Source organism: Diadema setosum, chromosome 16, assembly GCF_964275005.1.
Source record: "Diadema setosum chromosome 16, eeDiaSeto1, whole genome shotgun sequence".
Classification (NCBI taxonomy): Eukaryota; Metazoa; Echinodermata; class Echinoidea; order Diadematoida; family Diadematidae; genus Diadema; species Diadema setosum.
In genome coordinates this window covers 24,355,320-24,427,408 of record NC_092700.1, presented here as the reverse complement: position 1 = coordinate 24,427,408, position 72,089 = coordinate 24,355,320, and the positions used below count along the sequence as shown (strand labels likewise).

General features: G+C 37.7%; 1 protein-coding gene, 1 long non-coding RNA gene and 1 other non-coding gene across 3 annotated transcripts; all 3 read right to left on the bottom strand.

The window, feature by feature from the left end:
• Nucleotides 1-3,908: 3,908 nt before the first annotated feature.
• LOC140240139 (uncharacterized) lies at nucleotides 3,909-13,242 on the bottom strand. The gene is made up of 3 exons (XR_011902019.1): nucleotides 13,196-13,242; nucleotides 9,938-10,005; nucleotides 3,909-4,059 (listed from the first exon to the last, which is right to left on the bottom strand). It is a non-coding gene; the product is annotated as an uncharacterized lncRNA (long non-coding RNA).
• A 6,380-nt stretch (nucleotides 13,243-19,622) lies between these two features.
• LOC140239732 (uncharacterized) lies at nucleotides 19,623-68,791 on the bottom strand. Its single transcript, XM_072319554.1, has 9 exons — nucleotides 68,757-68,791; nucleotides 67,909-67,982; nucleotides 59,890-60,201; nucleotides 58,465-58,773; nucleotides 23,946-24,287; nucleotides 23,073-23,169; nucleotides 21,206-21,228; nucleotides 20,979-21,143; nucleotides 19,623-19,648 (listed from the first exon to the last, which is right to left on the bottom strand). The coding sequence occupies exons 1-9, from the start codon at nucleotides 68,789-68,791 to the stop codon at nucleotides 19,623-19,625; spliced, it is 1,383 nt and encodes a 460-aa protein (XP_072175655.1).
• Nucleotides 64,346-64,418, bottom strand: Trnas-gga (transfer RNA serine (anticodon GGA)). Its single transcript has one exon. It is a non-coding gene; the product is annotated as a tRNA-Ser (tRNA).
• Nucleotides 68,792-72,089: the final 3,298 nt, after the last annotated feature.

Sequence of the window (72,089 nt, the reverse complement as noted above, 5' to 3'; positions counted from 1 at the left end):
GGACAAGAGCTATGATAATTTTGCATATGTTATAATGCTAACAAGCAACGCAGATTTAGTAATTTAAAGCAAGTGTATTCTTAGGTCTGCAGGTCTTGCCTGTCTTGGGTCTTGCTTAGGTGCAAAATTGAATGTTTCATACGCTGAATACAGAGAAAAAAAAAATGATAGAACAGAACGTACAGAGTGCAACGAATTGAGGTGAGCGTCCGTAAATCGTATTGGTTAAAAAAAAAAAAAAAAAAAAAAAAAAAAAAAAAAAAAAAAAAAAAAAAAAAACTGTCGTGAAAGAAAGAAGAAGAGAGGAAGTACAAACACGTTATCTTAGTAATTACATTTGATATAGGAAAACAACTACAGCCATTAATTTTGATATCAACAATAATAACATGAAATATTCATTTACCGCTTATACAATATGTTTCGAATATGCTTATATTTTTTTTCATTATTTTTCTTTTTTAAGATTGGCAGTGCAATGTTATCAAGCAGCATATCTAATTTCTCTGACTCTGTTTGCATTGATAATTCTTCGGAAATCAGTTACATAACAGTCAATATTACTAAGCACCAATTCCGAGAAACTCTTGTCAAGTTAAAAGAGTGTGAGAGACAAAGAGAGGGAGAGAGAGAGAAAGAGATAGCAATGTTCTGAATCAGACATGACTCTGCAATCGTACACGTTATACAGTGCAAACGCCATCTTAAATTTTGTTCCATCTGACTTCTCGAATGTAACTTTTCCGAAGGCCGTTTTTCGCTAAGATTTTTTTTTTTTAAATTCTATATCATTGTAAGCAGCAACATGTCTTGCAAGGACTCACTCGGTATGCATCATTTACCATGAATTGTGTGAACACTTCACACAGTGCATTGATAGTCATGCACTAAATATAATATTACATGCATAGCTATGCTATTGTTTTTATCATGAAGATAGTTGAGATTGTATTTTTGTTGGTGTGTAATATCTATTGATTATAATGCTACTGACATCCTCGATATGCTTATTCCAAGCTGTTTGGAAGCAGAGAGAGAGAGAGAGAGACATCCAGTCAAAGAACACTGGGTATCGATAGATCACATTGGTCCGTTTTGCCTATACAACTCTTACCCGACCCACGTGTTGAAATGGGCCTTGACTGAGAAAATAAGAAGAGGAAAGACATATTATGTACATATGTTTATATATATGAAGAGTTTGTTTGCAAAAACCGATAAGTCCATTTTTGAAGATTTTGAAGTACGGTTTCTGTCATAAAGTACAAAATAATACCTTTTAAATGATATATTGGTCACTACATATAAAGGTATATTTTTGAAGTTATGGTCAAAAGAAGCATTTTTTTTTATCATTCTCTTTATTTTTCTTGACCTTGAATCGCAAATATCTCCATTTGACAAATATGGATTTATCGGTTTTAATTTGCAAACAAACTCTTCAAATATATATATACATACATATTATATATATTTATATATAATCATACAGTACTTTCCGCATAATCGGGTAGGCTCTAGCGGAGCGTTTCTTACCCAATTAAGCGGAGTACCCGATTAAAGGTACACCGTTGTACTAGCCCACATTTGTAAACCTGCAGCAATTGGTCTCATAGTTAGCATGGGGTTTGGGTATGATTGCAGTAACACCTGTGCAAAATTTCGTTCCAACTAGTCCATTACTTTCATAAAAATAAATGAAAATGCACCGTATGCATGCGTATAACGCTCGCTAGCTCCGGTCCACGTACGTACTACTTGCATGCGATACATGTGTAAGTTACATATACGTATTAGTAGCTAGCCCCGGAGATCGAGACCGCGCCGCAAGGCGCGGTCCTGGCGGCTACCTCGCAGCTGAGCGGGAGCAAAAATCACTGCCACATTCACGGCGACTTCACAAATAAAGCACGGCTAAATTTCTATCATAAACACAGTGACAATTAATACATTACCTTTTCGACTTGGTTTTTCTCACCCATTTATCTAGAAACTGCAAATTTTTCTACATTTTTCTAGGAGTAATAAGCGTCCTGCCCTAGTGCAACAGTGGAGAGACTTGCTGCTATATCCATTAGTACGCATTACGCATGCTGTCAATGCACTGCACTGCATGCATGCTGTGCGCCTGTGCAAGCGATTGTCAGTTTCAGTGAGCATAGGTGAGCTGAAGATATTCGCGTTATAAGACAACATTTTCTGCATCATAAGCAATGAAATGCATCAAACAGTCGCCGAAATTAATCATTTAGGTTTAATCGACCCATTTAAGTATTCCTAGTAGTTTTTGTTGAAAAATTAAGGAAATATAGCGCCGAAACGGCACCCGTTTTGTACAACTCCTCCTCGATCTGAATGCGAAAACGGCACAGCCCCAACGCTGCACGTTGGGGCTGGTCGCTGTTAGTACGTAGCTAGCCCGCGCTCGTAATTCGATTTTGGGTCGGGTTGACCAGGTTTGAAAATTTATTTTAAAACGACGATTTTCTCTCTTTTATCGAATGGAAGTATATAGACAAAGAGCAACAGGTGAGGTATGTTACTGTTATAACTTGTACATTGAAGTCATATTGGACCTGTTTTATGCAGTTTTGATTTTCGTGGGTTTGCAAATGTGGGCTAGTACCTTTAACACTAACAGAAGATCACGTTTCATTCACAATTGACACACACAATGTGTATGTACATAATACATTGTACACTGCACCAAACACCTACATTGTATGCTTAACACGCGTCCTTGCACGGCACATTATACTTATACCTTACATTTGCTCAGTCACGAGCAAAAATTTACACTCTTTTTATGGACAAATATGTTATAGAAAATTTTGTCGTTTGAATATGGACTCCTCGCTAACAAGCAGGCGTTTTCCGAAATGAATACTTCTCTCACGTAGAACGTCGGTTTACTTTTCGAGAAGTGACTGGGGAAAAGCAAAATTAAGGACCTGGTGCATGACCTGATTTTCGTTGCAAACTTCTCGTATTGTGAAATGTTGTTGCGGAACAAGGGAGGAGCGCAAGTGTGTTCAACTCCTGACTGACTCTGCAATTGTGAGTGCCAGCTACATGTGAAATGTCCATTTACATGTGGCAAGTCGGTACTGGTACATGTATTTTCATCACTCGTAAAATGATCGGTCGTCTTTGCAAATTAAGCGGAGAATGCGATTAGCCGTGGAAATGTTGACATTCATGGTTTCTTAAAGAATTATATCTGCGATAAAATGTGGGTAGAAATTATATTATGTATCATTTACCCGTTTATGCGGAGAAGCAACCCGATTATCAGGTAATTTTAACGTGCATTGGAATTGATTTTGATATTTCTACCCAAACAAACGGAGTACCCGTTTAAGCAATACCCGATTACATGGAGAGTACTGTATATATATATACATTTGTATGTATATATATATATATATATATATATATATATATATATATATATATATATTGTACGAGAGAAAGAAAAGGAAAAGAACAAGAGGAAGCAAACAATACAAAATCAATGTATTAGAGTGTGGTGCTAATAATAACCCCTAAAAGTTTCTCATGATTAACATATTGCATGCTTGCCCCACAAATCTTCATTAATCCACAACGGATTTAAGAACAGAGGCTGCTAATCAACATCAAGTACTTGAAATAATTATTATTGCTTTGGAGAAAAGTCATCACGATAATATTTACAACCTTATGCACCTAAACAGAAACATGCGAAGCAAGACCCCTTGCCACAACGACATCCAAGGGAGTGTATAATATATTTTTCTGAATGGCGAAATATGACGTTCACAGGTTTCATAGATTTATGGGCAAGTCACCGATATCAAACGAGCACTAAGTCGCACCTTTCCAGTGCCCACAAGAGGAATTCTAGATACTTAATGTCTTTCTCGATGTCTTCCTCGTTGTTTGCTTGGGTATAGTTTTCAAACATCAGGATTTTGGGCCTGTGCCAACGTGCTATGGACCTGTAGATATCCTGACGAACGGCCTCCGCGTTGGCATATTCGTTCTCGTGGGTCACCACAATAATCGGTTCACATAAATCTAAAAGAAAATGAAACAAACAAGCAAACAAACAAAGTAACCACGGTAAGTCTTGATTTTTTAAATAACATGGTTGATAACTGAAACTTGACTACGTGTTTCCATGTACAGCACAAAAAATAAATATGCTGGATTTTATCTCGCGATTGTTTTCACCACTGCGACTCCACGATAATTAACATGATATATTTCCTTATGTTGCGTCTCTCGACGAGCATGCATGTAATAGCAATGCAATCTGCTCAGTCGTGGAGTCCCAAGAGACTCTGTTCACAGATACTACAAGAAGGGCACCTTGGGGAAACATGCAAAAAATAACTGGAATCAAATGAAGCAAAATAGTTCTGGGTGGAAATGGAGAACTATAGTCAGAGGGAAACATGTTCAGGACAATATGAATTTAACATAGGCTCCTGACATCAAATACACACAAAACTCGAGTGATATACTATCTATCGATACATCCATATAACAAAGCATAATAACCTTACAATGTGTTTTTACAGCAACAAAATGATCAAAATAAGCAATGTCCTGCTCATGCTTCGACAACAAATCCTAGAAAGATTATAGCGACCAGAAACGATGTCAATGATACCAGACTTTAGCAGCTGCTTCCCTTACAGTTCATGGCTGAACTCACATTCTTTGAAATTGAATATGGATAAATCTGAGTTTTAAATGTTTGGTTCGAAGACACAATTAGGTAAATTTGACATTAATTTTATCTCTTTTTCCGGCATGTCAATTAGTGTGTCCCACACCTGTCGCAACCTGGGTGTAATGCTAGATTGTAATATGACTATGTCTCATCAAGTTTCTAGCATTTGTAGATCTGTCAGATACCAACTTCGTAATATCGGCTTCATTAGAAAATATTTGAACCGCTCTTCTACCGAAAAATTAGTCCATGCCTTGATATCCTCTAGGCTCGATTTTGGAAACTCTGTCTTATTTAACTTACCACAAACTCAGCTCTCCATGCTACAGAGGCTTCAAAATGCGGCAGCACGCATCATCACACTATCCAAGAAGCACACTCACATCACCCCTATTTTGAGATCACTTCATTGGTTACCAGTCAAAGATCGCATTATCTTTAAGATTTTACTTTTGACTTTTCATTGCATTCAGGGCGCTGCTCCTCAGTATAACATTGACTTACTCCATAACTACATCCCTGCTAGATCTTTACGCTCATCCAACTCCGGTTCTCTGATAATTCCAAGATTCACTACAATATGGGGCACACGTGCCTTTGGTCATGCTGCTCCCACCTTATGGAATAACTTACCTTCAGCCGTAAAAAAAAAATTGTTCTTCACCAGACTCCTTTAAAAGCAGTCTAAAAACTCACTTGTTTAAAGCCTCAATTTGACTACACATTACATGTACTTGATATTTGTATGTCCTTTATCTCCTTCACTTTCTCTTCCTTCCGCGCCTAGAGCACTCTGCAGAGTAGATTTGGCGCTATATAAATCATATCAATTATTATAATTATTATTACCGTCATGTGAGTGGAGGTGAGGGGTGGTGGCCCCAAATCTAAAAAAAAAAAAAAAGCCAAATTCCTTCCCTGCAAACCGAAACCCTGCAACCGAAACAACCATTGTCGTCGTCGTTGTTGTTGTTGTTGTTCAGCTAGTTCGGGTGACATTTGATAATTTGGCCTTTACTGTTTTTTTTTTTAATATTTGATACATAATGTTAAGTTTAAAGGCATAATTTACAATTTGCAGGTGAAACAATACCCAGCATTAGTGCTTTAAAATAGTTCTAAATGTGAGTTAGGGATAGAAACAACCACTGTCAAAATTTGAATCCGTACAATCGATGTTATGTATTGTTAATACACAAAATGTGAACAATAGCTATAATAAGAATGTTTCCAGACTAAACCGTCTACAGTTGTGGTTTATTGAGAAAAATACCGATATCTCCTTATATTCTAGGCTTTATTGCGAAAATTGTATATGGTAGGATGTTTTGTGATACAACAGACCTACACTTTTACATCAAATTTATTATGATCTCTTGATTTTTTTTTTTTTTTTTAATCACTGCTCCCAAAGGTAAAAAGGACCTTCAAGCTCGGAACTCCTTTACACTGTATATCTTTTCTTCTATCAACTCGTCCCCATTCCGGTATCTCCTTCTTGGTTCCTTAGATTAGTGTCTTTTTATGTTCCTCTTGTGTTGTCTTCGTCGGCTAATCGTGGCTAAGTGATCGGCTTCATGATCAAGTCTGTATTTTTCTTTTAATCTGTGTGTACGTGTTTTATTTGTTCAGTAGAAAACAAAAGGAACATTGACGGTGAGAAACAATATCGCACAGTGGCCGCTTTGAAATTATTGATAATGGTCTCCTTCACCTGCAGGCTTCCTCTACTCCCAGAGACAAGGTATAGGCTTCGTGTGACAAACGATCAGCTTTATTCTTTCATATTCTACCACGATAATGAACATCTTTTGTATTTCAATGTTAACTTGTTGTGAAGTAACCTTGTTAATGATAGGCCTAGACCCTACTAGTCAAAATTCCTCAGGCTCCGAATGCGAAAGTTTCGGCGAAAGGCAATAGATCTATTTGTGTTGTGTTGGATAAACGTCAGGTTATGTAACATGTTAGACCCTATAGATCTAAGTCTAAGTCTAGGTTAAGACTTGTCTAACTCGTTTATAGACAGTAACGTTTGAGTCTTGCGTCTCTTTTCTAAAGTTAGAGTGAAGTTAGTGGCTAGACTTAATCAGAACTTTCAGGGTCCGTATTCCGAAAGTGAAAAAAAAAAAGAACATACCACGGTAGATATCTATTTTAGCAGATTGTTGCGGCTTAATTCTTCCTCCCTGTAAGTAACAAGAAATATGCACGTTTATTAGCATAAAAAAGCAGTCACATCTTGCTTAAAAATTTCTAACTTACGTCACTAGACTAGACTTACAGTAACATGTTAGATCTATGACATCTGATTCTTCAGTTAGACAGATGTATCATGTAGGTTCTAGTCTAACTTAAACTTAAATAATTTAAGAGCGATGCATGCAAATTTAAAGGCAAAAAGAACAATTTGAATCTCGATGCACCTATAATTTTAAAGAGTGCTCCTCTTTTGATAAGATCTAGGACTAGAATAGGCCTAACGATAGGGCAGGCCTGTTTATAAAACTAAGAAGTCTAAATACAACTTACCAGTAAAAAAAAGTTACATCACAAATTTACATGACATAAAAAACTTTGGTTTGACCCAGAAGGAATAGGCCTAGAGTTCGGATGTAACTTCGATCTAGACCTAGATGTACTTTTTTTCTAATTAAAGAGTCCTGTCTCGTGTAGGGCCTAGACTAAACTATCTAGGCTATTTTTTTTTTTTCTGTCAGTATTGTGCATGTATAGCCTGAGGCTGTAGACTAGTGTAGCCTGCTACGTAGCCAGCCTAGAATGGGCCTAGAATAAACGATATTTAAAAAACTAGTCTAGATCGATCTAGGTCCAGACATCCGATTTAAATTTATTTTGGTCTAGACAGACTCTAGCCTAGACTGTACAGATCTAGATCTAGATGCTAGTTAGCGGCTAGGCCATGTAGCATCACATTACGGCCCTGGCAAGCTTCATATTAAACACGTAACGTTACAGCTGGATCGGTCTGGGAATGTTTTACTTTTTAGGTTTGAGCTGCAATCTGAAAAAGTAAACGTTCCAAGAACGATCTGTTATTTATTTTGTTAATGTTATGAAGCCTGCTCTGTAATCAGGGCATAAATGGGGGGATGGAGGGTGCATCCCCCAGGGCCCAAGGTTGAGGATGGTGCATCATGAATACTTGTACAATGAATATCATAGTCATTCCGCTGTAGATACTGCGTTTTTCTTTGGGGAAATCAGTCAATTGCATGGGGTTTCCCCAAAGTATCTACATTTTCCAGGAAAATTGGTAGCTAGGTAGACTAAAATTCCACAATGAAGGAATTTTTCAAAAGAGTATATTCTCCAGGGGCTTTGGCAAAAATATAAAATGGTGAATATCTCGGTTGTTGAGAAATAGAGCTGGATGTAGATACTGCGTTTTTCCTTGGGGGCAGCTCTACGGGCCAGCGTTTGTTTTTCGAGGAGTCACGCAGCTCCCGACTGAATTGTAAGGATGGAGCTCAGAGTTAGCTCTGACGTGATAAGTAGTAAAAATTGACACCCAGTTCTGGTATACTAGTAAGCGTAAAGCATAAACTTAACTGTCATGGGTCGAATTTTGATCCACATTGTCGAAGCTATATGTTACTACTACATTTAGAGTAGCATTTGTAGTGATGTAAATATTTTGTGTGGATAAAGGTAAAAAAGCAACAAAAACAAAACAAAACAAAACAAAACATGAACAAAGAGAGCGCATATTCTTAATGTTTTCTCATAATAATGTCTCATTTTTCTAGGTTTCCTCATCTAACGTAATATAGTTCAATTTAAATTTGAACCAATTGGTACAGTTATACATTGGATACCAAGAGTGTTTTTCACGTTTATTATCCTTTACCTCTCAAAGATATTTAGGCATCTAAAAACACGTGACTCATAAGTATGTGTGAAATATCACGTTCGAAACAAAGACATTTGTAACCCACTTCAAGGAGAAACATTGGTATGGACTATTCTTCATGAGGTTTTTGCCCTAAAGGAAACCTTGTTCTCGCCCCCAGCCCGTAGTTGTGCTCATATTGGTTTCTATACTTTATCCATTTGGATACCAAAAGTGCGGCCTTAATGCAAACATGTGAAGACACCCAAAGTGTCACTAAATACATGTATGTTTTGTCAAGCCACGTGTAATAATCACGTTGTATTAAACTTCTCTTCATGCTGCAAACGCTAACAACCATAAAAGTGTTCTTCTGCAGCACGTCGAATTTTATCGACCGTAAAAATAGTAATAATAATGTTCTGCTTATTATGTGAAGAAAGATACAGATAACAGATGAATTAAAAACAGTGGGTGATATCAACAATCATAATAGAGAAAACTTTTACTATAATTATGATATGATTTTATAGTATAGAGAGGAAGAAAGAGGGAGATAGCGATATCTAACACTGCAAAAATGCATGGTACTCGTGCTCACTTTTTGGGGTTTTTTGTGAAATTTGTGTCGCACACATATCCTCCTCAAGGAATCATCTTTTTTTTTTCGAGGTGTAGGGGAAAAGAAGTATGTACGTTGGAATGCGACTAAACAACCAAATCGTTCTTTTGTAACGTCTCGCACTGACAGGTCTAACTCTCTCCTTTGCGGTATTTTTTTTTTCATAAACCATTTGACTTTTTCTTTTAAATCAGCATAGAGATACCGTATGTCGAATACCGTCAAGTCGAGTAGAACTCGAAATGTCTACCAAGTTTATGGTCTCCAAATTACAACTTAAATCACCAGTGTATGTTAGGTGTGTTTAACATTGAAGAAGGTATGCCATTTAGGGTCTTTATTTATTCATTTTGCTTTACGCTAAAGCTGTTCCTAGATATACCAAACCAAATAATAACGTATAGGTTAATAACAGACGCGATGGTAGAGCTTTTGCTTGTCTTGTATCATGCTTGTAAAAACTGATTTTATGAATACCTATGTACAGTATCTGTCAATACTATAGGAGGTGACCAATGTGCTTGGGTTTGTGTGCTGTATACGTTTGCTTTATCTCATGTTTTCAAAGACATCCTTTAAAGATTAAGCTGTTTATCTCATTCTGATTGCTTTCATTTTGTAATGCTTTGATTACAAAGAGTTTGGCAATACACATTTAAAGCAATAGAGAGAGAGAAAAAAAATCCTTAGTCATGAGTTCTTAGATTTATGGCTGATGAGATTTAGGAGACTGCGTACTTACGGATTTGGTGATAAACCATGTTGCAGAAATCGTAGATGAACCACATCGCGCCATTTCTCGTTCTTGGTCTAAAAGTGACAAGGTATGCACAGTTGTGCATCTTTACTTAGTTCATTTTGTTTCGATACTGTGGTCTTCGAGATACCAACACAAATGACTGCATTGAAAACACAACTACCAATTGACAGCCCCCTGACACCCAAAAGACATGCATATGCGGTAGTATGATGCAAATGTTCGAAAAAGGAAAACACACTATAAAACAATTATCAACAAATAAAAAATAAAAAAGCAACTTCTTCAAAGTTGTTTACTGTCCTCTTCATATCACAATGTAGTAAAAATCTCAAAATATTTTAATCTTTCAATGAGATACAAATGCATTTCTCCAACTTGATTTAGTAGTTTTATAAACACGTGACGGTGATATAATGTGATTTATGTGAAATGTCCCAGTTTCACATACTGTGTATAATTGGAGCATTTTGACATAAACACACTATTTGACTGTGTGTTTAATCCATATGAGAAGGGCCTCTCTACTTTTTAACTGCAGGGGTCCATTTTACTTTCCAAACAGTTGGTTTCAGCTTCACCGCAAAGCTGACACAGAGGCTTGCAGAACACTCCTTTGTATTACATAAAAGTAACATGAAGTAAAAGAAGAAACAAAATGAGCTACTTCCCAACCAATACTGTCCAGAAACATTCTCAAAGGGAGTTACAATGTGTAAGGACATACTTGACTGAAATCATGAATTAGAGGTGTCTTGTGACTTCAGCGATTAGAGAAGTGTGCTTGATTTTCATTACCTTTTTTTTTTATTATTGTCACTAGGGTTCTAAAAAAAAGATACATTCCGTCTCTCCGGTACGTTCGTCCGAGTGAATGATCAGGGAGCTGGGTTTCCTTTCCACCTCCATGGTGTGAACTAAATCACTGCGTTTCTCGTTAGAAAACGGCAATGATTGTGGGAACGTACCTTTCCGGTGAATGAATGTAGAAATACAATAGATTGTAGAAATACAATAAGTTTTGTCGTCCCAGTCTCGTTTAATGTTTATTCGCCTGTGTATAAGTGTGTCTGTCTGTAACACTGTCTTCTTAGTGGGCTTCCAGACTTTTTTCCTGACTTTATTCCCAACATTTTTTCCCCTTTTTGCATTAGTTCATTTTCTATTGACATTCTGTACCCGAGGGGCCCACACTCTACAAGCATTGTCTTTTTAGTGGGTCCCTCCATTTCTCGATGTTTTCCGTAATGTATATTACCGTCTGTATCACTTCAGTCAAACAATTTTCATTACAACATTATTTGTTACCCCAAGGTTCCACAATTATGTTTTCTCAATTTTACATTGTTTTGATTATGCAACCTTATTACCAAAGAAAGTGAAATTTTTATGTTCTTTTCGAAAAAATTGAATTGAATATTGAATTGAATAGACTTGCCTTTGCACATAGGCAGCTTTAAAGCCGCTGCACACCGAACACGGTAACGGCAATCGTCGGGTTTTTGTGTTTTGTTTGTTGACGTTTTTTGCTTGTTTGTTTGTTTCTTTCTTTTTTTGCTTTGGTGCGCCAAAAGAAACCATGTCTGGCTCTGTTATACACTATCTTTTCCCCACTATAAGGGTTATATTACAAAGCAAATCTCCTACTGGTGATTTTGTTGTACTTGATTTTGAGATAAGAGCAAAATTTCGGGTGATTTTGAAACAATTTTTTTAAAATCGAAACCAGAAATGGTTCCTTTTGGCCCGCCAGCATATCCAAAAACAAACAAACACACACATACACACACAAAAATAATCAAACAAACAACAAAAAAGCAACCCGAAAAAACATTAACAAAAGCAAAACTTGGACCGTTGCCGTTACCCCGTTCAGTGTGAGAAGACGGTTAGAGAGTTTTAACATGACAGTGGTAGTGAAATTTCACTGTCAAAGGTGACTGTATTTGAAGGTTGATTTGAATTAACCCGTTTCATACTGGATTCTGAAATTCCAATAGAATTAATGGTTTGGTCCTCGTATGGATGGGATTAATTGATGCAAATTAAGACACAGAACGATATATGTTTTATAAAAAAAAAAAAAATGATGAAATTCCGCATCATATAAAGTGAGTAACTATACACATTTTGTTTTCAAATTTTTACACGCCTTCACGGACAGCATCACCGGTCGTTATCACACAACAAGTGACTACCTCATCTGGTTCATACATAGGTTGGAATGGAGGCAATGATGTTATCACCTTGAAAGTATCATTAGCTGTCATTGCACAGATCACGTTAACATTTCAATTCACATGTCTTTTGAATGATTGTCTCAAAATTGATATACATACGGTGCACAGTAAACTAATAAAGTGATGCAATTTACACATACCTGTATCATCTAAGTCTCTATTTCATAAAACATAATGAAAAATAGTGTCGTCCTAATAATGAATATACTTATATTTCCGTTTCTTGCATTAGGTAGACCGAAGACGAATAGCGGGATTTGACATCGATCATTATCTCACCTTACGTGCTAACATACGTGACCCTTCACCACAAACCAACTAAAAGTCGCCGGACATGAATTTCTAGTTAATGGCAGATGCCGAAAAGGCAGACTCTACACTTTAAAATGATGTATAACTCAATTCAAATGGACTCTTCGAACTTAAGTAATTTAAAGAAAGCACAAACTCTGGAAAGGCCGTAATTAATGCCAAATTTCAAAGCAGTAGCGTCATCTCTCGAAAAGTCATTAGCGTGAAGAGTGAAGTTATTAAAGTAAAGAGTGTGCACAAGATATGAAAAGGGACTCTGTAAGTCACACCTGATCTCACTACTATACTAAAAAGGTATGTAGAAAAACTGCTAAAAAGCACGCTCTCCCATTCATTCTATAATCCCAAACTTAAGGGTAATGTAGAAGAAGAATAGCTCTTTCAGATAATATGAAAAACTCAAGATTAACTTGGCTGACCCGTTTCACCATTTTTGAGTCCTCATGTAAAATCAAGGGGTGCGACTTTTTGTACGTTTTGTGGTGCACGGTCACATAATAAGAGTTGTGGAAAAACATGCCAGAATATGACATTCGGGATCAATATCTACCTTGGTTATATTCTCCGATTCTGTTCAATCAATGATACTCAAATATCCTTAATGGCTACTCAAATATTACTGCCCTATTTCCAACAAAAAAAAAAAGACCTACAAGTAAATACAGTGGGACATGTGTAATGAACCTCTCACCTGTCATGATAGACAAACACAGCGCAATGGCATTCCTCATCCTTTCTCTTGACAGTTGTACTACCATTAACTGGGAATATACCATCTGGAGAAAAAGGCAAAGAAGAAATGGATTAATTGCTACGCTTAATAAAAGCAGTTTAATATATTCGACCGTTATTATGTGATTTTATTATCACAATGAAAACGATCTAGTGCAGTGCTTCATAGTTTAGAACTGGCTGCAACTTTGATACACTATGTCAATTTTAGAGAAAATTTGGGGTACTCGATTGCCGAGTGCTAACTAATCAGTCTTTCACGTTCTCATCTTTGTCTCTTGTTCTTCTTTTTATTCTTCTCTTTTTGAATAGAAAGATTTGTTTTCGAACTGACAGCTTGTCCGTAGTTTGCTCGAAACATGAAAACCTTACTTATGAAACCTGCATTCCTGGAAAGGAAATTATGATTGTACCATGAATAACGTAGTATGATAAACTGAACACATTGCCCAGCCTCTTTGAAAGATTTGTGCTTCTCATTCAGACATTTGATATGATTATGACGTGAAAAGAAATGCCCGTCTTCACAGCAATCCGGTTATCCTATCGTACTGTAAATACAAAATGCACATTGATGTCGTTGTTGTAAATTGATGGTAAAACATATTCGCTCTTTTTTTTTTTTCTTGCTGCAATTTAATGATCTTTAAGGGTCGGCGAGTCGGCGAGTTTACTACGAATGCTTCACAGGTAAACACATAGACACACAGACACACACACACACACAAGCACACACACACAAACACCTCATTGGATCAATATCACTATCAACAGTTCATCTAACTAATGTGGTCAAAATCGATGTCTGGTCATTTTAAAAGATTGAAAACAATGTTCGGCAATAGATATCATTCAATACGGACAAGGGTCAGTGATTAAGCCGCACATACCACGCAAGGTCTAATTCATTGCTCTTCAATTTCAGGGCAATTTCACTTATTTGTTTGTTTGTTTGTTTGTTTTCCAACAGAATATGGAAAGTATACGGCCTTTTTTACGATCAGTGGTGTAACTTTTGTACTGGGAGGGTCAAAATTTCAAACAAAATATTTTTTCATTATTCTGTTTGATTCCTGTTTGAAAGTATTCAAATTTTTGAAAAAATAACATTTCAGACCTTAAAGCTGAAGGGTTATTGGTGTAATTTAAGGAAAACCCTGGCACCTGAAGTAAATTTAAGCAAAATTTTGCTTTCATGAATTGCACCATATTGACAAAACTCTGTAGTCAAACTTCACCATGCAAAGTTTATATGGTTAACAACAATATATAGTTTGTGAATCAAAACTATTTGGGGGTTGAATATAAAGTGAATTAAAAAAATACATGAGATTTGTAAATTTTTGGTAAAAATACCAATTGACATGTAATTTTTAAGATTTTAACTATTTATTGGAGGGCAGGCCAGGTCAAACTCTATACTATAACAAGTCTTTACGAAGGGCTACCTTCCTATGTAGGTTAAATGAAATTCCAATCATTTCTTTAAAACTCGGATTTTTCACACATGGATGTTTCGGAGGTGACAGTTAACATACTATAGAATGTTTCGGAGGTGACATTAATATTAACACTCACTTTTTTTGAGAATGAGTGACAATAACACAAAACTTCTTCTTTTTATCAATGCTGTTAATAACTATAACTTGAGAACAAGAAATCAACTCCTGTTTCAAGCAGATAAACCACACAGAACAAGTGTTTTTTTACACTTCATTAATTAGCATGGGTACCGGTAGTTTGCCTTCCATTTGGACGAAGGAAGTAAGCTAAATATTGCAATCTGAAGAAACATGGCATTCCATTTTCTACCTTAAATTGAGATGAGGGTGTGAGATCATTTTAGTAATGTTTCTTTGCTCTCAGATCATTTTATTCCACAACACCAGGGAAGAATCACTTCGTTTCGGAGGTGACATTCAATGTTAACATTGTGTTGAAAGATTCATTTACAGTAAGAATATGACGGACATTAGCTAGATATTGTAACCTGAAGAAACATGGCATTCCATTTTCTACCTTAAATTGAGATGAGGGTGTGAGATCATTTTAGTAATGTTTCTTTGCTCTCAGAACAATTTATTCCACAACACCAGGGAAGAATAACTTTGTTTCGGAGGTGACATTCAATGTTAACATTGTGTTCAAGTATTCATATAGTACATGTATGTACCCCCCCCCCCAAAAAAAAAAAGAAAAAAAGAAAAAATTACAATTAGACTTTTGCATTGATAGCACCCAATATGATCAAATCAGCTAAATTCTACTTTGGGGTCTTAAATTATAACATCTTAGCTCTATTTTGCAGAAAGCCCCAGTCAATTTGGTTAAGTGGTCTCAAAGAAATGTGGATTGTTATAAAGGATGTCAGGAGTCTGATTCTTCCAAGTTTAGCACTTGGATGCTCTTGGAACTGCATTTTAATGTGTAAACACAATATACAGAACTTGGAGGGAAGGGATTCCTGACATGCTCTACAAAAATCCTCAATTCTCTTTGACCTCTGAAGCAAATTGAATGGGGTTTTCTGTAAGGTGTGGGCAATGAGTTATAGTTTCAATCCCTCAAATTGTATTTTAGATTGATTCACTATCTTTAAAGTTATCGTTGCGGAGGGTACCATTGTAAGTTTTGGTTGGGACATACGGTATGAATACCAAAAGCAAAAATTCTTATTTGACTTGTGTACGTTTTTGTTTGCACATAGTTTTATAAATACGGCTGTAGATTAAGTCAAGGATGTTCATGAATTCTTCATCATTCTTGATAGCCACCATACAAATGTTGTAATACTGGTGAAAGGTGTTTGGTTCACCTGGGATACATTTTCTATACACCAGATTCATTTAAATTGTTGACATTACTAAAATATATTTTACGTATCTTTCTGAATTGCTTGAAAATTACCTGCAAATCATGCATATTAGTCACTTTTGAGAGTAAAAAGTATAAGATAAGAAAAAACATTTTATTGTTTTGGAGGTGACACAACACAGAGACAACCCAACTTCTCAGGTGTTAACTATTTTGTGAACATTCATGTCTTTCCTCATGGCTTTAATTTTCAAATATAAGCTCGCTCTTTCAGTTCTTACTTGTTATTTTGTTTAGTTATTCTCTTTCATGATAATGGATACCAGCTCATATTTTGTTTTAGATTGTAATTCATACTAATCTTTAACAGGTTTTTACAGTTTGGTTAAGACAACATTTTGTGTTTCCCAGCTGAAGAGAGCAGCATAATGCTTTTCTGTGAACTTGAGGGGGAATTTTTTTTTTGTTCAGTAATTTTCCCCATCAACTTCACAGAAGGTCCGGGACACAAACTGGTCTCAAATAACCCTATACGGGACCGAAAAAGGACAAGTTCACCTCAATAGACATGAGGGTTGAGTATATACAGCAATATTAGTAAAATGCATCAGTGAGAGTTTGAGGAAAATAAGGCAATCCGTTCCAGAGTTATGAATTTTTGAAGTTTCTTCTCAGTCAAAGCTGAATGAGAAGACTTCTATAGCTTGTGATGTCACATGTGTACAAGGATATAGAGAAAGTATCAAGAAAGTTCAACATATTTTCACTTTTCTTGCATAACAAAAGAACACTTGACTTCTCTCTTTTGGAAGGCAGGGTGAATAATATTGCCCTAACATACATCAGTAGCAAGTTGAAGAAATTTTTCAAAGAGTAAAGTTTTGTGAAATTCACTTATATTTTCCTTATATCGTTGTATGCGTGTGACATCATACACTGTCCTAGTCGTCTCATCCAGCAGTGATTGCGCAGATACTTAAAAAACCCATAACTTTTGAATGGATTGTCCAATTTCCCCCCAACTTTCAATGATGTGTTCTACTAATGTTGTTGCATTCACTCAATCCACATGTATATGAAGGTGGACTTGTCCTTTAAGAAACCATTTTCTTTTCCTTGAAATTCCAGTACTTAAAGCCAAATTCTAAGATAAAACATAATAACAAAACAAGGTAAACACCTCATCAAAATTATATTGAGATAGAACTACAAATCTTGTTTTTGGATCTTTCCCTTTCCAGTCCTGGGGACTTGTTCCTCTATTCACTTTAGTTGTCACATAACTTCAATAATCTTAAAAAATAAAATATAAACAGTTGGTTCAACTTGGAAAATGTAATAATCATTGTCATATTAAAAAAAAAAATCACATAATTTTGTTTATGATTACCACGTTGTACATGGAAAAACAACAACTAAGAATTCAAGAACAAGTTGTGCACCAGCTATAGGCATGTGGCCTTTTTGTGGAGTTTGATTATTTGATGATTTTTTTTTTTTTTTACATTCTTTTTTTTGAAGATTGTGGACTAGGGCATGCATGAACTGCCACATGTATCACTTTGGTATCAAGGGAATTCTGGTGAGCTATAGGTATACAAAAGTCACTTCTGTTGTGATGATTTTGTAGATATTAAATGTATTAGAAAATGTTAATAGATAGTGGAAAGGAACTGAAGTCTTGCCTTTCACTATCACATAACAATATGGTGTCAACAAACAATGTCACCTCCGAAACACAAGAAAAAGCAACCTACATGGAAAGCTGTGATTGGTAAATCTTCACAACTAAATTGCTTGTTGGAAATCAAGCTTCTAAGATGAAAGCATCTATATGTGTACTTAACTAAAGCAGGAGAATTGATCTTGATTACAATATTATATATACAACAGATGGGTATATTTTGTGCATTCTCTTTGTAAAAAAAAAAGTGAAAAAAATTTAAATTAAAAGTACATGAACTCATACACACTCATACACACACACACACACACAAGCAGAATATAAGAGTGAGAGTGTGTTAGTTGATTTCTCCACTTTGAGACTTATGTTACTAATATAAATGAAACCATTGGTGTACATGATATGGTTTCTCTTCAATAGAAATGAGCAAAATATCTTAACAGTGTTTTGTCACCTCCGAAACAGTAATTCTTAGTTTTTATTAGATCTTTTATTACTCTCTAGAAAATTCTCACTTCCTGTTGCCATATTACTATTTTCATCCAAAAGAGATTCCTGTCAATTGGACAGAATCAAACAAAATTGCTTTATCTTCAAGAAATTATCAAATATAATATGTTTGTTGTTTCGGAGGTGACAATTGTTTCGGAGGTGACAAGTGTTAACGGAAAATTGTAAATTGCTCCGAAATGAAAACAACAGGCTATATTTCTACTACCTTCCTTCAGAGATAATGTGAGGGGATATGTTATATTTTTGTAAATGTAATGTATAACTGATGTCAAGAATAAAAAAAAAATCAAATACATAAATCTGTTGTCTCGGAGGTGACAGAAAAGTTAACGGAAAAGTTGCATAAATTTATAAACGCTCACCAAAAAATGATTAGCTATTTGAATGAAATAATCTTTGGATCAAAGTTAAGTCAGATTGATTACTATTCTGTTTTGATGGAAATTAGCAAAGTTGAATTTTATAATTGTGAACAAGAGCTAACTCAAAAGAGGGATTAATTGTTAACGGAAAATGTCACCTCCGAAACATAAAGTTTGGACAATTTCAGTCTTTAAAGAAGACAAAGCAGAACCTGGTAAACATAATAGTTCTTAATGTTGGATACCTGTCTATCACAACAACAACAAAAATAATGAAAAGGAATAAACAATTTAATATGCTAGCTCTGACAAAAAAACTATGTCAGAGTGAGTACACCAAAAGTGTTGGATTTCAAGTATGTAAGTGCCTGCCACATCTGAAAGAAAAAGAGAGGAAAGTTCATTAAGGTACCCAAGGTAGACACTGTGGGTGGTAAGTTTATGAGAAAAAATAATGCATATTTGTCAGTGTATAAGAAAGTTATACACCAATTAGTGCCAACAGTGTGTTTTACACCACTGATTGTAAAAATGGCCATACGGAAAATGATGCAAACGACTCCTGAATAAGTTACCACCAAATACAAGAATTTAATTGAACAATGCATAATAAATAATGTAATAATGTCATATTTCCTACGTGCTTGATAACAATTAAATGGAGTATATAACTTGTGAAATATAGGGGACGTTTTTTTTTTTTTTTTTAACAGTGCCTTTGTTACGTGGATGAAAAAAAAAAAGAGTAGAATCTTAAGCAAATTAGTCTGTGAAATTAGACTGTGAAGGGAATAGAAACAGAGTGTTCTCCGAAATTCTAAAGAGTCACAACAACAAAGACTGAACAGAATAGTACCTTTAAAGAGATGAAATATTATAACTGATAAAACATCACTATAAATACAATGAAGCAGCAGGTGCACGTACAAGATGGGAATGCTATACAAAAGGGAGAAGGTAAAGTTGGAACTTGAGTGGCATAAGAGTTATATTGTTGATAGGCTGTGATAGCGTTAGAGCACCAACATAAGGAATGTGACTGCATGGAAGATACAGTGATAATGAAACGATTGTGTACACCGCCGCATATATTTGTAGCCTACAGGCGAGTAATCTTAAGATTGATGATTCAGTTTCCTGTATCTTTACTTACTAATTTCGTTCCTAATGCGTAGTAAAGTCTCGGAAGAGAAGTCCGTTATGCCACAAGTCTCGATAAAATCGATTCTGTCAGTTAATATGTGATGAGTCTTTCCTCCTGGTTGTTCTGTGTACCCTTCGTCGGCTATGGTGGAATATTTTCCTGTCCGTTGAACAAAACGGAAAACAAACATTTTCAAGTTTGGTGACTGGAATAAAGCTCTTTCTTTATATCTGTCTGTCTGTCTGCATCTCTCTCTCTCTCTCTCTCTCTCTGTTTTGTTTACCGTGTCTTCGGGGTTTTCCTATGAGGGTTTTTCTCACAGCCTATCATGTTATGTATAATGTATGTCTCGCGGTAATGCTATGCACCTTCTCTCTCAACACACGCACACGCACACACACATACATAAACGAGCGGAGACACAGAAAACATAAGCCATATATTACAGCAACTATACGGGCGTATTGGAATTTCATGACGAAAAAATATTCACAATCCTGTAATGCACATTTTTTTTTTATTACTGACGTCCAGGGGCCATTCTGCTTGTGTGTGTGTGTGTGTGTGTGTGTATGAGTGTGTATGAGTTCATGTACTTTTAAGTATTTGTAAGTGATTTATAAAACACTATGTACGATACTTCAGACACCATTAAAATCACATTCGCTTTCATCGTTTGCACTTTAAAGGAACCACAAACAAATGGCTGTTATGTGATGCTATCTCACTGAGTTTTACATGCACTCCACATTTTCATCAAACGGAAAATTCATCAGCACAGGTATGAAAGGAATGAAGTACAAACAAAATATTTTCTTTGAATTGCATGGCCTATAATCACCGTTCCATCTTTCTCTACCTCTTTTGACACATCCTGCATTCATGGTTTACAAAGTGCGTAAAACACATGAGAGCGTACGAGAAGTATTTCGTGCTTTGTATGTTTCACCATTCTTAGTCTGTTTGTGCTCCAGTGCATTATCTTTGTACGACTGAACCTTTCATTGTCCACGCGCCAACAAATAGATAATACATTTTTGATATGTAGAAACTACCACTTGAATTGATAAATATGGACAGAATGCGTGGGGTTGATGAAGCAACTCTGCTCAACAGTTTCAAACGCATTGCAATGAAATTATATGATGTTCCTTGTCCATGAGTCTGAATAATGTTATTCCGTTTTCAAAATCAACAATACAACATTGAAGAGAAGTTCCATTACCGGTTAAAGCGTAGTTGAGAGAGTTGATGAGACTGGATTTGCCAGCAGAAGTTTCACCAAAGAAAGCGATGTTCACCTTCGACGGTGGTGTCCGCCAGCTTTCATAAAACGTCCTTCCGGTTTTGTAGTGTCTTATCTTTCGTCGAAGCTTTGCTCGTTGATAGGCTACATATGAAAGAAAGTTTTAGTTTGATTAATGATAATGATCAGGTGTTTGTAAATAATACAGTAAAAAATATTGCGTTTACGCCTTTCACATAACAATAATAATTTTAATAATCTGAATCAGCATTGTGGGCGTAGTTTTCTTAATGAGTGGGCATTAATGAAACCCCAAAACCCAAGGGCAAATAACAAAAATCAACACAAAAACAGATACTGACAGCTTCTTTGATGCAATTGAGTGAACTGGATAATATGTGGTGTAAACACGTAGACATTACGCTTGTTAGCAATTTGCTATTTCAATTTCTCAAATGTTACGACAGTGTTTATTATGCATGACTGTTTGTGTAGGACATTACAGGAATGCGTCAATTTATTATGTTTTAATGGTATCTTAAGTATTGGACATTTCTACGAGGCTTGAAAATTTAGATCACACTTTCCTTTTAAACCCTCAACAGGAATGCAGAAAATAAGGGTTAAGAATCGAACAATCTTCTTATTGTGACTTTCGTTGCGAGCAACAAAACGATAATATCCGACGCCTTACGTGAGACACTCATGATTTAAAGGGAAGGTAAACCCAAAGAGCAATGTGGATTGAGTGAAAGCAGCAACATTAGTAGAACACATTAGTGAAAGTTTGAGAAAAATCGGACAATCGATGCAAAAGTTATGAATTTTTAAAGTTTTGGTGTTGGAACCGCTGGATGAGGAGACTACTAGAGGATATGACGTATGAGTGGACAACAATACAAAGAAAATATAAAGGATATTCAACAAAAATTCACTTTTCTAGAATTATGAAAGAGCAGTGGACCAACCGCTTTCAGAAAGCAGGGGGAATAATTGCTACCCTTAACATATGTCAATATCAAGTTGATGGAATTTGTAATTTTCATGAAAAATGGATTTTTGTAGTATTTTCTTTATATTTTCTTGATATTGTAGTCCACTCATACGTCATAACCTCTAGTAGTCTCCTCATCCAGCGGTTCCACCTTTAAAACTTTAAAAATTCATAACTTTTGCATCGATTGTCCGATTTTCTTCAAACTTTCACTGATGTGTTCTACTAATGTTGCTGCTTTCACTCAATCCACATTGTTCTTGGGGTTTATCTTCCCTTTAACCAGTAGTGACAAAAATGTTCATGTCTTTATAAATGTGCTCTTTTTTATTTGGCCTGTTAATTTATATGAAAAAAAAAAACGATCATAAGCAACAGAAAAAAAAAATCTAGACTCGTTAAGTCCATACTCTCTAAAAAAAATCGAGTGAAAATTTTCACTCTTAAAGGAGTGAATACAAAAAAGAGTGAATTTAGAGTGAAATTGGAGTGAATTTAGAGTGAAAATGTTCATTTTCACTCGTTTTAGAGTGACGTCAGGGATCACTCCAAAATCTTCGAGTGATCCCTGAGGTCACTCCAAAATGAGTGAATATGAACATTTTCACTTGAAATTCACTCCAATTTCACTCTAAATTCACTCTTTTTTGTATTCACTCCTTTAAGAGTGAAAATTTTCACTCGATTTTTTTTTTAAGAGAGTAGACTTTCACAATTTCGACTTTTGCGAGGTGCACAGTACTAAGTGCATTAAACAAAGGTAAACGGTATTATGCAATCATCATATCCCACTCCTTTAAATTGGAAATTAGTTTGTCCCCTACACACATGATAAAATACTTTTAAGCAATTAATCAGCACGCGATCGACAGGTCTAAAACACTGGGGAAGACTCAGCACTGAGAATGAAGGGCCTTGGTTTGTATTTGCACAACTGCTGCTACAAGAGGCTTAAAGGCAAGGGTCCTCTCAATTCAGAGCTCTCCACTTCCTTTTAAACGTTTATAATCCCTCAACTTGTAATTAATTTCAATTTGGTTTACTTTGGTGGCTATAGTCAAATCCCCACACCTTTGTACAGAAAGCTTCGAGCACGCCACAACAGGATGACTACAGCAACAGCGCACGGTACACAAATAGCCAGTCCGATGATGAGACCCCGAAAATCGCGTTTTCCTGGAATTTTGATACAGATACAATTGAAACACGTAATTACACCATTCCTTCATTCATAGATCACTGAATATGCAGACACTCACTGTGTGCTGTGTAACGAGTAACAAGCAAATGGAACATTAGGTAGAACCGTAAAATAGTGGTACGTCAGCATGGTCAGTGGATCTCACGTGAGCATCATTTTGCTACCGTAAACGGTAAACGGTAAAGCGCAAATTCAAATACAGATTTGTACCCTCTCACAAAAACAGAAACACAACTGCCACCGACAACAACAACAACATCAACATAGATAAAATTATTGTAAAGTTTTTAATAGCAATAAGCGTCCCAGCAACACAAAAAACCCGATTTTGGGTTTTTTCTGTTTTTTTTTTCCTCGGGATATTTCTTTGTGTGTGTGTGTGTGTGTGTGCTAATAAAAGCTCTGCAAAAGTAAAAGCCCCACTTTTGAGTCGACCCTTACATCCAACAGTTATTATTCGTTTTGTTTTTCACAAAAGTTAAAGCACTTATTGTATATTTCATTAACAATATTTATTTATTGCATTCTTGTACTCAAGTTTGCTTCATTATGTGCATCCAATTATTTCATTGTGATTATTTTTGTTAAGAACAACAACGACAACCGACTGGAAGCTAACCATGTACATAAAGATCGTGATAACATAGTGAAGATAGACAGTGATAGATAACATCGTGATGAAAGGATTAAAAACCAGGAGCAATTCAGTGATTACATCAGGAAAAACAAAGTAATCAACGCTTCAAGAAACCTGGAATAGGCAGAACAGTAATTTCTGCGGTAGCGGTTCCATTCAACGAGTCTCCGGCAGCCGTGCAACTGAACGTTTGCTCCGCTCCACGTTTGGCTAAAACAGTGATTTTCTCGAACCTCTCGTATGTGTCGTCAGATAGTGTGGTCTGTTGTGAAACCACTGAAGACAGTCTTTTTCCCGACTCCTCGGTCCACAGCATGGAAATGTTTGGCTTAAACCCACTCACGACACACGTAAAGTCAATGGAGGAAGTATTGGAAGGAGTTTGGTATGTACAACGGCTTGGATTTGCCTGCCCCTCGTCGATGCATCCCTCGATTGCAGGTTTTGATGCTATTGCTACGGAAACAAGAAATTGCATGTCAGATTCAAATTCAAAATTTGTCGGCCAAGAAATGACCAATGTATTTGTTATAGACTTCATTTATTTTACAATAGGTCTTACTTATGTTATGGCAAGATATGACATCTGTTTCCAGACTAAACCGTCTACAGTTATGGATTAATGAGGAAAATAATGATATCTCCTTATATTTTAGGCTTTATTGCAGGCATTTTGTATGGTAGTATATTTTGTGACACAACTGACCTACAAATATCTTGAACGTTTTTAAAATCACTGCTCCCAAGGGTAAACAGAACTTTTAAACATGTTTGTTTTATTTTTCAATAGCCGCTTTAATTTCTATTTCAATCCAATTCATTTCAATCGTCCAATAAAAAATATAACAGGAAATTGAAGACCTGAATATAAGAACGACCCAAGTCCAATTTTTGGCCAAATTCAGTTTGACATGGGAAATTGTAGCTTATGAATGGACTCATCTTGTGTATAAACGAAAAATCCTAATTACCCCCGGAAGTACCTGAAATGAATGAGTTAAATCTTATATGAATGTAAGAATGAAGGACTTGGGTCATTCTTACATTCATATTATAGCGCCCTCTCTCATCCTTCTCTCATCTCTATAGCAGAATATCATGTATATGATTCAAAGAACGACCCAAGTCCATCATACAAAATGGCCTTTCCACAATTAATGCAAATTTTAATTGTCATAATAATACATTCTATTCTATACAATGTTACCTTCCCATCACAGCTGAATAGATTATTGGACAAATAAAAAAGATATGAAGTTTTTTTTTTTTTTATTTTACTCGAAATGGTCTTCCACGGACTTTGATCGTTCTTATATTCAGATACTCAATTCAGTGCCGGATTTTTACATAAGTGAGGAATCATAACAAATACAATATATACATAGAGAGAGAGCAGAATTAGTACATAATAGATGAATGAATAAATGAACATGCATGCAAAGTCAAACTGAAAAGAACAATCGTATTAAAACGTTGTAAAAAACTGACTCAATTGGCATGATGTTAAAAACTCAAGAAACCGTCCCTGTTGCTATACGTTCCCAGTCTCATGTGCCGTCCAGTCAAGCACGTCGAGCAAGCACAAAACCAAAAACCTACAAGACAGCCAATTCGATAGTGTCGTAATATGCAATTTCGGTAAGATTTTCAGCCATGGCAGCACAAGTTACGATGCCTATTGATGACAATAAGAGAACGTGCACTTCGCCGAATTCGTCTGTGTTGTTTTCCATGCAACTGTTAACGTCTTAAGCTTAACGGTTCCATGACATTTGCTTCTGTGACAGTTGCTCCCATGAAATATATCTACATTCTAATACAAACATAAATTCTACCTACAAACATAACTCATAAAATTATCCTTTTCCCAATCCTCACAATAAACTCAACCTGAAACTCTATTACAACCCTGAAACCCTAACAATGTTAAAATTCCTTGGATAAAATAAGGAGCAAATATCGCGTCACCATCTTAATGTCATCGTGAAGTTCAAGAGTCATCGGAAAAAAGGAATGGTTGACAGCAGTGTTTGCAATTATGTATGTAATATCGTGAAGCAAAAAAAAAAAAAATTGTATGATCCCACTCGAACGACGAAAAGAAAGAATCGTTTGCATCGCTAAGACAGGTGACAAATATGCCGTTATAAGTTATATGGTCTATTTCCATTGGCATGACACTAGCTTTCCGAATTTCTTTTTATTAGGTGATCCGAGTATCCTCTCGGATCACCTTCTGTATCTGTACGGATTCTTTGTTCTTCTTCTTCTTCTTCTTCTTCTTTCTTTATTTCTGGACAAAAGTTGTGTATCTACTTACTCAGAAAGTTTTCAGAGTATCAATTTCAAACTCATACCATGTATGTATCATGTCCCAAAGACGACAAATCTAATGTATCATAGTGATCAGTCGACCGTGACGTCACAATGACGTCATTATATGAAAACACATTCTCAATCATATCTCATTAATGGAATAGAATTTTTCAATAAAATTTACGTCACATGTATTTCAAGTTATGCGCATTCTACTCATATTCTCAAAATTCATATTTTCTCTTAAAACGTGCGCGTACGCGCGCGTTGAAATATTTGTATGCTCAAATCGAGCTCAAATTTTTTTTTGCACACGTTTCAGACCATTTGGAGCATTTTTTGAAAAATTGAAGAAAATTGACGGAAGCGTACGCGCGCGCACATATACGCACGCACAGCTCATATGCAATAGAAATTTCCCATTTTTTCACACTTATCGGATGCCTGAAATGTCAAGGAATATTTCTACCAAGTTTCAAGTCAATCCGACTCAATATGACGTCATACGGACCCGTCAAAGTTGAAATTCCGCGCGCGCGTCGATGGCGATATACAGTCCAACAATGCCAAAAAACCGCCAATTTTGAATCCGATTTTACTCGTCAGGATGGACGGTGACCCCCAATTTTCTTTACATATTCTGAAAGTTGATGAGTTGTACATGTCAATTCATGGGTTGGCGATGCTTGAAAAATGATTAAAAAATATCAAATTTCTTAACAAAATTAAAAAAGTAAATTTTCAAAATGATGTCATCAAATTTCAAGTTCACTCGAGCGTATCTCACTTATCCTTTGTCAATTTTCACCCAGATTTCAGTATGTTGTAGCCTATTAAATGCTCTTTCATAAATGTAATAACAACATTTTAATTGGATGACGGCATCACCTCGTAAAAATGGATTGAATGTAATCTTGTCAAATTTGACCAGTTTACGTGTTATCTCTATGGGAGTGCAGTTTTTCTGGAAATGAAAATTGACATGACTGTCCTTTTCGAGCACTAGCTCACTTATGCTTCGGTGAATTTCTCCCAGATTTTAATATGTTGTAGCTGAGACGTAGGGCTATCTCCAATGTGCCCTTCGTTTTTTCATACGGTGTCGGAATCACGTCCAAAAACTTGGTTGAAATTAAAGCTTATCTTCGATGTATTGAGATATTCCTTTCTTTTTGCAACTTTCTTTACAATAACTCAAGAAAAACAAGTCCTATCAGCCCAATATTTTGCACATGTTTAGTTCATGTCACGTACATTATTTCATAAAATAACAACTACTTGATCAGACGTCATCTTGGGTATGTAAATTAGGGTCAAAGGTCATAAATGTATCATCTTGTATCTTGGTGAATACATGTCCTATCTTTTCCATATTTTGCACACGTAAAGACCATGTTACAACGATCATTTCACAAAATAACCACTTTTTGCTCAGATGCCATCTTGGCTGTGCAAAGTGGGGTCAAAGGTCATAAGGTACTTCTTTATCTTCGTTATGACATGTTATCTCTATGGGAGGGAATTTTTGTAGATGGGCAATTCCGCGGTAACGGAATTACAAATCAGAGAATTTTGGCTCATATTCTTTCACCCTGTATACTGGATTGATTACTTTGCCTTCTCTTGATACATTTAAAAGATGCAGAGGTACTCACACTGTCACCCCAAATACAAATTTGTTAGATGTTCTCACTTGGTTGGTTACAAAGGAGGTCTATGTGCGATGGTAACGGAATTACCAGAAAATTGAGTCACAACTTCAACTCTGACTTTGGGAGTTGTTTCTCTGAAATCTATAACATATAAACTATAGGTTGTTGTCTGATTTCATCTTTGATTGTGTCAACTTCAATTTAGTTCTATTGTTTTTCATATATTTTATCACATTTTCCCAGCAGCAGGCTTTTTCCCTGTAAAGTCAGTGGTAACGGAATTACACAAATGGTAACGGAATTACGCCTTCTGAAATACACTGGAAAAAATACACATTCTTGGTACTCATGTATTCTGAAATGTCTTGATAAAGATTGTTTATGCCTTTGGCTATAATATAACCACTAAATAAGTACTCTCTAGCCTTTGACCTTGAACTGCTACAAGTGTATAGATGCCAAATGAGTTTTTATTGTCAAAAAAAACATAAAATTTTCATGCTAACGACTATGATTTGAAGTTGTAACTATGTCAATCAAGATCTTGTAACTTTCAAGTACCACATCCATCAAAATTTGTCTACTTTCAAGTTAAGAATTTCACACTCTCCAGGTAAATGACATCCAAGACACATGGTAACGGAATTACGCTACAATAGCCCTACACAAGTACAATTCTATAAATCCAGTCAACAATACTCAAATTTTCTTGTATTTCTTTAGTTGATATCATGCAAGACACATTTCTCTGTTTTCTTCTTCCTAAATATGCCAATAATTGATAATATGTGTGAATTACTTACAAGTATTGTAATATTATGTGCACATGCACAAGAAAATGATAAAAAACTGTCCGGATTGACACTGAATTTAAATCTAAATCATAAAGTGCCAATTTACAGTGCAAGAGCACAGTGTGCAGCCCCATCATTGAACACAAAGGATGCTTGAAACTTTTAATTTGTTAAGTGAAGAGATGCAGTTGTGGTTCAATGACAAATATAAGAAATTACAATTCAATCATAAATTGAAAAGAAAATTTTCTTATATGACTATGGTACTGCACCAGTGCTCAATCATTATTACTTATATGTTGTGGCTTTAATATATTAATCACTAAAAACTTGTGACATTTTACTAATAGCTGAAGTTGCCCCCTGGTAAATAATGTAGTGCATAATTTGATAATTCCCTTACAGTGTAAGTCCTACTTACATGTAAGCCCACCAAAATAAAATGAACTAAACTAAAATGAAATAGAATATAGCAAAATAACTTTAACAAACTACAACTTTTTGAACCATTAGAGTGAGTCCACCAAATTCTGTTAGTTCATAGACAGGTAAGAGGGCCTCTTTTATCCATCTGCAGCTCACTGTGTTCTAGAGTCAGATTAATCAACCTGTGAATAATGTTAGTATTTACTTCTGACCACACAAAATTTCCAAATGACGTCTTCAGAAACACGACAGTGATTTGATCATTGACTGTAATCATGACTTGGCCTATAAATTTCCTACAAGTTTCCTGTCTCTGTCTTTCTTCTTTGACTTTGTCTATTTTCTCATCCTGAGTGTTGCCATATATTTATTCACAAGAAGTGTGCATCTTCTCTTTTGCAGTAAGTTGTATTTTGACTGCCTGAAAGCAAATGATAATTTACATTGTAATGGCACTTGTATGAAAGGAAACTGGATTGTACAGCAAATGATAACATGAAGAGTAAAGGTAGAAGCAGAAGCCCATTGACTTTAACATTTAAAATCTTTGTAGGACAGGAAAGTATAGGCCTAAATGTTATATTTTAGAGCTGTATCACAATTACTGACTGGGTAAATGTTCATCACAAATGGTGTTTTTGTCTTTATTCCTTTTAAAAAGAAAGGATTAAAGAACAAATTTCAAAGGGTAGCAGATGCTCTGTCTCAAATGGGCATGAAAATCAAAATACATGTCTCTGTGGAGGAAAGATCTAAGAAACAGATGAAAGAAGGTCATAGTCATACACCTACCATTAAAGATAAAGGACTTGATGAAAACAGGACATGTTCAATAAAAGGACAGACTATCGACTTGGTGATAATAAAGCCTTTCATACAGAAAGATCAAAGGTGTCACATTCATTGGGCATCCCATGTCAAATAATGGCTTCTATCACATTGTGTATGATCCTTCTCTTAAATTCTTGATCTTTCCTCATGAAAATTATCCTGTTCATTTCTCTCTGTCAGTAGCAGTGCTCTCTTTTCCTTTTAAAGAAATTGCATATCCTTCCTCTTCTTTCTAACCTTTGTTCAATTTATGCTGCATCATACCCATTCAATAGTCCTTCATCACTATACTTAGATTTTGTATGAAACCATGAGACTTTTTAGCAACAAAATATACATTCTGATATCTCAGAATTCAGTATGATTTTTAACATTTGAGAATGAGTATCTGTAGCAAACCTTATAAAGTTATCAATTAGCACAGTCTCTATGTAGTTCTTGTACATGAGAAAAGGTGAAAGAAGGGAGGAGACTTTCAGCACAAGAAGTCTTGTCAAGCGTGTACCCTGATGTCAGAACTCACTGTCAGAGGCATCCAGCTATTGTATGCTGAGTCATGTCAGTGTATCATACCATGTATATATTTCAACTTTCACTCCTTTACTGCCAATCACTAACACTAAAGCTCAATGATAATGCCCTGATACTATTTCATGAACAGTTCACATACATATTGGCACGAAAGTAGGTTATGTCATTCTCTTCGATATTAGATGTGCGTGTAATTCCGTTACCATGTAATTCCGTTACCACAATTACAGAAGAACTGAAGGGGATATTTCACAAAATGTTTTGTGAGTTTTCAGGGAGTCACATGTAGAGAAAAAATTTACAAGGGGAGAAAAAATCAGTGATTAGTTTGTTCAGGAGAAAACTTTTTTCAATTTTATGGTAACGGAATTACGTCAATTTGTCAGTAGATTTTGAAAATTTCTCAAAAAAATATCATGAGGAGAGTGACTGAATGCTTCATTAAATGTGATTGTTGAAGCTTAGGAAGAAAGATGTGGAAGTATGGATAAAGCAGAGAGATATTTAAGTTGTTTCATTTTAAATTTTCATTTAATATTGCAAAATTTTAGATAAATACAATAAATAGTCTTCCAACTTTAAAAGTGTGTACAACAAAAACGAGGAAAGTTATTGAAAAAGGGTTTTTTGTTTCCGTAAATACAACAATCCGTCTGTACGGGAAACTTAAATTTCTGAGCATTTACTTAACTTTGAATTTTGCTGTTTTTGCCCTTCCCATACGGAATTGCCCATCGTGAAAATTGACATGATTGTCTTTATCGAGCACTAGCTCACTTATGCTTCGGTGAATTTCTCCCAGATTTTAATATGTTGTAGCTGAGACTTTGCGCTATCGAAACTGTGCCCTTCATTTTCCATACGATGTCGGGATCACGTCAAAAAACGTGGTTGAAATTAAAGCTTATTTTCGATGTATTGATATATTTCTTTCTTTCTGCAACTTTCTTTACAATAACTCAAGAAAAACAGGCCTTATCACCCCAATATTTTGCACTTAGTTCATGTCACGTACATTATTTCATAAAATAACAACTACTTGATCAGACGTCATCTTGGGTATGTAAATTAGGGTCAAAGGTCATAAATGTATCATCCTGTATCTTGGTGAATACATGTCCTATCTTTCCCATATTTTGCACACGTAAAGACCATGTTACAAGGATCATTTCACAAAATAACCACTTTTTGCTCAGATGCCATCTTGTCTGTGCAAAGTGGGTCAAAGGTCAAATATACTTCATTCTGTATCTTCGTTAGTGTATACGGAATTGTGTACCATAGATGGCAGGTCTGACTCCCTTTTCTAAATGAGAATTCAAACATCACACGGCCAATGTCCATTAAACACAAATGAAACCGGTATGGTCATGCCTATTGGGATCAGGAGACTCAAATCGTTGATTTACGAACAGATCGGATCACCTAATTTGTCAGTGTTGACAAATTCCAAGTCTAGTTAAGATATGGGGTGTGCCGCACTCAATGTCATACTTGCAAGAGTTAACCGTGTAATTGCCAAGAAGAAGTATTGACGTTTAGTGGTACTACATTCAAAGAGGAGTAATATCAAGTTTCGACAATTCCAAGCTGGTCTATCATGCAACTAGTAACATATTTTTCGATAACTGAATTCTGCCTAAAGTGGGGCGGCTTAGCTCGAATTTTCAGAAGAATTGTGCATTTTGTGATACAAGCACCAAATTTGGCAAACATGTACATTAACATGTTGCGAACATTTTAAGATATTGGTCCACTCAGAATTCTCTCTTTATGTCCGCCATATTGGATTTCAAAATGGCCGCCATTTGAAATCTACATTTGCGATAAGCTCTGGGTTTAATGCTGCTATTGACTCGATACTGGTGTCTAAATGAATGTTTTGGGGGGCAAGGAATTCAAAGGTAGCAACCTGCATTACGTATTTTCACCAAATGGGCCGCCATATTGGATTTCGAAATGGCCGCCATTTAAAATCTACAATTGGGATTATCTCTGGGTCTAATGCTGCTATGACTCGATTATGGTGTCTTAATGTATGTTTTCGTTGGCAAGGAATCCGCAAGGAATCCAATGGTAACAATCTGCGTTGCGTATTTTCACCAATGGGCCGCCATACTGCATTTCAAAATGGCTGTTTTACATAACATGCCATGGCCACTTCTCGATCTACATTTGTTATCTTATGATTTAATTACTTTATTTTGGTGGTGGTGGTGGTAGTAGTAGTTGTAGTGGTAGTAGTAGTTGTAGTGGTAGCTGTAGTGGCAGTGATGATAACAGAAATGTTACATTGTGTCATTCCAGGTTCATTGTGATGCATGCCTGCAGACCGACGGTGCTGGTTTTTGTTCTGAAGACAGTTCCACCATGTCCAAGAGGTTCAGACTAGCTCATGCTGAGCGAACTTCACCATCAACATCACCGGACCTCACAACTGACTGGAGGTTTTGCCTCATAGTATGGGAAGAAGACAAGATGGAGAAACTGACCAAACCTGACCAGTCACCGAGAAAAGACAGTAGTGGGTACCACAGTTCGCTCGTAGAGAACTTGATCAAATTCAGTGAACTTGGAGAGCTTCTAGGATCATTTCACTTAGAAAGACCCGAAGATGGTCATGGCATTAAAGCTGCGATGGTTCTACAGGGGGCAGAAAAGAGAGCACTCAAGAAAGAAGGGCAAAGCGATGAAGAACAATCTTTATGCAAACGCACCAGGGCACATTCACGTTCATCGAGTACAGAGAAGGTTCCAGAAACTTGTTTCTTCTGTGGACAACCTGCTCGGGGTAACAATCTTTGGAAAGCTGCAACATTCCAAATGTGACCTTGCACCTCAAAACAAACAAAAAGTCGCCAGACATGAATTTTTAGTTAAGACTATATTCTGAAAGAGCAGACTTTAAGCTTTAAAATGATGTATAACTCACATCAAATGGACTCTCCTAACCTATCTAAATATTGGAAAGAAAGCACAAACTCAGGAAAAGTGTGAACTGAGAAAAGAGGCTCTAAAGTACAGTGTCTATTCAAGCGCTTAATCTTTACCAAACCGTGCTGGCTGTGCAATGAATGGGACAAAAAACAGGAAGTAAACCACCAGAGTAACAACAATGAAGGGATTCTCAGCTTAAACTGAAATTAAGCATGCCTCATTAACACAATCTGTCCATACTTAATGCCAACTTTCAAAGCAGTAGCACTATCCTTTCAAAAGTTATTAGAGTTGAAAGTGAAGAGTGTTGACAAGGTTTTTCAGAAATGAAAAAGGGATTCTAAAGACACACCTAATCACACTATTCTACAAAAAATGTTCGAGATAAACTGCTAAAAAACACACTTTCCTGCCCGTTTTATGATACCAAATTTTAGCATAATGTAAAAGAAGACCGGCTCTTTCAGAAAATATGGAAAAGTTAAGTTCGGCTAGGTTGACCCATTTCACTTATTTTCAGTCCTCACGCAAAATCAGTGTGTGCGACTTTATGTTCGTTTTGAGGTGCACGGTCACAAATGATGACCTGTGTCTGCTGTTTGCGGTCTACAGTATTGGTTCACTGTACCAGTGTTGTCTTCCAGGATTTGTTTTGCATTGCCCAACCATTGGTATTCTTCATCAGTCTGCTGTTTGAAGTTTCCTCTGGTCAATGACGAGAGAGAGAGAGAGAGAGATGCTCAGGCTACGGTGTGACAGTCTGTCGACCAATTCCTTATTGCGTGTAGGAGCATGCAGCATCTTCCCTATGTATCAGTATGTTGGAAGTGGGGTCTCCTGTGCAACACTATGCCTGACACAGGTGGATGATGTGATGCCACGTTTTCGCTTGTGTTTGATGCTGTTGAACTTCAGTATCTGGGCTGTGGTAAGTGCTGCAGGGTTAGTGTCTGCTGTCTGTCCTTGATGCTGGGTCCCACTAGAAGAATCATGCTGACTAGGGCAAGCAGCAACGGTGGCACAGATTCTTCTTGAAAATCTTCAGGGAGTCCTGTGGAGGGCTTGGCTTCTCCAAACATGTGACGGCGAACAAATTTGTGCAGCATGGGCAAGATGGACTGCACCACTATCACTGTCCAGCTCGCAGTCTTTGTCAAGAGCAGCACCGATATCTTCTTCAAATGCCATCAGGATGTCTGGTGTGCGCCCGCATGCCAGGAAACTGAGATAGCAGTCTCTGTTTCAGTCGTGTGGAGTGGACTCTCATGTCGAGCTGACTCCAAGCTGTTCCAGTATGGACTGATAGAGGTGGACAAGATCGGCTAATCTGAATACTGGTGCCGTCGACTCATCTTGTCTGGTTTCTTCAATGCAGAGGACAAGTTCAGCGAAGACAACTGCCAACATTGCTCGCTCTTGGTCTGAGTCCGGTGGTCCTGTTGACTGGACCTTTCTTGTGCGGTTGTAAAGTCCTATCAAGCACTACGGGTGATACTGGGCGTCCAACGCTACCACGTCCCAACCACTGAGACGGCCAAGCAGTTCTGTATCACTGTCTGTGAATTAGGTGATCCGAGGGTATGTAAATTAGGGTCAAAGGTCATAGATGTTTCATCCTGTATCTCAGTAAATACATGTCCTATCTTTCCCATATTTTTCACACGTAAAGACCATGTTACAAGGATCATTTCACAAAATAACCACTTTTTGCTCAGATGCCATCTTGTCTGTGCAAAGTGGGGTCAAAGGTCATATGTCCTTTTTTTCTGTATCTTCGTTATGACGTGTTATCTCTATGGGAGGGAATTTTTCTAGATGTGAAAGTTGACATGATTGTCTTTATCGAGCACTAGCTCACTTACCCTTCGGTGAATTTCTCCCAGATTTTAATATGTTGTAGCTGAGACTTTGTGCTATCAGAATGTGCCTTTTGTTTTGTCATACGATGTCTGGATCATGCTAAAAAACATGGCTGAAATTAAAGCTTATCTTCGATGTATTGAGATATTTCTTTCTTTCTGCAACTTTCTTTGCAATAACTCAAGAAAAACAGCCTCTATCACCCACATATTTTGCACATGTTTAGTTCATGTCACGTACATTATTTCATAAAATAACTACTTGATCGGACACCTTTGATGTCCGATCGGACATCTTTGGTATGTAAATTAGGGTCAAAGGTCATAAATGTTTCATCCTGTATCTTGGTGAATACTTGTCCTATCTTTCCCATATTTTGCACACGCAAAGACCATGTTACAAGAATCATTTCACAAAATAACTACTTTTTGCTCAGATACCATCTTTGGTGTGCAAAATGGGGTCAAAGGTCAAATATACTCCATTCTGTATCTTCGTTAGTGCATACGGAATTCGGTACCAAAGATGGCAGGTCTGACTCCCTTTTCTAAATGAGACTCCAAACATCACATGGCCAATGTCCCCTCAACACAGATGAAACCTGTATGATCATGCCTATTGGGATCAGGACTCAAATCATTGATTTCCCAATAGATCGGATCACCTAATTTGTCAGTGTTGACAAATTCTGAGTCTAGTTGGAATGTTGCAGCTTTCCGAAGAATGTTAACCCCAGCGGGTTATCCACAGACGAAACAAGTCTCTGGGGCCTTCTCTGTACTCGATGAACGTGAATGTGCCCTGGTGTGTTTGCATACAGATTGTTTCTCATCGCTCTGCCCTTCTTTCTTGAGTGCTCTCTTTTGTGCCCTCTGTAGTTTGGTGTTGTTGTACTGGAGCCTGCACGCTTGGTGATATTGGGCACCGTGTGCAACCATCGCAGCTTATCGAGTCTTTCCAAGTGAAATGATCCTGGAAGCTCTCCAAGTAAATTTGATCAAGTTCTCTGCGAGTGAACAGTACCCACTACTAATGACTTTCCTCTCGGATTGATCAGGTTTAGTCAGTGTCTCCATCCTGTCTTCTTGACATAATATATTATGAGGTATAACCTCCAGTCAGTTGTGGTGAGGTGTGGTGATGTTGATGGTGAAGTTCGCTCAGCATGAGCTAGTCTGAACCTCTTGGACATGGTGGAACTGACTTCAAAACATTAACTAGCACCGTCAGTATATTTAGACACCAGAATCGAGTCAATAGCAGCATTAGCCCCAGAGATAATCCAAAAAGTAGATTTCAAATGGCGGCCATTTTGAAATCCAATACGGTGGCCCATTGGTGAAAATACGCAATGCAGATTGTTAAAGTAGACATTCAAAGAGATCATTAAATTCTGCAATTTAGGCATCAGTAGAAAGCTTAGAAGACATAGAAGGCAATGGAATTTTGTTACCTCGCTTTCGCGTTGCTAGAAAGAAGTAAACGCTCACGAAAAACTGCGGTTTTCTGGAGCCTGATAAGGGCCAATTCGTCAGGAAAGATGCCCGTTTCGCCTGACGTCACGCACTGGATTTGCGGACTCTGCCCGGTGAATGTGTGTACAATGTTAACGGAGGTACAACCTGATTCTTTTGCATTTTATTTCCTTATGTAAAAGTAGAATTGAACGAAATATAACTTTTCATGGTTTAATAGTAATGAAGAAACATTTCTCTCTCGATTTTTTGTAATTCTTACAGATATTTTCGTCAACATTCAGGAATATTCAAGCTACTTAGGTAATCTTATTTTTCTTACGTTTGTAATGTTAGCACGTTCAAGTTTCGCTGGTCATATGAAGCGTTTCATTGGAAATCATGAGGATGTCCGTGACAGGATTGATAATCTAAGACATGGTGATGTTGACAATAACAAGCAGACTTACGAAAATTGCGAAATATCAAAATAGGAGAGATTTTAAAACGAGGATCGAGATAACAACTTGTGCAGCCCAGTCTCGTAGCTCGCGATTGCTCGCATGCAGTATGTACTTGTATTAATCCGCGGTGAAGTGGCTCTACTGCTCCGATCCGCATTGGTAGTAGCCTTTAAACAAGGTGACTCGCTCTGCGTGCCCCCGTATAGCGCGTTTACCCCACAAACCTGTTGGCCGGCGAGTGGAGCGAGCCGCCTTTATCCACTCGTTCATCAGGGATGTGTACTTTTGTCGTCGTTGTTGCTTTATATTCTTTGACAAATTTGCGTACAAATTTGACGCAGAAAATACACACGGCACCAAGGCAACCCGCGCACGCTTGCTAACAAATTTATATTCTTTGACAAATTTGCGTACAAATTTGTACGGGTAGTCGGGTACAAGTGTTCTGAACAAGGATAAAAATGCTTGCCCGAATCGGGCAGGCAAATAATTTTGAAGCCACCTTCTTTCTCCACATTTTCCCTTCAACAAACCCATGAAATCATGCACACGCAAGCCCAAAACTAACAACTGTTTAGCGATGTCACGATTTCAACAACTGGCGAACACTGACTTACTTGAAGAAGCCCGGGTATTGCATTACGATGCCACATCAACGCTCATCGATATCGAACAAAGTTTTTATTCCAATACGATGTATTAGCTACGGAAGCTTAAAAGTGCCAACCAGATGACGAGATAAGAAGACGAGAAGACAGGTTAAATACCGAGAAGCCGAGTTATTGCAACTCGGCAAGTCGACTTGCTTGGATCAAGAAGACAAGATGACAAGTTGTTGAAACTCGGTAAGTCGACTCGTTTGGGACAAGAAGACATGATAACAAGTTGTTGAAACTCGGAAAGTCGACTTGCTTTGGACAAGAAGTCAAGATGACAAGTTGTTGAAACTCGGCAAGTCGACTCGTTTGGGACAAGAAGTCAAGATGACAAGTTGTTGAAACTCGGCAAGTCGACTCGTTTGGAACAAGAAGACATGATAACGAGTTGTTGAAACTCGGAAAGTCGACTTGCTTGGGACAAGAAGTCAAGATAACGAGTTGTTGAAACTCGGCAAGTCGACTTGCTTGGGACAAGAAGTCACGATGACAAGTTGTTGAAACTCGGCAAGTCGACTCGTTAGGGACAAGAAGTCAAGATGACAAGTTGTTGAAAATCGGCAAGTCGACTTGCTTGGGACAAGAAGTCAAGATGACAAGTTGTTGAAACTCGGCAAGTCGACTTGCTTGGGACAAGAAGTCAAGATGACAAGTTGTTGAAACTCTGCAAGTCGACTCGTTAGGAACAAGAAGACATGAAACGAGTTGTTGAAACTCGGAAAGTCGACTTGCTTGGGACAAGAAGTCAAGATGACAAGTTGTTGAAACTCGGCAAGTCGACTCGTTAGGGACAAGAAGTCAAGATGACAAGTTGTTGAAACTCGGCAAGTCGACTCGTTTGGAACAAGAAGACATGATAACGAGTTGTTGAAACTCGGAAAGTCGACTCGTTTGGGACAAGAAGTCAAGATGACAAGTTGTTGAAACTCGGCAAGTCGACTTGCTTGGGACAAGAAGTCAAGATGACAAGTTGTTGAAACTCGGCAAGTCGACTCGTTAGGAACAAGATGACATGAAACGAGTTGTTGAAACTCGGAAAGTCGACTTGCTTGGGACAAGAAGTCAAGATGACAAGTTGTTGAAACTCGGCAAGTCGACTCGTTAGGGACAAGAAGTCAAGATGACAAGTTGTTGAAAATCGGCAAGTCGACTTGCTTGGGACAAGAAGTCAAGATGACAAGTTATTGAAACTCGGCAAGTCGACTCGTTTGGGATAAGAAGTCAAGATGACAAGTTGTTGAAACTCGGCAAGTCGACTTGCTTGGGACAAGAAGTCAAGATGACAAGTTGTTGAAACTCGGCAAGTCGACTCGTTAGGGACAAGAAGTCAAGATGACAAGTTGTTGAAACTCGGCAAGTCGACTTGTTTGTGCCAAGAAGATATGATAACGAGTTGTTGAAACTCGACAAATCGACTTGCTTGGGACAAGAAGTCAAGATGACAAGTTATTGAAACTCGGCAAGTCGACTTGTTTGGGAAACAAATACATGATAACGACTTGTTGAAACTCAGCAAGTCGACTCATTTTGGACAAAAAGACATGAAAATGAGTTGTTGCAACTCGGGAAGTCGACTTGTTTGGAAAAAGAAGACATGATAACGAGTTGTTGAAACTCGGAATGTCGACTTGCTTGGGACAAGACGTCAAATGACAAGTTGTTGAAACTCGGCAAGTCGACTTGTTTTGGACAAGAAGACATGAAAACGAGTTGTTGAAACTCGACAAGTCGACTTGTTTTGGACACGAAGACAAAATGCTGAGTTGTCAAAACACGACATATCGACTTGTTTTGGAAAAGAAGACAAATTGGTTAGTTAGTGGAACAGAAAAGTCGACTTGTTGCGGACAAAAAGACAAGTCAAGTCAACGAGTGGTTGGAATTTGTTTAGGACAAGAAATCAAGGTGACAAGTTGTTTTTCGACATTTGGGGTCTAGGAACACTACCCCCTGGAAAACTACCCTCCGGATAACATGCCACTTGGATAATTATCCCTCAGGACAATTCCCCCCTAGGGCAACTACCTGTCGGACAACTAACCCCATAAGGCAATTACCCTCCAGGGCAATTACCCACTAGGACAACTACCCCCTAGGACAACTACCTCATGGACAACTATCCTCCTAGGGCAATCACCCCTCTGGGCGATTCCCCCTTAGGACAACTACCCCATGGATACCCATACCGAAAAAGAATATCATCCGATAGCCATCGGATGATCATCCGATGGTTATCGGATAGCATTTGGGCAGTGATTTGGTAGCTATCAGCAATCACCCGCTACCCGATGTCTTCCTGATAGTTTCTCACCCAGTTATCAGCAAGACATCGGCTAGCCGATGGCCAATTGATAACTATCAGGAGCACATCAGCAAACTTGGTTTTTGAAACAGCTTCTCACCTAACCATCAGGAAGACATCAGGTAGCTGATGTCTTTCTGATCGTTTCTAACCCAGTTATCAACAAGACATCGGCTAGCCGATGGCCAATTGATAACTATCAGGAGCACATCAGCAAACTCGGTTTTTTAAACAGCTTCTCACCTACCCATCAGGAAGACATCAGGTAGCTGATGTCTTACTGATGGCAAAGCATCAACCATCAAGATGACATTGGCAAATAAAAACAGTTATCAGGAAGCCATCAGAAAACTTGTAGTTTCAAAAATCTGATCATGTGAATCACCAGGAAGACATCAGCAAACATAGTCTCTGAAACCAGGAATTCATATACAATATATGTTTGTGTGTCATTAAGAAAATTTATGGGCCAGGCCAAGAGACTGGGGGAGAGACTGTATGGAGTGATGATGACCTTGTGGTCAGACCAATGAGGTGCCCACCTCCCTGGTTAAACCAGCTTTGAAATAACCGTTGGCCATCATCATTCCTACACCACTCCATGCACAACTCCAGTAGGGTCTATGTCTCTCCTCCATCATTCTTATCAGCAGGTAAGCAAGTTTCTCATTTTATCCCATATTTTAATGTCACACAGTAACAGAATGTCCTAACTTTGTGTGAAAACTGAAGAGCCTGCAATTATGGTGGATCAAGTGTAGCTGCAATGTTCAGTATGAGCCTTATAGTATCCAGTGTCAGCTGGAAGATGATGAATCAACATGATTACCCGGTACTGTACCAACTGAATGGTGAGTGATTGTGAACCCGCGAGATGTTAATGGTAGTCTCTATAAAGGACCAAGCAATGTTACATGGTATCAGGAGTGGAGCCTAAATGTTTTTGCATCGGAAATTGTGTCAATTAACTCCTGCCATGTGATACGTTAAGCTCCATGAGACATATTTACGCAAATTGCTATGAGTGGGACTGTGTGTGTTGTGCACTGGATCATACCTGCGCGATGGAAGTCTACCGATCGGACTTTGAGATATTGGTGGGAAGTGCTTTATAGTACTAGTATCTCTATGAACCGAGATGATAGAGTCTCTGCGTGGATTGTGGCAATGACATATAAATTGAAAATTGATCGTAACAGAGATTCCTGCAGAAGGGTGCATGCTGACTTTGTGTGACCGGATACACCAGCCAGAAATTGTCCCATTACTATAATGTACAAGGATTGTGACGTGGTTTGTGGATGCATGCGGATTTCTTCATTTGATTTTACATGATGGAGCAGCTATACAGCCTCGACCCAAACAGCTTGAATTTGAATCTACAGCTAATCTTCCAAGAGAATGGACAGTGGAAAGAGGAATTCCTGCTACCGGTAAATGTTTCTCTAGCAATTATGGATGGGAAAACTGAGCAAATCAAAGTTTAGATACTCGCAATTCCGTACGGTACCTGATGTTGGCCAAGACGTCATGAGGTACCAGATGGTCAAGCCTGCAGAAGAGACTCTTCAGAGTGTGTTTGAAATGTACCCGTCAGCAAGCCATTGCGGGTGGCTGGTATATAGCTAGGTATACATCCATAGTGCTATCAGTATCAGCCATCGGAAAATATACCCATGTATCGGAAAGCCATTGGCAAATGTATACCCATCAGCAAGCCATCGGGAAATTTACCCATCAGCAAGCCATCAGGAAATTTACCCATCAGCAAGCCATCGGGAGATTCACCCATCAGCAAGCCATCGGGAAATGTACTCATCAGCAAGCCATCTGCTAGCGGATGGCTTGCTGAAGGTAACTAATTTGCATGTGAAATTGCCATCCGATAGCCATCGGATAACCACCAGATAGCCATCGGATGGCCAGTAGGTATAGCGATCCGCAGTGCTATCAGCAAGCCATCAGGAAATGCACCCATCGGCAAGCCATCGAGAAATTTACCATCAGCAAGCCATCGGGAAATTTACCCATCAGCAAGCCATCTGCTAGCAGATGGCTTGCTGATGGTAACTAATTTGCATGTGAAATTGCCATCCGATAGCCATCGGATAACCACCGGATAGCCATCGGATGGCCAGTAGGTATAGCCATCCGCAGTGCTATCAGCAAGCCATCGGGAAATGTACCCATCGGCAAGCCATCGGGAAATGTACCCATCAGCAAGCCATCGGGAAATGTACCCATCAGCAAGCCATCTGCTAACCGATGGCTTGCTGATGGTAACTAATTTGCATGTGAAATTGCCATCCGATAGTTATCGGATGGCATAGCATCGGATAACTATCGGATGGCCTGCAGATGGCCATCTGCAGACCACACTTATTTCGCTATGGGTAACCACCCCCAGGATGACTACCCTTGGATAACTTCCCCTTTAGGATAACTACCCCCAGATAACTACCCCCGCAGATATCTACCTCTTGGATAACTACCCCCGGATAACTACCACCAGATAACTACCCCCGGACAGCTACCCCTGATTACTACCCCTGGATAACTACCCCCTGGATAACTACTCCCCGGATAACCCCCCCCCCATAACTACCCTTGGATAACTACCCCCCCCCCCCCCGATAACTACCCCCGGATAATTACCCCCGGATAACTACCCCCTGGATAACTATACCCCCGGATAACTACCACCCGGAATACCCCACACCCCCATTACTTGCCCTCCCCCCTCCCCTCAGAAAAAGAAATCCCCTGGATAACTTTAGGGCCTTTACATCCTGGTTGAATATCTCACTCAGCGTGAAAGACGTTAGCAGCTGTATCCACGTTCTCCGATATAAGAAATTCATGTACTATAGTATATCATTATTATATACATCTTTAACACAATATGGAGCCTTCTTTTATGTGGCCTAAACTGAATGATGATAAATGTTCAGTTATTGGTTTTCAGAATCATATGTTAAGTAAATTCGATCATTAATGATGTTATGTCCATATCGGTCCTGTCTCTAGCACTTGTATACTTCATCAAAAACAGCCCGTAACTTATGTGTGATAGTTGATCACGAAATCTCATATCGAAGTCATAGCTCAAGTTCAGCGGAATGTTAGATATCAGTTGGGTTATTTAAGTTTCAAATATACGATTCCTCTTTTTTAATGTTGTTGTTGTTGGATCAAAATCTGCAGCTGATATCAACGGCATAAATCCGTACGGGGGGGGGGGGGATGATCGGCGATAGTCACCATTACCACGGTTACAAGCCAACAACCTGACCGGCGCACCCTTTTGTTTTTTGTTTTTGTTTTTTTGAGGGGGAGAAGCTTGGTGACCCCCCCCCCCCACACACACACACGCACTTTACAGGGAGCGAATGTCCCATTCTTTTGCATGAATTTTAAAGTGGAAGGGAAGTGGCAGCAAAAATATGTAGTCTTTTTGTTCTTGTTTTTGTTTGTTTGTTTTTGCTTGTCAGTACATGAAGAATTTTTTGTTGTCGTTTCTGTCTTTTATTTCCTTTCTTCTTCATTGAAAGGTAATTTTGACCCCCCCCCCCCAACCTTTCAAAAATGTGGCGCGGCCCTGAATAGTGCCCAATTAAATTCAATAAAATGGTAACATTTCTTTTATGTAATAAAATTATGTACAGACCACCCCCCCCCCCCGCCTCCATTACAGGGGGAATTTACGCCCATGGATGTTATGCTTAATCATTCTCTGCCTTCTTCTCGGTTGGGTTTTTCGAATTCGCTATTGTGTAATATTCCAAAAAAAAAAAAAAAAGATGTCACAAAAACTTATTACATTGTAGTACATCATTCGGTTCATACCCTTTTCCCCGTATACCTACTCTATTACTGTCATCTATAAAATGTTGAAATCCAAACTTAAAACGTATCTGTTCCCCTCACAATGAGGACCATAACTGCAATATGTAATGTTCGGAACGATTGCAATCTTTATCTGGTATCTGTGGTTGTTTGTTGCTTGTCATTTTCTTCTGTGTTTTCTTGTTTGAACATGTATGATATTTAAATTCATTTTTATTTCTTGAAACGCCATCGAAAAAAAGTAGACCTGCGCCCTGTGCAAGTATAGGCACCATTATTAGTATTTATTTATGTATTTATTTATTCATTATTATCATTATCATTATCATTATTAATATCATCATTATTCACATAATCATCATTATCATATGTGAAGCAAGCAAGCTTTTCACGATTACATTCCTGGACAGAATGCAGAAATGGGGATCTCTGAGCGTTAGCCTTGGATGACCAGCACGACCGCAAAGTAAGCAAGCAAACAAGCAAGTAAACAAAGGGACAAGACAAAAAAAAATTGGTTAATGTATTATCGGCTCTGAGCGGCTCGGGAATACCGAGATCATTACAAAGAAACGAATAATTAATCACTGTGATTTCGAAGACTTCGTTGATACCCGTTATTTTTCGCTGTTCACAGAATATGAGTTTTTCCGACTGAAATAACAAACGATGTTAGAAAATTTAAATGGGAGTGGTAATTTTCTTGTGTCAAATTAGTTGGAGGAGAGGTGATTGTTTGGGGCCTAATTTTAGAAAAGGGCAATTTTAAATGGAAATAATGTTCTGTGTTACCTATAATGTAGTGGTTACTGCAAAATGATGCAGCAGGGCAATACTGAAATGAATGCTATAGTCCGGCAGCCAAGGGGGCTAAGTACTTTTTCTCTGATATATATATATATAGCATATTTTTTGTTGATTATTCATCTTTGGGATCTCTACAATGATATTCAAGTGGGTGTGGAGCTCTCACCATTGGGCAATTTTAATTATTCAAAGTGGCGTCCAAAATGGCCGCCATGAAGCCTATACAAGAGTCAGAAAAATGTCACTAAAACACTAGTACTTCAATTAGAACACTTATCTAAACGGCCAGTAATATAAGTACAATGTCTTTAGTCGAACAGAATCTGGTTGCCATGGTAACCATCAAATAATTGGAACAAACCTCAAAAAAGTTAGCAAAGTATGCAAAATACACAAAAATGCCTGTTATTTGTGCGACGTCAACGAAATATCAATTAGTTTGTACCTGCATACCTCTTACAAAGAAAGCCTTAATGAAGTTACCATTAATCTAGCCTTAATTTTTATTTATAGTTGCCATAGCAACCTAAACTTGAATTTAATTGTGAATAAATGCCGAAGGATTGAATTGCAGTATAGCAATGATGTGAAAATGTGAAATACCATATTTCAGGTCTTTACTCCACTTATGCCTATATTGCTTACACAAATCCAGTACCTCTCTCTGTTATAATCATGACGTTGATATGTCCTGGTTGCCATGGTAACTGTTCAATGTCACTTTCAAGGACAGTCCCATAACATGCATACATACACATTGCAACAAAATTGCTTGACACTATTAAAATTAGATGGCAAGAGACTAACATCTTTGTGTAATACTTATTGGATGGATAAACCGACTGTTAGCTGGGATGTGCATGTTTTCATTTGTTTCCAAGTTGTAATACAAAAATAAAATCATACAATGTGAAATGTTTTCATGGTTTTGTCAAATTATTGGAACATACATTGCAATATTACAGCCTGCATAAATTTCCTTAAAAATCGTTCATTAAGTGTTATGTGAAAACAACATTTCAAAAATGAGACTTCCTATGTGGTACAAGGTGAAGGCTATAATGAAATAACTTTTACATTCATGACATTGACATCAATACATACATTGTTCGTAATAAACTACAGTCCTTGAGAATGAAATAATCCAGTTTGTTTCATGATTTCCTGTTAATTATCTCACTGTACTTACCTGTAGTTTTTATTCATGAGTCATGCATATTAATTTAACCGAAGTTGATATTATACAAGTGTATAAGGCAAAAACACTCTGAAAAAGAAAATATGTGTTTGTTATAATTTTCTGTAAAAAAAAAAAAAAAAAAAACATATTATGACTTACTTTTCTTGTTTCATTTCTGTAGTACATGTAGGTTTCTAAAGTAGGTCATGTAAGTTTTTTAATATTCAGGTTCCAGTTCTGATGAGTAGCTTATTTTTACTTTGCTTCATTATGCGAGGAACTATAGTATCGAAGACATAGGGAGGGGATGAGCAAACTTAAAGAATCTTAGATATCTTACTTGATTCTCACTCTGTTCTTCCTTACCACTCTCTCTGTTCCCTTTTCTACCGTCTCCACTAATAGTACAACTTCAACTTCCGACCCATTATTATCCCCCTCTCTTCACTTTTGCCCTCCTTACTATCCCCATATGTCGCTTCTCTCTTCAATTCCCCTCTTTCTAGTCTCTTCTGCCAAGCAACGATGCGGTTAAGGACTACGTACACATGGTGTCACCACAAACCTTTCTCCTCAAACTTGAAGAAGTTCCATTGCAAAATATCATTACGCAAAACTTTACTTTTCACTGTAATACACAGAGCCGACGCAAACAAGGAGTGAGGACTCGCCTCAACTTTTTTTTTTTTTTTTTTTTTTTTGGGGGGGGGGCATAATACATAGGAATATAGGGTCTTACCACCAGGATCCCCACACTTTTGTATACTTAGGCACAAGAAAAGTGGGATAGGCCCCTCATCTTTTTTTTTTTCTTGTCAGCTGATTCAGCCTATTACCCCCGGAAGTAATATCAGAAAATAATAGTTAAGCCCTCTTCCCCCCTCCTTTTTCTTTCTTTTTTTTTTTTTTTTTTTGCTTGTCAGTAAAACCCAGAAGTGGCACCAGAAATATAAACAGGGCCGCCTCACTTTTACAAAACATAACGCCAGCCCCGATTATGAGTGGTTCTTATATTAAGGGATGTTTAAGAATAAAGTGCATGATGAGTGTTTGAACTTCTTAAATTTTCATATCTTTCTACGCTTGAAATTAGGATAAAACCGATTTTGTTAAGCTAAGATTTATTTCTGGCTATTGGCTACTTGTAAGCCGATTTTGTAATCTAATCTTTATGGTTTGACATCGTGGTTTAACTCTCAAACAAGTAGCACATGTCTTCTAAAGGTGGCCCAACTCATGGCTTAACTCTCCTTGCTCTGCATGAGTGTTGACATTTATTTTTCTAAAGAAAGTTCTTTTTTTTTTATTAGGCAATTTTCTAGAAGAGTAGAAGAAATTTTCATAGCTACAAGACAGGTTTATAGTTGTTCTTCAATTTGGTAACAAACACTTGTTGTGAGCAAGAATTGATTAGGAAACATATCCAAAAATGGAAAAAGTGGTTCAACTCTCCTGCATCTCCTCTACTTGATATCATAGGATTTTCTTTAATGTATATAATTTTATGATGCTTCAAGACATCGTAGGCAATTATCTCTTCAGATGATACTCTCATGGTAACATGTGTAACACCAAGAAAAAGGCAAATTCGGAAGACAACGATGTAGTCAGTTTCTTTTACAGATTGATAAGCTTCCTATATATATATATATATATATATATATATATATACAGGTTACTTATACATTTTGAAACATCCCAGGACTATACATTCGTATGTAAAATATCATATCTGCAACCAGCCAAAGAGCAAGTATCCATGGCAACCTTCTACTCAGGTCCTTTAGGTAAATAGTTTCTACGAATTTCTGCCAAACATTCTGGTCAACATGTCCCTCACCACACACATAAACCCGATTCCATATCATTTTGTATTTATATTGTGCATTTTAGGGATTTTAAGCTAATTCAGTGTTTACCGTGGCAACTGTCCTGCAACAAAAAATGTCAAAAATATCTTGTTCAAGGTATTGGACCTTTGGACAAATGCTCCAATCCAAACGTTGATATAGTAGCATATAAAACACATGATTACATACATTTTCCCATATTGAGGGCTGTGTGGCGGCCATGTTGGACGCCATTTTGAATAATCAAAATTGCCCAAGGGTGAGAGCTCCACAACCACCTGAATACCTTTGAAAAGACCCAAAAGATGAATAATCATCAGAGAAAAAAAAATTGTATTAGAGAAAAAGTACTTCGGCCAAAAAAAAATGGCTTTAGGCTGCCGGACTACTAAATACGGTATAAACAGAAAATAGCATCGAAATTCTCCTAGACACATCTGGAGGCGGTGATAAGAATTTTCAAAATAGATGCAGTAATGTATTCATTAATTTATGATATAAAGGTAAGATATGTGGGGCCATAAGTAGACATATTCATCGGCAAGCGCGCCGGAACACTTCTGGTTTTGGGGGGGCAAAATGTCAACGGGGGCACATTTATGTGCGATGTGAGATCCTCGGCGCGGGAACGGAGCGAGCGAGCGGGGTGGGGGGGGGGAGGGCGGTGTGGAAAGGGGGATCCCCCCCCCACTGTAGGGAGCTTTTGTAAAACAGGGTACAAAAGTCGCGTTTATAGACCATTTAAAAGCAAATTTTAAAGGAATTAAACGTAGCGAAAAATAATCAGTGCGAAGGACTATGATTATTACATACGGGAGTACATAATAATGTGATGGTGTGAGATCCTCGGCGAGGGAGCGAAGCGACCGAGCGGGGGGAGGGGGTTACCCCCCTCCCACGGTAGGGACTTTTTTATAAAAACAGAGTATAAAAGTCGCGTTTATAGAGAATTAAAAAGTAAATTTTTAGGGAATTAACATATTGAAAAAATCAGTTGGAAGGACTATGATCATAACATATGGGAGTACATTAATAATGTGATGGTGCGAGATCCTCGGCGAGGGAGCGAAGCGACCGAGCGGGGGGAGGGTGTGGGAGGGGGGATACCCCCTCCCACGGTAGGGACTTTTTGTGAAAACAGAGTATAAAAGTCGCTTTGGAAATTAAGGGGGCGCACAGGGCGCAACTGCTGGCAATTACTGGCAGCAACATCAGGAGAATGGCATAACGATTATATCGTCTGTATCAATTCAGTCAATCAATTTTCCTTACAACGTTTCTGTTACCCCAAGGTTCCACAATTACGTTTTCTCAATTTACTTTGTTTTGATTATGCAATCTTATTCTATGTTACCAAAGGAAGTGAAATGTTTATATTCTTTTCGAAAAATGAAATAAAGTTTGAATTGAATTGAATTGATTAAAATGTGAGCGAGCTTGAAAATTTTGACATTTTACAGTCTAAAAACTGCCGTTTGTAGCTATCCTTTTCGCTTTGGAAATTAAGGGGGCGCACCGGGTGCAACTGCTGGCAATTTAATACTGGCAGCAACATCACGAGAATGGCAGTGCGATTAAATACGAGCAAGCGGAGCGAGTGAGAGTGAAAATTCTGACATTTTACAGTCCAAAAACTGCCGTTTTTAGCTATAAATATGTTGTTTTCGCTTTGGAAATTAAGGGGGGCGGTGCGCCACTGGTAGTCAAGGATGTCGGTTTATTGTTCATGATTGGGGGAGGTATGACCAGCGAGGGGGCGTCGAAGTGACCAAGCGGGGGAAGGATGTCCAAAATCTGCACTTTAGAGCATCCTCTAATTGTTTGTGTTTGTGTGTGTTGGGAAAGTTGGGAAATAGCCCGTCAAGTCTTATTATTGGCAATGCAAGGCATTTTAATATAGACTATAGTATGTGAAGCAACAATCAGTGATCTAGCTTTGATATAACGAAGTGTAAGGTACAGAGATGTAATTCTACATCACATTGCGCAACATTACAGCGACTCTTTGCCGTTGGGATGTTCTGAGTACACTGCTCCATCCTACCTATCATTCAGAATGCCAACCAGGAATCACGATGAATCACAATATTTTGTCGGCTCCGGGCTTTTTGAACAATGTTTCACACTATTGATGCCTCTTTAATTATGGCTAAAAGAAATCTTAGAGAAAAAAAAAATAATTTCTTGCTCACCCTTTCATGTCAATTTCAAAAGCAGTTTACTAACCCTTGAATTACCATTTTTATATCTTTTTTTTTACCAGCGGAGGGGGGGGGGGGGGCACGTGCCCCCCACCCCACCCCAGTTACGCCACTGATTGGGACCTATAACGGGGGAGGGAGTGGGCGGGGTATCTTCCTCCCATGCGATGGAGCTTTTGCTTTTTCTGAATTGATAATCCGTTGCACAATGAATGAAATATTACGTATACAGTACGGTCGATAGACAGTAAACACTGTATGTATAATGCATCAGTGCTGCCAGATCCGGGGTGCGATTGTTTTTGTTTTTTGTTTTTGTTTTTGTTTTGTTTTTTGTTTTTTGTTTTTTGTTTTGTTTTTCCCCCTGGTGCAAAATAAAAATAAGAATTGAATAAGAAAAAAAAAAACAATTATTTAGCGTCTGGCGTTGAGGTCGCTCGCAGACTGAAGCATTTTTTGTAATAAACAATATATATATATATTTTTTTTTAGGTTATGAAGGGGGTGCGAACATCCCCCCCCCCCTGGTGACGCCCATGAGTTGCCCTATCGGGAATAGCCCTGGAGGTAAGTTGTTCGGGGCTAGCCCTGCGATTGCCCTGGAGGGTAACTGCACTGGGAAAGTGGAAGATTGCAGTGGTAAATCCCTATAGGGTATCTATCGGGTAGTAGTTGTTATACCAGGGGTACTAATGCAGGAAGTACTGAGTAGTTATCGCGATTGTAGTGCAACATTCGTCATTTGTCGGTGTTAGACACTGTGTTGTCACGGAAACAGTATTTTCAGGAGAAAAAAAATACCAGTGTTTTGCTCCATTGGTCAGGTTTATGCATTGAGATTTTGGTGAGGAAATCATTTCTAAATAAACTGAACATAAATCTTTCACCGTAGGGCAATGTGTTGCCGTCGGGGGGTACTATAATGACAAGTTTTTTGGGGTTTTTTTTTCTGAAAGAACGTAAATCCAATTACCAGTTTTGCTGGATGAGCTAACACCATCGGGTCAAGGTGGGGCATCGGAAATATTCAGTGATTGTTTAAGTTGTATTTGTCTTTGAATTCACTGCTTTTTTGTTGTTGTTGTGATGATGTTTTATTTGATAGTGCTATCTGGGGGTAGACATCTGTGGGATAGTTATCCAGGAGTAGTTATCCCTGGGGTAATTATTCGGGGGTATAATCCGGGGGTAGTTATCCAGATCCAAGGGGTAGTAATTATGGGGTAGTTTTCCAGGAGGTAGTGTTCCTAGACCCCAAATGTCGATAAACAACTTGTCACCTTGATTTCTTGTCCTAAACAAATTCCAACCACTCGTTGACTTGTCTTTTTGTCCGCAACTAGTCGACTTTTCTGTTCCACTAACTAACCAATTTGTTTTCTTTTCCAAAACAAGTCGACTTGTCGTGTTTTGACAACACAGCATTTTGTCTTCTCGTCCAAAACAAGTCGACTTGCCGAGTTTCAATAACTTGACATTTGACGTCTTGTCCCAAGCAAGTCGACATTCCGAGTTTCAACAACTCGTTATCATGTCTTCTTTTCCCTAACGAGTCGACTTGCCGAGTTTCAACAACTTGTCATCTTGACTTCTTGTCCCAATCAAGTCGACTTGCCGAGTTTCAACAACTTGTCATCTTGACTTCTTGTCCAAAGCAAGTCGACTTTCCGAGTTTCAACAACTCGTTATCATGTCCTCTTGTCCCTAACGAGTCCACTTGCCGAGTTTCAACAACTTGTCATCTTGACTTCTTGTCCAAAGCAAGTCGACTTTCCGAGTTTCAACAACTCGTTATCATGTCTTCTTGTCCAAAAAGAGTCGACTTGCCGAGTTTCAATTACTTGTCATCTTGACTTCTTGTCCCGAGCAAGTCGACTTGCTGAGTTTCAACAACTTGTCATCTTGACTTCTTGTCCCAAGCGAGTCGACTTTCCGAGTTTCAAAAACTCGTTATCATGTCTTCTTGTTCCAAACGAGTCGACTTGCCGAGTTTCAACAACTTGTCATCTTGACTTCTTGTCCCAAACGAGTCGACTTGCCGAGTTTCAACAACTTGTCATCTTGACTTCTTGTCCAAAGCAAGTCGACTTTCCGAGTTTCAACAACTTGTCATCTTGACTTCTTGTCCCAAACGAGTCGACTTGCCGAGTTTCAACAACTTGTCATCTTGACTTCTTGTCCCAAACGAGTCGACTTGCCGAGTTTCAAGAACTTGCCATCTTGACTTCTTGTCCAAAGCAAGTCGACTTTCCGAGTTTCAACAACTCGTTATCATGTCTTCTTGTCCCAAACGAGTCGACTTGCCGAGTTTCAACAACTTGTCATCTTGACTTCTTGTCCCAAACGAGTCGACTTGCCGAGTTTCAACAACTTGTCATCTTGACTTCTTGTCCCAAGCGAGTCGACTTGCCGAGTTTCAACAACTCGTTATCATGTCTTCTTGTCTCAAGCGAGTCGACTTTCCGAGTTTCAACAACTCGTTATCATGTCTTCTTGTCCCAAACGAGTCGACTTGCCGAGTTTCAACAACTTGTCATCTTGACTTCTTGTCCCAAACGAGTCGACTTGCCGAGTTTCAACAACTTGTCATCTTGACTTCTTGTCCCAAACGAGTCGACTTGCCGAGTTTCAACAACTTGTCATCTTGACTTCTTGTCCAAAGCAAGTCGACTTTCCGAGTTTCAACAACTTGTCATCTTGACTTCTTGTCCCAAACGAGTCGACTTGCCGAGTTTCAACAACTTGTCATCTTGACTTCTTGTCCCAAACGAGTCGACTTGCCGAGTTTCAAGAACTTGCCATCTTCACTTCTTGTCCAAAGCAAGTCGACTTTCCGAGTTTCAACAACTCGTTATCATGTCTTCTTGTCCCAAACGAGTCGACTTGCCGAGTTTCAACAACTTGTCATCTTGACTTCTTGTCCCAAACGAGTCGACTTGCCGAGTTTCAACAACTTGTCATCTTGACTTCTTGTCCAAAGCAAGTCGACTTTCCGAGTTTCAACAACTTGTCATCTTGACTTCTTGTCCCAAACGAGTCGACTTGCCGAGTTTCAACAACTTGTCATCTTGACTTCTTGTCCCAAACGAGTCGACTTGCCGAGTTTCAAGAACTTGCCATCTTGACTTCTTGTCCAAAGCAAGTCGACTTTCCGAGTTTCAACAACTCGTTATCATGTCTTCTTGTCCCAAACGAGTCGACTTGCCGAGTTTCAACAACTTGTCATCTTGACTTCTTGTCCCAAACGAGTCGACTTGCCGAGTTTCAACAACTTGTCATCTTGACTTCTTGTCCCAAACGAGTCGACTTGCCGAGTTTCAACAACTTGTCATCTTGACTTCTTGTCCCAAACGAGTCGACTTGCCGAGTTTCAACAACTTGTCATCTTGACTTCTTGTCCAAAGCAAGTCGACTTTCCGAGTTTCAACAACTTGTCATCTTGACTTCTTGTCCCAAACGAGTCGACTTGCCGAGTTTCATCAACTTGTTATCATGTCTTCTTGTCCCAAACGAGTCGACTTACCGAGTTTCAACAACTTGTCATCTTGTCTTCTTGATCCAAGCAAGTCGACTTGCCGAGTTGCAATAACTCGGCTTCTCGGTATTTAACCTGTCTTCTCGTCTTCTTATCTCGTCATCTGGTTGGCACTTTTAAGCTTCCGTAATTAGCCTATTTTGGCAGTAGAAAATAGCGATAGCAGAAAAAACTGCCATTTTCTGCTCGCCGTTAGCTGCCTACAGGTGAGTCGGGTAGTCACTGGTTGTGCGTGCTCCATGTGGATACCGAGCACAGTGCGCAATTCAAGATAAAAATAACACAAATCAATAACGCGCGGTCAAAAATAAACACCAAGTTTACCAAGAAACAATAACAATTCCACGACGGCAAGGTGCCCGACTTGGGGATGGGGGGGGGGGGTAGAGGAGAGAGACCATTAGACAAAAACAGAAACCGCGCGTACTGGCGCATTCTTGGCGGTCATGAACAGTCTGGGGCCTGGAGGAATGAACAGGGAAAATGTTTGACAAGTCGAATACCTAGCCAGGGTTACAAACGTAATGATTCTTTATTTCTCTCATTTAATTTGCCTAAAATAGGTCTATCTCTCTCTCCCTCTCTCTCTCTCTTTCTCTCTATTTCCTTTTCTATTTCTTGTAAGAATTGTTTGTACTTACCGATAAAGAAAAATGAAATAAATAAACAGTGTTAAACTTGAAATGCCTTATTTCCTGCTTTAAAATACTTCTCCATTTTGTATACATTATTTCTATTCTGAGTTATGAAAAAAAGAGAAAACATGTTGCTGATTGTTACTCTAAAAGTTGTTTATTCCGAAGGTTCGCTAATCTAAAACTTAAGAAATAAGAAACTTAATCTGGGAACAAATTCAATTCGTTTTCAGATTAACAAGCCTTTTCCCAATTTTCATATTACACAAGCTTCAGAATAATGCTGCAAATGTTTGGATTAACAAACCCTCTTATATTTTCGGAAGAAAAACATTGGCACAGGGATTTTGCGTGTTTCAGATTTGGAATAACGAATTATAGAATACGTACAAATGTATCTCATGTCTTCTTCTTTTTTCATTATTTTAGGAATAATGAATACCGGACAAACAAAAAATTAAAGATGTCAAACTACGACATAAACTTATGAGAGAGAGAGCAAGAGAGGGGGGGGGGGAGGTTACTGGTCGTTACTTTAAAAGATCGTCACTCCCGAGGGTTAATTATCCAAAAACTGAAAAAAAAGGGTTCTTAAATCGAAAAGAATAAAAGATGAAAATTAAGTTTCGTTATTTCGAAGTCCTGTTCACTCAAAAACATTCCATATTCTGCATGTTCGTTTATCCGAAAACGAAATAAGTAATTTCTTGCCGCGTAATTCAATTTCAGATAAACGAACTTTTCGAACCACAAATCAAATTAAACAAACCATAATTAAATTTGTCGGATTAACAAACATCCGCATATGCAATATGCGTGTTTCGAAATAACTACCATCGGGATAGTGAATCTTATTCTTTTTCGGAATAACGAACACCACGCATAAGAGACGCGATGCTAAACTAAAATTCAAACCTATTTTTTCTCCTTTTTTTACCACCCGTCTATACACGTTTTCTGAACATTTCCTTATGCCCGACTAAAAAAATTATGTTTGCACGTTACTGTGAAAGTTCGTTTATCCGAAAATGAAACAAGCTAGCTCGAGAGTCGATACTCTGAAGGTTTGCTAATTCGACAATGAAAAAAGAAAAAAAAATGTTAATCTGAATGTAAGATTAGCTTTGATTTTCTGATGGTTCGTTAATAATAATAATGATAATAATAAAGAGGTTTTGTAACTCTTTTTTAGATTCATGGAATCACAAACATTCTTGCATGTTTTGTTTTGTTGTTGTTGTTTTTTTATTGGGGGGGGAGGGGGGACGAATCATATTTCATTGTTACACTTGCGATCATCTACATTCATTAGACAGGGCTCGACACTAACTGTGGCCCGGGGCCACCAAAAAACGCACGTCGGGCCGACAATATTTCAGAAATGAAGATTTTGGTGGCCCGATCGGGCCACCAAAAAAGTCGTATGTTTGCTTTTACTGTTGGAAATGAACAGCGGTAACAATCGGCTCCGTAAGATGCTAAAATAATTGGAAATGAATATCGGTAAGATTCAGCTCCTTACGATGCAAAAATTAATGTCAGATATTTGATTTTGCGTTCGGAAATGAATAAGGATAACATTCGGCTCAGGAAGATGCTAAAAGTAAATGTCGAATGATCCCTTGTAACGTTCGGAAATGAATAACAATGATATTCAACTCCGTACGATGATTAGATAAATGTCGGATGTTTGTTTTTACTTTCGAAAGTAAATAGCAATAACATTCGGCTCCGGAAGATGCTAAAATAATTGTCAGATTATTGCTTTTACGTTCGGAAGTGAATAGCAGCAACATTCTGCTCCATATGATGCTACAATAAATGTCGGATATTTGCTACATTTCGAAATGAATAACAGTAACATTCAGCTGCGTTTGATGGTAAAGTAAATGTCTGATGTCTGCCTTGACGTTAAAAAAAAATGAAAAACAGTATAACATACGGCTCAGTACGATTTAGAGTCTTGACGATCAGTATGTACGATGAATGACGGCGGCGGTTTAGACAAACAAACAAACAAAAAAAATGTGGAAAAAGAAGTACTTCCTCACGGCTCATTCTTCCACCTCTGTAATTAGCAATTCGCTTCGTAGAACAGTATACGAAATGCACAGATTACGTGTGGCGATCATTACTCGTACATTATTGAGTTTATGTTCATCCATTATTATTACAAACAAAAACATGCAGAGAGAGCGAGTGATCAGCTGCAGGGAGTCTTGCATCGAACGTCGAGGGGGCATGGAGCTGGCGCACATGTTCGAAGTACAATAAATAGTACATGTTCCCATACACACACGTGTTTACGCACAGCTCTCACTAGACCGAGGAAGAAATCAGAGCACGAACACTTATATATTCACACACACGCAAACACACACAACGCAATGCGAACCACACACCAGCACAGTGCATGAACAGCCGATGCAGACCAGCTGAGAGCAGGGAGGTGAGAGGAAAGCGAGACGTACCATCCAGCTTGCTGTGACCGGATCTACTTTTTGAAGGCACGGAACCGAAATGCGGACAAAAACGTCTGAAAGAAATTTCTTTTATGCACCCCTAGCATTCACAAATTTCATACTTTATGAGGATGAAATGTAAGGAAAAACTGTGAACTACAAGGAGACATGCAAGAAAACTGCTAATAAACTAAATAATTGGACTTGCTAGGCTCCTAAACACAACACTGAAAACAATTCACGGTAGTAGTCTATGGAGCGAACGTGTACTTTCAGAGTACGAATCCAGTGCGTGACGTCATCTGGAAGGGGTATCGGCAGACCGTTCATCGGGGCATTTCGGGTTCACTTTTTCGTCCGATTTCAATAATTAATAAAAATAGTTGGGATTGTTCTTTTCTCTCGATATTTTGTGTACACCTAGGACAGATGTTCAAATTCAATATTTTCTTATCAAATTTGTGTTTCGTGCTCTTTGGATTCCTTGCCCCCCAAAACATACATTTAGACACCAGAATAGAGTCAACAGCAGCATTAGACCCAGAGATAATCGCAAATGTAGATTTCAAATGGCGGCCATTTTGAAATCCAATATGGCGGACATAAAGAGAGAATTCAAGTGGCCCAATATCTGAAAATGTTGGCAATATGTTAATGTACACTTGTGCTAAATTTGGTGCTTGTATCACAAAATGCATAATAATTTTGCTATGCTGCCCCACTACTAATGAATAACCAGGAACAGAGATTGTGCATATTCTCACAATAAAGAATGCCTAAATCAAATGACGTGTAAATATCCTAAATAAGTCGTTTCGTACAGTCATGCTATGTCACCTGGAGGAGGTACACGATATGGATTCACAATAATCCGTATTACCTTTGATTTGATTTGATTTGATTTTGATTAGATTTTGATTCAATTTATTTGTCCTCTGAAAGGCGCATCATTTACAATTCATCCCCCTGTAATATCATAAAACATACATAATGGTGCTACACACTATGGCATCTTACCCTACTACAGTTTCAACAATTTTCATCACACATACATATGTGATCCCATGATTGATGCCGCCACCAAAAGATATTTGAAACAGATGTGCGAAACTGAAGCTGCTCCACAGATAGGGCGACAATTCGTTTATGTGTCATTTCATAACGACCAGCCTCTCGCAAGGAAAAATACGTCTTTATGATGGTAATTATTCTTCGCCGTTCCTACCTATAAAAAATGAGCGGTACGCATAGGCCTACTGGTACAGTGAAAAAAAAAAACGCGCAAAGATTAATAACAAACGTAAACAGTGGAAAACTGATCAGAAAGAAATATGGTTTATAATTTGAAAATTGAGCAAATTTTTCAAAGATTAATAAAATACAGATTTAAATACTCGAGTTTATGTGTCTTTACACTTATCTGACATACTCAACACTATACTATATGAGTTTCATTTGTCGGAAGTGATTGCAGAAAAAAAAAATGGTAAAATCTCATTTCCAGAGAGGGTACAATTTCATATCCTTACACATCATACAACTCAGATTTAGATTTCTGCACATATTTTGAAATGTAACTTTGTGTTATAACCTTTGTGATCAGGTTAATTTCATGTAATTGATAAATAAGAAAAATATAGCGGTTATTATGTAAGCCTTCAAAATGCTGTTGAGACTGCTAAGAAGGACGGCAGGTATCGAACCACGATCATCAAAGGCACAAACGACCCTGTGGAATTCTTTCGTTCGTTACTAGAAATCTGACAACTGTGTGAAAAATTATACAGTTATAGAACTCCAATTCTTGAAGCTCCTCGGTCAGATGAATTTGATCTCTGCTTAACGAAATTTGTTTACAATCTATATGAAGACTTTGGTACAGACAAGTACTCACAGTTTACGGTCATTAGGGTGGAACCTGAGAAATCTTCGAAAGTCTTTAACACCAACTGACAATAATAGAGGCCCTCATCAGCCACTTCCAGGTTTGTAATTAACAGGTTGAAGTTCTTATCGATGTCGAATCGTTGCTCCATGCTCACATAATCCCCGTCGTAGAATGCCTTACTCGTCGACAGCTCAGGTTGTGATATGCTCTCCTTGACCCAGTATACAGCAAGAGGCTCCTCCTTGAAGTCACATGGTAGTTGGATGTCTCTCCCTTTCCATCCTTGAATGGTAGGGAGGGTGTCTACCACAGGAGCTAGACAACAGAAAAATGTGCATTTATGTCATTTATGCATGACCAACGGCACGAACAAAATGTTGTGAGCAACAAATACATATACATCCAATATGCCCTTCCCCATCATCATTCTTCCACAATAACACGTTGTCCAGTAGGTGTGTTTCTTTTACCGTGCATTCTCAAATTATTTATGCCATATTCAACATCTTCTGAAATTCATACTAATAAAAAGGGGTTTTCCCTTTATTACAAGTAATCTGATATCCATTGTTTTTTGTCCAAGATTATCAGCAGCTTCTAATCAAAAGAAAGAAACATCAATGTAATAATATACCTGTTGTTAAAGATGACTTCTTGATTCCATTTTGATTAAGTATAATGTGGCTGAAGTAGATGCAACAATATTAATCAGACTATCAGTTCCTGACTTACTCTCTAAAAAAAAAAAAAAAAAAAATCGAGTGAAAATATTCACTCTTGAAGGAGTGAATACAAAAAAGAGTGAATTTAGAGTAAAATTGGATTGAAGTTAGAGTGAAAATGTTCATTTTCACTCGTTATAGAGTGACGTCAGGATCACTCCAAAATCTTCCAAGTGATCCCGAGGTCACTCCAAAATGAGTTAAAATGAACATTTTCACTCTAAATTCACATCAATTTCACTCTGAATTCACTCGTTTTTGTATTCACTCCATCAAGAGTGAATATTTTCACTCGATTTTTTTTTAGAGAGTATGAATGTCAAAAGTTTGTGTTTATCATGTGCTGTCATCGCTGGATGAGAAGACTACAGACATGTGTGCGATGTCACAGTATAAAAACAGTAAAATTGGTGATCGCTGATTTATTCACAATTTCGAAATTGATATCCTCACCGCATACGAAGTACCCTTTGACTAAACTTTTGTTATACGAAGTTATTATGAAGGGATATCATATTTTTTTTCTATCTCTTACACGAAAATAAATTCATGTTTGGTCAATGAGGATCAATATTAAGGTTTATTCATGATTTTTCATGAAGCCGTTAGCTTTGTTTCGCCAGTTTCATTTACAAAAGTATTGTCTTTACCTGTACGGTAGGTCATCCCTACATCGGCCAGAATGTCATGAAAACAAAAAAATACTTACAGCTAACCGTCAGATTAGTGGAATTCAGGAGAATCTCGAAATTTTCCAACATGAGTTGGCAATAGTAGCGACCCTCATCTGCTACTTGCAAGTCGGTGATGACGAGATTATAGTTCACATCGATGTTAAACCGCTCCTCTTCGCTGGCAAAGTACCCATCGAAGAATGAAGCCTTCATCGTCTCCACTGTCTGATTTGAAGTGCTCTCCTTGGTCCAAAACACAGCCAGCGGCACCTTCTCTGAGTGACATGGCAGTCGAATATCTTTCCTTTTCCATTCCTGAACGTCGGGGACAGTCTCTACAACAGATGCTGTATGCAATGTGAAAAAAAGAAGAGTTCCTTCTTTTTATTAAGGTTATTGATGCTTGACGTCTGTGGACGCCATTGGTTGATGAACCAAAAATGTTTTATACATGGAGTTCCAACTGGCTGTAATTATTCAAACAGTTAGCAGATTTCTATCGATGTACAGAAGAATTCCACAGGTGCACTTGTGCCTTTGATGATCGATGTTCGACGCCGCCGTCTTGCTGAGCAATATGAAGATGTATTTTTAACGTTATCAGAATGTTGGCCATATTTTGTTTATCTATTAATTAGATAAAGTGAAATTTCGCTTAATGGTTCAGCATGTAAAACAAAATTCAATTCGATCCAGAAATTAGCGCAAAAGTGTAAATACGAGCTATATCATGTGAAAATATTTAAAACTGTACCATCCTGGAAAGCTGGTTTTATCACTTTTCCGCTTAATTTTCACAAATGAAAGTAATATGGAATAATCTTCAAGTATAATTTTTTATTGATAGATAGTGCCCGGGTTTGCCAAGTCGAGTAATTTTCATCTTCATTTCAGCATTTCTTTTTTCTCAATTTCTTTTCGCGCATCCTCTTGTCTGTACCACCTACCTTTTATAAGAAGGGATAGCGAAAAGTAATTGCCATCACAAAGACATATCTTCCTTTGAAAGTGTTTTTGTGTGTGTGTGTGTGTGTGTGCAATGACACACGAGTCAATTGTCTTCATATCTGCGCGGCAGATCCTGTTTGGCACATGCTTCCAATCTTTTTGAGCGGCGGCTTCGAACATGGGATCAACAGCAATAGCACTGTTGTTACTCCATCTCTTGAACCTCCTTGGATGAACCTGCCGTATCATAGGCGACAGACAGAGTAGACATAATGTGTGCGCTTTTGTTTAACTTTTTTTGTTTCCTTTGTCAGGTCGATTTCTATCACTAAGTTGACAATATCACCTTAGTTCTGTAAATCCCGTTATTGTGGGTGTGCTCAATGGGAGGAAGAGGGATGAAACTTGAATTCTACACAATATCGTTCTTATGTTTGGGTTGAGGTGAGCTTAATACACATCTAAATGTTTAACAATATTTTAAAATGTCAAAGATGCCTTGTCCTAAATGAAATGAATAACACTTAGTAGTGTCGTCTACACAAAAAGCATGCCAAAAGCCATACAACCCACGTTAGAATTCATAATTTGAAGTTGAAGTTTATTATCTATCTACATTCATATGGTTACTCGCATGATACATAACAAAAGACATATGCATGAATACAGGATAAAGGTATCAGAAAATAGTATGAATGGTAATCAAGTCCAATATCTGTCTGATACAGAGGTTCTAAAAGCGTAATAAGTGCAGTACAACAAATAGTTCTATCAATGAATAGTAGTCTAAAAATACATGAAACATGAATATATTTTCAAGTATTTACATCACAAAAGATTTGAGCTGAAACCGTGACATGATAGTTCATCTCTTACAATAAGTGTAAATAGATATGTGAGTCTAAAACAATGTAACTGTAGTAAGCAAGGAATATTATATATATATGTATATAATATGAATATGTTCCTTTATTATATTCAGCTATAAAATTGGCGACGGCACATATAATAGTATTTTTGGTATTACACAGCAAACAATACCAAAAATGTGTGATCTACGAAATGAATATGGTTAGCTGCACTCCTGTATGGGTAGCGGCAGATCATTCCATGACAATACACCAACAAAAATGACAAAGAAAACTTTCCGTAATTAGTCTTAATTTTAGGCAAATTCAAATTGTATCTTGTAATACCTCAAGTATCATATCTATGGGATACCAATGAAAGTATACAGCACTATTGTGCTACTCAGTTTTTACAATATGTTAAAAAGTCTACAACGCTATCATTTTGTAAAAAAGGAAAAAAAAAAAACTCCACACTGGAGCTCTTTTTAAAGGTAAAACTACTCATTTTTCAAACATACCAGGGGCCTATACCCCGTACCAACACCTAAGGAAACAGTCATTGCAAAACGTATGGGTAACCCACCCATACGTTTTGCAATGATTGTTATCTTCTATGAACATTTTCTTGCATGACGTAGAAAGACCAAAGTTCATTTGGCTTTTATAGCTCGAATGTTATACATGTCATGTTATACACATGTGAGGAAAATGCTGTTATCCCCCCCCCCCCAAAAAAAAAAAAAATACAACACATGTAGTACATAATGATAACAGCAATGTTGATAATCGTGTCTTTGGATACAGGCAATGTTTTGATGATTATTTCAAAATTGTCAGCAACGTTGAACATTGGAATGTGAACAAAATTCTGGGAAATATAAAACAACGAATTGAGGCTTTTTACACAAAATGAATATTATAGTAAGGAAGATTTTATTGAAGAATATGCGTAATAAACAATGAACAATGGTGATAGAAGACAAGCAGGATGCACTCGGAAATGACAATGTGTAGACGCTAGCTAGGTTACAATAGACAATTGCACAGTGTATGGCGTAGTTACCGTATCACAGAATGTCAACAGACGAATTCAGAATTTATGACATAGGTTTTGTCTCTTGTAGATCTTTTTGGTAGACAAGATCGAATTTTGGAAGAAACTTATCATTTGAATGTTTTCACAAGTATAAAATGAGACTATGTGGTTTTACTGGCAAGTCTAAAATTAACCGGCAACGGCGAAACCCGTATGCTAATTATAGCTCAGTCAGAAAACATAGAAAAGTACATGGGCATTTCCACAGTAAATGGGTAGTTTTAGGTTGGAAAAATATGAAAAATTGAAATTGTCTTCAGAGTATCCATATTTCAGAGCTTGGTTGCCTAATACCTATATTAAATATTTTTAAGTAGGAAAAGATAACTTTGTATTCAAATAGAGCTTGAGTGGGTATGTAAGTAAGACATGTGTAACAGGAATGGGGCGAACGCGTGTAACACATAGAGTAGGACAGAAATATTGGAATGATGGATTCCTCATACAAAGAATACAACTATTGATTTGAAATCATCCGACACTATTTATTGTACTGATACATTATGATAAGAACAATTTAGGTTGTCCATATTTGTGAAAACATTCATTATTTGTGTCATTTTGAAGTGTGCATTCATGATTAATGCCAGAAAATTTGTGCATCATATCCGAAAGGCGAGATCGTGTTTGTACTAAGTTCCTCCATAATCGGGCGAACTGTTGTCATATTTATATCTGTGTGGGTGCATGTGTGTGTGAGGAAAAGCCAAAGCTTCATTGCAATAGAGTTTCTTGAAATTCCAAAGTACATGATATGACATGTATCACTGCATTAGTGGTGAACGCATGTAACACAAGAGTAGGACAGAAACTTGAACTTTACAGAGTTTTTTAATTTCCAAGGTTAACAGTACACTCCCGTTCTCCAGTATATTGTGTAGTTCATTTTAAACCACAATGTGCTGTATATACAAAGGCTGAAATATCAAAATACTGTATGCAAAGGATCATTTTGCTGTTGTCATTGAGTCAGCAGTTATCATTTCGTATCCATTACACCTTGATATTCCTACATACACGTATGTAAATCAAGTGGATTGTATTTGCCTGTCCAAATCTAAAACTTTTTTTTTCTTTACTGATACAAAAATACATGTGTATTGATACAGTTTATAGGGACTAAACTAGAATTTCAGTCATCACATCCCAAACTCAATCAACACACAGGCTCTGGAAACAAGAATTAAAACTTGCATTGTTCATTTTTCTATTGCATTTAATGTCCATCAGCCACAGTTAGAAACATAAAGCAGTTAATGTACCAATAACTGATTTCAATGTGAAAAGAAACTGTTATTTGATAGTGCAACAGTTAAATCTGTTCATTTCAATTTACATTCATTCGAAAATGAATAGTTGTAACATTCATTAGGGAAATAATCCTTATAGGGAATCAACACACAAAGAATGACACTTTCAGAATTGTTCAGGTACTGTACAACAACTCTTAACTTTACAACCCATGAGGTGATTTGTAAATTAGAGAACAAAGCATCCTTTGCAACTGATTGACAATTTGCCCTACATCAACGTAAATAAGCACTGAATTGATCAGTGTTTCTATAGTAGCCATGATATAAAAAATCATGGGCGTACATACTCGAGCAGGATTTGAACCTACGACCCCCTGATCTCCGGACAGGCGTCATCTCCACTAGACCATCGAGCTCCTGCCTGATAGCAGAAAAAAAAAAAAAAAAAGTTAATAAATCATGGACGTACATACTCGAGCAGGATTTGAACCTACGACCCCCTGATCTCCGGACAGGCGTCATCTCCACTAGACCACCGAGCTTCTGCCTGACAGCAGTGAAAACATCTTGACGGAAAAATTCCATGAATTGGAAAGCACCCTTTTCTTTGCCTGCCAATTCAATACAGTGTACATTTTTATATGGTGTATAGGGCCTAAACTTGAATTTCAGTTATCACATCTGAAACTACATCAACATACAGGCTCCATAAACAAGAATTAAAACGTGCATTGTTCACTCTTCTATCGCCTTAATGTCCATCAGCCATAGTTAGAAACATATGGTTTATCAAGAATAATACTGAAATCTCCTTATACTTTCGGCTTTATTGCGAACATTTTAATTGGTAGGATATTGTGATACAACAGACTGACATATGCATCGAATGTGATATCTTGAACATATTTTAAATCACTGCTCCTAAAGGTAAACTGGACCTTTAATGTAAATCAGCCACAGTAAGAAACATAAAGAAGTTCATGTGCCACCAACTGTTTTCAAAGAATAACACTTTCCGAAATGTTCAGGTACTGTCAGAGAACTCTTAACTTTACAACCTATGAGTTGATTTGTAAATTAGACACACAAAAAAAAAAAACACACACACACACACACAAAAAAAAACACCCTTTTATGTGCCTGCCCATTCGATACATACGTACAATGTATTCAAATGGTGTATAGGGCCCATTCTGGAATTTCAGTCATCATATTCCAAAACTCGATCAACATACAGGCTCTGAACACAATAAAAACTGACATTGTTTGTTCTTTTATCGCCTTAATGTTCATCAGCCACAGTAAGAAACAAAGCAGCTAATGTAACAACTTTTTTTATTCAGTTGTATCCCTGTTTATATCTTGCTTTAAAACAAAAGGGATGGTAAGTATTGGTTTAGGTGATGACTCAGCTTTTAACTTTTTGAAATATCATACAGGTTCTCTTAAAGGCATTGAAAGTTTACTTAAGTGAAAATCGGTTTTGAAAAGGCTGAGATATCCAAAAAGAAAGTTAAACAAAGTGATCCTAATAAAAGTTGAAACCCAGATCTTCTATTTCAATAACATTGGTTTACTTTGTGGCTTCATACCTCAGCCATTTGAAGACCATGTTTCATAAGCTAAACTCTGAATTCTTTGTAGAATTGTATGCTCATAAAAATTTCATAAGTGGTTTCTTAGTACATTGTATCTTGCAAAAAGTTAAAAGCTAAAGTCATACTATCTGATATATTTTACAACTTTAATACACAAACTACAAATACAGTAGACACTTTAAAAAAAAAAGGAATTTTAGGAAAAAAAAAGGAATTTTAGGGAAAAAAAAGAGGAATTTTAGGAAAAAAAAAAACTGTTACTGTAGACAACAAAAGTATGTGTAGCCATCCCATTTTTAAGAGCTGTGTTTTATCTTACAATCTTCATTCAAAGACATCTGATAATAAAATATTTCCAGTAAGTTTTGAATATAGGATTATAGAAATTTGGAGGAGGCTGCGGGTTAGCACTATCTTCGAAAGGTAATGTGTAATATTTATTTTTTGCTGCAGACAGCAATTGAGCATCAACACCTCTGCACAATGTTTGTCCTCTTGAATTTCTTTTCTGTTTATTTAGTCATGTATGCAATATTTATAGACTTTGGGAAATAAATACAGAATACTTCTGTACATATTAGCAATGTATGTTTGTCATAGAATAATAAAAATTGACCTCCAATCTATCAACCCACCTAGGAACCTTTCCTGGCCAAAGTTTCAAAAAAAGGATAGGTGTAGTTCTTGGTATCGCCAATACCTAGGTGCCGTGCGGAGAGCAGTGTTTTTAGATGCATTATGAGATAGCTTACGGGACAAACTTGACCTGGTTTTGGCTGCACATGCACTCAGATCATGCTTTATCTTTATCCAGAGATATTTTTTGTTGAAGATTTCTTCGCTTTCCATCATGTGACCAGCACATTGAAGCCTTGCAGTAGTGAACCATGACTCTAGTGACCGCAAATCAGTAGAACTTAGAAACTTTCAACTCTTTTCAGCTGAATTTTAACCAAGAAAAAAAGGGATGGCAATGGAAAAGTAGACGATTAACTCCCTTGAATCATATGGGAACTGCGACCTCTACTTAGCGTGAGACAACCAGAAGTGAACAAGGGCACAAAAGAATCCCCCAGTGTATCTGTGACAGAGCTCTTCAGCATGCACAGAAGTTTTTTTTTTTTTTTTTTTTTTTTTTTGCACACTGGCGATACAGAGAATTGATTGCAACGTCATGAAAATATTAGAAAAATTCAAAAAGATATCTGATAAAATCTTCATAATAAAAAAGAATATGCCATAGTGTAAAAAAAAAAATAAAAATGGAGGCCATGGCTTCTATCTTTGAAGGTTAACAATTAATGTTTGTTTTACACTGTAGAAAGCAATTCAATATCTCCAACAAACATCCTACACAAATTGCTCAGCAATCATTTATTCATGTATGCACTATAAATTTATGTGCTTTAAAAATGAATAAGAAATAGTCCTGTAAATAAAAGGAACCTTTTTTTGTCATGGTCTGAAAAAAAAATATGCAACCTTAACATATTTAAGAGTGCCAATGTAGCAGCCTTTTTGGCCAAAAGAAAAAAAAGATTACATAATAAAACGAAAATATGCATTCACACCTTATCACTGCAAAGCAGACAGGCTAGGCATGATGAAGGATGCTCTGGGCACTCAGAAAATCTCCACCACAAGCTGTAGAACAGGGCCATGCAGCTTCTATAAATAAAATGATAATCGTATCAGAAGAAAACCCCAAATAAGCACAGATGTGGCTACATGACAATGGACCGAAATATCATGGAAGACAACAAAATGAAGACTATAATGTACCAGTTCTGACATCTACAAATAAAATATTTACAATACATAATAGCATGGCATTAAAAATATGGAGGCCATGGCTTCTTTGAAAGGTATTACTGTTACTTGTTATGTCTGTTTTCCACTGTAGAAAGAGATTTCGTTTCTCCTACACAATTTGCTTAGTGGTCATTAAATCATGTATGCAATACAAATTTACAATCTTCATTAAATAAATACAAAATAGCTCTGTACATAAACATAACATCGCAGAATTTCTGCGAAGTGAAGTTGCGGAACTTCGGTCATGTCATATATTTATTAGAGCAAAAAGATTTGGGGCTGATTTCATCACAGGGATCGTTTTTAGGACACAACACAGGCCAGCAAAGAGCAAACATGGTGGATGGTGCAACAGCTGGAATGAGGCTCTGCACAGATAACTGTTCAGGCCACACAAGACAGGGTGTTATGAACAGATTGTAAATTGAGTCAGGGTCGCTTAGCTCCAATGAGCCCTCCCGCAAAATCATAAAAATATGTATACACACCTCACCGTAACACTGGAAAGCAGACAGGCTGGGCACCGGCATGATGATCGAAGGGACGCTCTGGTCACTCACTATTGCACTAAAAGGTGCAGAACAGGCCAGCACAGCTTCTCACATAAGTTGCTAATTGTCTAGTCTACATCAAAACATAGAAATAGAATCTAAATAAATAAATCACATCATGGAAATCGTGAGAGAACTGCAATGAGTAGACTGAGCTCATGTGGCTGAAGGACAACATCAACAACGTTGGAAGTCGAGTTTGCACTTTGGTTGCTTAGGCAGAAATAAATCAAGTCAAATCCCGATGTAAACCTAGTAAATTTTCTTTTCTAACTTGTTTGATCATGCATGGGTGTCTACATACACTAACGTTATCGTGTGGTTACACTTGGGACTCGTGTCACTAGCGTAGCGCTAGCCTGGCTTTCTAAATTCTTGCCTAAAAGTAAAACGTTACCACTGCCATGACTGCACTGGTTACTTACAGTACACTCGTACAGTGCGTCAGCTCACAATGGACAGTGGAGTTAAACTTGTATTCAGCCATTTAAAGTACCACTCTTGGCTTAGCTTTCGTTCATTGCTATTCTGTCACTGTCACTTTGGTTTTATTTTGAGGAAAAAATATTACGAAAAGATGAAAAGAAAGATTATTTGAAGCTGGAAGCAACGAAGAATTTACTGACAAAAAATAACACATGTGGGGCTAGGCTCAGTTATCGTCCGTGTAAACTCGAAAACGAGTAGTGAAAGCTAGCATACAGAGAATCTCAAAAGAATTTCTAATAATGCCAGCAGGGCCATTAATCCTAAAACTACGGAAGATTCTACTCTAGAATGCAAAATTTACCTTTTGTCAGCGAGAGTCGTAATCACCTCCGTCATATTCAGATCTGAGCAGTCGATGGGTTGCACATACGCAATGCAGACATAACACGGGAAATTTCATGCGAACGATACGCAACCTCGGACAGAACGGCGCGAAACAAGAAGGTAAACAAGACATGGGCACAATCTGTCTGAGTTACGCGCGTTCAGAACACACGTAACGAAGACCGATTGGCGATTCTGTCCACCGTTCGTGCGTCCCACCGAGCGGAGCGTACCCACTGAACGCACGTAACATACTGGACAGAATTAGAAAAGGAAGCTGAAGCTAGATAACTAAATGTTCTGAAAAGACAGCTATGCTCGTGGCGCGAAACCGAAGGCAGATGTCTAACTTCAGGGTAGTGTCAGCGTTTCTGTGTTAAATCGAACGACACTGGAGTGTCTCAACTAGCAGTTACGTACGTTCGCGGCGTGGACAGAAAATTGAATTTGGTAACTTTGAATACGGATATTAAATATTTGATTTAATTTTCTGTTGAATTAGTGAAACCTAACTTGAAACTGTCGTCAGCAAAGTGTATTTAACACAAAATAACTGCACTCTGACGCCTGGAAACCAAACGAAATTGAGGCCGAACGTACATAACTGAAGTAGGACAGAACGCCGACCTTTTCGGTCCAGCTTGCTTTCCACTCTCTCAAAACTCTTGTAATCGTTCAGGGCGAACAAGAAAATTATTTCTCGGTGCGTTGGTGATAAATTTTGAATTATAATCCACCTAGGATGCGTGTCTTCTAAGAAAATGAATTTATACAAGTTGCAATTTATGTCAATTTTTATTTCAAATTTGCACATTATCAATAATTAAATAAAAACAAACAAACCAGCACATCACAAAAAAATAACAGGACTCAACGAGGTTGAATATTTTATTTCACCTTACCACATTTATTCAAGAAATAAAGAAAAAAAGATGATTCAAACAAATATTTTCAAATGAAATTGCTCCATGTCTTGAGTGCATAAAACTACCCATTTACTGTGGAATTGCCCACATGTGGGACTGAGGTAAGATCGAGTGCATTCACGTACGAGAAATGGTATTAAGAAATGTGTAATTTCACTGCTTACCTTTTATACTGAAGAGAAATAAGTTGGTGAATAGCCAGAATTCGTTTTGGAAGTGTAATGTCCAAAGATGAGAGTGTAATTTTTGTTGTATCCAGGTTAATTCCCTGGCGAACAATGGTCGCTGCAGTGTACTTCCCAATCGAATTTACCGCTGTGCGTGACGTAAACGTTTAGCCAATCAGCGTTCACAGGCGTATTGTCTGTACTTTAGGACTCCGGGTCAAGGGGTATAAAAGGGGGCCCGGGAAGCTTGAAATTTTACCCTGGCTGAGAATTTCGGTGATGATCTTGACTCTGTATACATCCTTGATGTCTTGTTGATGCTACATTTGTGATCTGATAAAGTCCGAGGCTATAAAGTTAGAGCAATCGTAAGTCTAAAATTCTCTAAGTCCCTAAATTGTTGTTAGCATTGTTAGAACTTATAAACTGAGATATGAGGATATAAACAAATACTTAGAAAATATTTGTGATGGTCTTCCTAGTTAGAGAAATTGGAAACAATTTTATTAAGAAGATGGATAGCGAATGCAGAGCGAATTTAGGGCTTCTTTCCCATTGACTTAGGCGAAAATAAACTCTGCTTCTCAATAGAGCAGGGACAAGTATGGAGTATCAATTGTTTGAGAATGTATTTTTCTTACATGCTCACAGTCTCTTAGGCAAATTTATTAAGAGAGGATGTTATTTTTCTTTGCTAAACAGAGAGATGGCGATGATGCAATGCAGGGTCTGGGACCCTGGGATAGGGGGTCATGAACGATGTCTCCTAGGATAGACTCAGTCTAATTATTGTTGTTACCCAAGTTGTTATCCAGTTTGTTGCTAGAATTTTACCCAGATTGGCAACTAGTGTTTGGAATTTAAACTGTGTTAGGATTCTAGTTAGTGTCGTCTATAATCTGTTAGTTCTGCTTTTGTATGAGACACTTGTTGAGACTTAGTCATTTTCAGAGAAGTGTGACTTAGAAATTTTTGACAGTGTCAGTACTTAGAAATTTTTCAAGGGAAGTGTGAATTAGAAATTTTTGACAGTGTCAGCACTTAGAAATTTTTCAAGGGAAGTGTGAACTTTTTTAGAATATTTTATGATGATAATGTGACGTGCAGTGGATTGTAGTTTAACATCTTATGAAGACATGAGGTGGTACCATAGTAACGTTAGTGCTTTTTGTATTTGAATACCAAATAGGTTACACAGATATAGGTGTAGGTTGTGATGAGTGTTGGGCAGATTCCCTTCCCCTTTTCCCTCCCCCCCCCCCTTTCCCTTTCATTCCCTGATGAGGCGAAAGACTGACGGCAGATTCTACAGCTTGATGAGTGACGTGTTACCATGCCAAACAAGCAGTTGTGATGCTTGCAGTGTCAGAGACTGGGTTTGAGATGAAAGACAAGTTTGATGCTTTAGCTGAAGGTCGAGTCTCAACGATGCTGAAACTACAAGGGCTTAGCTGCAATCAAGCGATTGATGTCCTAGTGTGATGTGGTCATGGCAAGCTGCTGTTCTTTCCTCCCCCCCCCCCTTTTTCCCTCCGAATTCACGAAGGTGGTTTAAACTTAGACCATGGTACAAATTTAGACCATGGTCTAAAATAAGCGTTAAATAGGCGTACCAATACATGCGCGCATAAATGCACGTTTTTGTACTGGATGCCTTTTAGCGTACGCAATCTGTCCATCATATCTACGCAGAAGAAATTTACATAAACCATGGTTTAAATTTAGACCACCTTCGTGAATTCGGGCCAGTGTTTCTGTCTTTTCACTCATTACTTTTAGTAAATTTAACAACTGTCAAAATCGAGTGTGCCTAGGGCAGGCCTGACTAGTGCACAGTAACGGTCGAGGTGCTGATTTAGTGTCAGAAGATGGTTATTTTAAAGCGGTGTTTGTGTCCCACCAGTGATAGGTAGGAGTGTGACCCACTTGATGTCTATGCTATCACCGAGTACCGGGCAGTGAGATACCTGGGTTGCAGGGTCTGACACCGACAGAGTGAGTGCAGAACTTGCAAGGAACTGTTGACAGGGCCTAGAAATGTATCTGTGGAGTGTGTGCTGGTTAAAATCCCGGCGGGGTGAGATCCGGATAGTGTCATGAGACTAGCAGAAAGACGCGTGTTATTAGGTGATACGCTATCAGCGTATCACCTATTGTGATTGTCAAAATCTCTCTTTATTAGGTGATACGCTATCAGCGTATCACCTATTGTGATTG

Excerpts from the sequence above, each read along its gene's own strand:
- LOC140239732 (XM_072319554.1), bottom strand. The coding sequence starts at position 68,791 with ATGACGGAGGTGATTACGACTCTCGCTGACAAAAG. Across the intron at positions 67,983-68,756 it reads ACGACTCTCGCTGACAAAAG|TGCAATAGTGAGTGACCAGA; the intron begins GTAAATTTTGCA and ends TGCACCTTTTAG. Across the intron at positions 23,170-23,945 it reads TACTGTTCTGCCTATTCCAG|GAAAACGCGATTTTCGGGGT; the intron begins GTTTCTTGAAGC and ends TCAAAATTCCAG.